Genomic DNA, 61,954 nt, shown 5'->3' on the forward strand with positions numbered 1-61,954 from the left:
AGTGTGGTGATGCATCAATTTGTTCAATGATGCCAGCTTTGAGTAAACGATTCAGTTATGCCAAAACTGAAGCCCTCACAGCAAATGGGAGCACTAGACAGCAAGGCTAGCTGACAGGAAATGCCAGACACCAACAACAGCCAGCGAGGATAATTGCTTGGCTCCACCAAGCTCAACCACCAACCAACGAAGCTCACAGGCAGGCCGAGCCGCGCTCCACCTACAGGCAGCGAGGCTAACTGCCAGGACAGGCTGGGCTTCGGCAAGCCACAGAGTTGATCCGGGCTTCGCAACTAACATAATAATAATAATAATAATAATAATAATAATAATAATAATAATAATAATGGATTGCATTTATATAGCGCTTGGGAGACCCTCAAAGCACTTTACAATTCCACTATTCATTTACTCTCACACACTGGTTTCCCCACCAGTTACAGTTGTAGCCACAGCTGCCCTGGGGTAGACTGAAAGAAGCGAGGCTGCCATCGGCCCCTCTGGCCAACACCAGTAAGTGAAGTGTCCTGTCCACACAACAACTAAGACAGACAGGACTCGGGTTCAAACCGGTAACCTACCGGTTACAAGATGAGCTTCCCAACCCCCTGAGCCACGGTTGCCCCCACCCTGCAACTAATGGGGCTTAAGACGCTGCCTAAGAGGAGCAGCCTCAATGAGGAGGAGCAATTTAAAAGGAAAAGAAAGTTAGAAAAGGATATAACAATGGTTCACTTAGTAGAAGCCTATATGTAAACTTTAAATCCATCAAAGAATGTTTAACACAGTTTAATCAGCCATTCAAACTCCTGGAAAAGAAGAAGACTTTGAAATAAATCAATAAGAATTCCTTCATCTAAATAGGATCAATAAAAAAGGAGGTGGGGTGGCACTTTACGTTGATAAAAAATGACTGTTATTGATGGAGTGATGGAATGTATAAACAGTCGAAATACAGTGGCTTGCAAAAGTATTCGGCCCCCTTGAACTTTTCCACATTTTGTCACATTACAGCCACAAACATGAATCAATTTTATTGGAATTCCACGTGAAAGACCAACACAAAGTGGTGTACACGTGAGAAATGGAACGAAAATCATACATGATTCTAAACATTTAACTGAAAGTGGGGTGTGCGTAATTATTCAGCCCCCTGAGTCAATACTTTGTAGAACCACCTTTTGCTGCAATTTCAGCTGCCAGTCTTTTAGGGTATGTCTCTACCAGCTTTTCACATCTAGCGACTGAAATTCTTGCCCATTCTTCTTTGCAAAACAGCTCCAGCTCAGTCAGATTAGATGGGCAGCGTTTGTGAACAGCAGTTTTCAGATCTTGCCACAGATTCTCGATTGGATTTAGATCTGGACTTTGACTGGGCCATTCTTACACATGGATATGTTTTGTTTTAAACCATTCTATTGTTGCCCTGGCTTTATGTTTAGGGTTGTTGTTCTGCTGGAAGGTGAATCTCCACCCCAGTCTCAAGTCTTTTGCAGACTCCAAGAGGTTTTCTTCCAAGATTGCCCTGTATTTGGCTCCATCCATCTTCCCATCAACTCTGACCAGCTTCCCTGTCCCTGCTGAAGAGAAGCACCCCAAGAGCATGATGCTGCCACCACCATATTTGACTGTGGGGATGGTGTGTTCAGAGTGATGTGCAGTGTTAGTTTTGCATTTTGGCCAAAAAGTTCCATTTTGGTCTCATCTGACCAGAGCACCTTCTTCCACATGTTTGCTGTGTCCCCCAAATGGCTTGTGGCAAACTGCAAACGGGACTTCTTGTGGTTTTCTTTTAACAATGGCTTTCTTCTTGCCACTCTTCCATAAAGGCCAACTTTGTGCAGTGCACGACTAATAGCTGTTCTATGGACAGATTCCCCCACCTGAGCTGTAGATCTCTGCAGCTTGTCCAGAGTCACCATGGGCCTCTTGGCTGCATTTCTGATCAGAGCTCTTCTTGTTCGGCCTGTGAGTTTAGGTGGACGGTCTTGTCTTGGTAGGTTTAACTGCTTGCTTTTATGTTGCTTTTGTTATTCTACCATGTACAGTGTCCTTGAGTGTTCTGAAAGGCGCTTTCAAATAAAATGTATTATTATTAATATTATTATTGTTTACAGTTGTGCCATACTCCTTCCATTTCTGAATGATCGCTTGAACAGTGCTCTTTGGGATGTTCAAGGCTTGGCAAATCTTTTTGTAGCCTAAGCCTGCTTTAAATTTCTCAATAACTTTATGCCTGACCTGTCTGGTGTCTAAATCCAATTGAGAATCTGTGGCAAGATCTGAAAACTGCTGTTCACAAACGCTGTCCATCTAATCTGACTGAGCTGGAGCTGTTTTGCAAAGAAGAATGGGCAAGAATTTCAGTCGCTAAATGTACAAAGCTGGTCAGAGTTGATGGGAAGATGGATGGAGCCAAATACAGGGCAATCTTGGAAGAAAACCTCTTGGAGTCTGCAAAAGACTTGAGACTGGGGTGGAGATTCACCTTCCAGCAGGACAACAACCCTAAACATAAAGCCAGGGCAACAATAGAATGGTTTAAAACAAAACATATCCATGTGTAAGAATGGCCCAGTCAAAGTCCAGATCTAAATCCAATCGAGAATCTGTGGCAAGATCTGAAAACTGCTGTTCACAAACGCTGCCCATCTAATCTGACTGAGCTGGAGCTGTTTTGCAAAGAAGAATGGGCAAGAATTTCAGTCGCTAGATGTACAAAGCTGGTAGAGACATACCCTAAAAGACTGGCAGCTGTAATTGCAGCAAAAGGTGGTTCTACAAAGTATTGACTCAGGGGGCTGAATAATTACGCACACCCCACTTTTCAGTTATTTATTTGTAAAAATGTTTAGAATCATGTATGATTTTCGTTCCATTTCTCACGTGTACACCACTTTATGTTGGTCTTTCACGTGGAATTCCAATAAAATTGATTCATGTTTGTGGCTGTAATGTGACAAAATGTGGAAAAGTTCAAGGGGGCCGAATACTTTTGCAAGCCACTGTATGTAGATTCTTCTGGGTCACTTTGGGAAGTTTTGTAAGCAAAATTGGCTATTGCAACGCACCCCATGAGCAGCCACAAAAAACAAAAATACAAAAGTCTTAAAACAATAAATAACATGTTGGTAAAGATTGGTGAGCTTTTCTCTGGGAAAGCACACTTTGGAGATGTAGTCACTAAAAGAAATACACATATTTTTTCTTTATTAAAAGATCAACGAAATAATCAGTCCCTTTTCAGTAGCTGTGTGCAAACACTGGGGTGGCTTCTGCTCCTGAGGTAGAACAGGGGTTGCACACTTGGATTAAAATTAATTGAAACCAGTGTGGCTTTGTGAGTTCGCCTTTACTGTATCTGCTTGCCTGCAAATAGACATAGCACAACGTTACACACTTTTGCAGTCTCACACAACCCTTATAGGCGCACTGCCTTATGGTTAGTGGCTGGGCTTCTTTACTCCTGCTAGAGCTGCTCATTTTAGGGGATACTCCCTCTTGTGGTGTAACGGAGGAATACCCTTCCTGCACTATGCCACTTTTGGAGACTGGGGAACACATTATTTTACAACAATCAAAGAAAATACATATTTGAACAATCAGAACATTCAACTAACTATAATATTGTAACTAAAGATGATGGGGGGGGGTGTCCTGTTTTGTCCACAGTGTCTTTCTTGTCCTTACACTCTCCCCTCAAAAAGTTAATGGCATCCCGACATTCTACCAATATCAGTCCTTATGTGGCAACTATACGTTGGTTGTAGGAGGCTACATCTCTTTAGGAGTCAGAGTTCAGCATCACTGCTAGCCACAGTGAAACACATGACATGTATCTCCCCTTTATGTCGCAGCAGGTGTTATTGTGCACGATAACAGTCCACTGCTTTTTCCATCCATATCACGGGTATCTGCATCTTTACTGAGTAAGGTGCCCTCACCTGGACATAACCTCACTACATAAAATAGGGTGCCATTCTCATACCGGGTCACTACACTAATTCTTTTGACTCTTCTTTATGGCTAACAAAACAGAATTAACATTTCCATTTTTCTAATAAAGCAGTAATGAAAACCTGAAAATGTAACTGTTATAACTACTTTACTGCAGTATGTAACATATGACTGTGTCTGAGGTACTTATTCAAGTGCTAATGTTGGCTGTCCTAACTTGTGGTAAGTAAACATTAGCTTTTGTTTTCTCATTCTGAAAGGATACTTTTTCACACTGACAGGTGACTGGTCAGTGTCCTCTTGGTTACTGCACTCCATCTCAAGCTGGTGCGTCTGCTCTGTGTCTTTATTGTTCGCTTATGCCTCTGTATCCTCGTCATGCTGGTCGCGTTGATGTTCTATATTGTCCACGCCCGGATTCTGTTCTTCGCAGTCCTCCTGGTGTTCCATGTCATTGTCATCACAGAGATCCTCCCTCCTGACAGCTCCACTCTCTGCATTGAACTCTGATGCTTCTGTCCACCAGGGCTGTCTACCATGTCCCCCTTGTTCTGCCGGCAGTCCTCTGATTGCTCTCCATTCATCCTTATCCTCTGAACTGTGCTCTTGCTCATGTCGCTCATGTCTGTCCTTGTTGTTTTTCTGTTTTTGCTTTCTCAGTTCTGCATGTGAGTTGACTTTTTCGACTGGCAAGAAGTCACATGGCAGCAGGAGGTTCCTGTGGACGACTCTGACACGTCCCTTGCTATTTTCTGGGTTAATCTCATATACTGGGCTATCCTTATGTTTCCTTTGTGTCACCTGAAACACCTGGTCCTCCCAGAAGGATCTCGGTTTCCCTGGTCCTCCCTTTTCACCAAAATTCCGGACCAGTACTCTGCACCCTGGATACAGCTCTGCACTGTGTGTTTTTCTGTCATAGAGCACTTTCCCTTGTCGACTCTCCTTACAGGCTGTCGCTGAGGCCAATTTGTAAGCGTCCTTCATGCAAATCTTCCACTTCTCGGCATAGTCTTGATGAGAAGGGCTTTGGCATTAGCTGTGAGACCAAAAATCATATCAATAGGGAGTCTGGGGTTCCTCCCAAACAAGAGGAAATAAGGGGCATATCCAGTGGCCTCACTGCGCGTACAGTTGTACGCATGGACCACCTTTGCCAGGGATGCCTTCCAGTCTGCTTTTGCTCCCTCTGGGAGGTTCCGAAGCATGGCCAGCAGTCTCCTATTGAACCTTTCTACCTGGCCATTTCCCTGGGGGTGGTATGGTGTGGTTCTGGATCCCTTGACTCCACTGTATTCTTCCAGCTTGGCAAAGAGTTTGTTTTCGAATTCTCTTCCCTGGTCATGATGGAGCCGTGTGGGAAAACCAAACTTCAAGACAAAGTCTCCAAATATTTTCTCTGCCACTTTTATCTCTGCAGGGATAAGCCTGAGCAAATCGTGTAAAGTGGTCCATGGCCACGAGGATATACTCATACCCTCCCTTACATTTCTCCAAATGCAAAAAAATCAATGGAGACCAGTTCAAACGGGTACGTTGTAGTGATATTGATCAGTGGAGCTCTGGTTGGCTTGTTGGGATGCTTGTTTTTTTTAGCTACACACCTGTCTTATGTAATGCTCCAAGTCCTCCTGCATGTGAGGCCAGTAAAAGCGATCCCGAATGAGGGCCAAAGCTCTCTCCACCCCCAAGTGGCCCATGTCTTCATGTAGTTCTTTATAAACGAGCAAATGGAACTTCTTAGGCAGGAGTAGCTGTGTTCGGCTGGGTGTTTTCCTGTACAGTAAACCATCCTCATCAAGGTGCAGTTTCTGTTTTTCCCTTGCAGGGCAGCAATCTCCTTGTTGCATGCCTGTTTTCTGCCTTTTGGCCACCGATTAGAGATGACATACTTCAGGACTTCCCCAATTACAGGATCCTCTTTTTGTGCATCTCTTAAGTTTGCCTTAGGGATATCCAGACCTGACATCCCTACCTCCTCACTTTGCTCTGCTACCACAGTTGAGATGTTTAACGGGCAGAGCCAGGGTTCACTTCCCTGCAGCTGAACAGCCAGAGCCTGAGTCACGCTGTTTAGGACCTCAGGTGTCACTGCTTCTGTACAAGTTTGTATGTAATGATCCATATCCAAGGGCATTCGTGAGAGACCATCTGCATCTCTGTTAGCTCTGCCAGGTCGATACTTGATGGAGAACTGGAAGTCAGCGAGTTCAGCTACCCATCTGTGTGTGGTTGCATTCAGTTTTGCCATTGTCAGCACATATGTGAGGGGGTTGTTGTCAGTATAGACAATGAAGGGTGGTGAATAGTAGAGATAATCTCTAAACCTCTCACATATGGCCCACTTCAGGGCAAGAAATTCCAACTTCCCTGAATGGAGGTGGTAGTTCTTCTCTGGGGCAGTAAGGGTCCTAGACCCACATGCAATAACCACTAGCTTCCCATTTTGTCTTTGGTAAAGCACAGCTCCAAGTCCCTCCTACGATGCATCACAATGAATGGTTGCTCGAAGTCGGGATAACCTAAAACTGGAGGCTGAATGAGGAAATTGACTAGCTGAAAGACCACCTGATGATGCTCAGCTGACCATGCCACTAGGTGAGAGGATGGTAGCTGACCCCCTTGATTCTTTGTCTTTTTGTTGTGTTTTGACTTCCTGTCTCTCCCTTCCCCTGTTTTTTCTGAGGAGGGAAAGGTCATAGAGTGGCTTTGCAATGCGTGAAAAGAATATAGTTGCGATAGTATGAGATGAATCCCAACACCTTCTTCACTTCCCCAATTGTGGTGGGGTTCCTTTGTTTTAAAGCTTGGACAGGCGCAATGTCAGCGGGGTCCATGGTGTGACCATCTTGAGTTACCAACCTCCCCAGGAATCTCACCTGATTTTTGAACAGTTCACATTTCCTGGGTGTTAATTTCACTCCATGGCTTTGATAACGCTGCAGGACCTGCTTTTGATCATTTAAGTGGTCCTCAAATGTTTTTGAATGAACAAGGTTGTCATCCAATGACAAAAATTGGCTTCATATGACTTCCGGTCGAGTGAACGCTGGCGCGCTTGGCTGCCGCTGCTCACCGGTTATTATTATCTTATTTTTTAAGTTGCTGACGACAATTTAAATCAAGTATCTAAGACGTGACCCTGTTTTGACTTGTTTTCGCAATATTTTCGGGCTTCTATTGCTTGCGCTGCAGCTGTCAGCGGTCCCTCCGTTTGTGTTCAGTGCTCGGCCCTGATTAAGATGCGGATCCACAGGGTGTTGGTGTGGCTTGTGCTCACCTGGGTTTTTTTTTCCATCATTCATCACCCGGCGACAGCTCTTCTCCAGTATTCTGCTACAGATCTTTTACGGCTCCGTTTTTGCCTGGCTATCTCTCCACCGGTGGCTCTATGCTTCTACCCGGACATCGCCTTCCAGCCCCGCCACAGGTATATCCACCGAGGGCTTCGGCGGAAGTTCAACATCAGTGACACTAACTCAATATTTTCCATCTGGTCAAAAACTCGTCGTCCTCCCTGCAAGACTGACCGGGCTGTTGACCACAGTGTGCTGGCCCACCTGGCTAGATCGACTAAGCCTACTGTCAGGCATGGTAACTCCAGCATCAAGTTTGGTCTATTAAACATCCGCTCTCTCACTGGTAAGGGACATCTCGTCCATGATCTCCTCTGTGATCGTAAGTTGGACTTTCTTTGTTTAACTGAAACATGGCAACTGCCTAATGACTTTGTTTCTTTCAACGACTCCACTCCATCTGAGTTTGTTTACACCTGTCAACCTCGCATCTCGGGGAGGGGCAGAGGTCTCGCGATAATTCACCGGAGGCACTGGAAAGTGCTCCCTGTCTCTGCCCCTCCCTCCCATTCATTTGAATACACTGCACTACAGCTCCCTGGATCTACCCCCACCATCATATGTACTGTTTATCGGCCACCTAAGCCAAACAAGGATTTTTTAAATGAATTTTCTGCTCTTCTCACTCATTTTTCTGTACTTTCTCCAAATCTGATCATTGCTGGTGACTTCAATATTCATATGGACAATAATAAAATCCCTCTTTCCAGAGATTTTACCTCCTGCCTGGAAAGTTTTGGGCTTCTACAGTACATAAAATTTCCTACCCATTCCAAAGGTCATATCCTGGATTTGGTCTGTTGTTCTGGCATTACCCCCACCCATTGTAAAGCCACATTGTTTCCCCAGTCTGATCATATGTTTATTTCTTTTGATGCAAACATAACCGCTTCCAAAACCTGTATCTCTCGTAATATCACTTTTAGGAAAATTAGTAATATCAACCCAGCTGTTTTTTCATCTGCCGTCCATGACCTTCCATCTATCCACTGCTCCTCAACCCCTCATGAACTCGTTTGTCATTATAATGTCAACCTTCATAACCTTCTTAACATATTTGCTCCCCTTAAACATCGAACTGTCTCATTTTCCCGTTCAGCTCCATGGTTTACCTCCGACCTGCGTCACCTTAAAGCTAAAGGACGCCAACTCGAACGTCTATTCAAGAAAACCGGACTTACTGTACATAAAGAAATGCACAATGATCATGTTTTGTTCTATAAGGACTGCATTGCCTCAGCCAAATCTGCTTACTACTCTGGTTTAATTAGTTCTAATGAAGGTAACTCCAGGTCCCTCTATTCATTGTTCAGTAAAATTACAAAACCTCCAGACACATTCCCCTCCCAGATGTATTCTGTTGATTTTTGCAATTCTCTTATCTCTTTTTTCACTTGTAAAATCTCAGACATTCACCGTCAACTTAACTCTTTAGGAGCTCCTGACTCTGAAGTAGACTTCCTGGTTCCCCCACTGTCTTCCTGTCAGTTATTTTCAAGCTTTACTCTTCCCTCCATAACTGACGTATCTAATCTCATTAAAAAATCTAAGCCATCCACCTGTCAACTTGACCCTCTCCCTACTGTGTTAGTTAAAGCCTGTCTTCCCTCTTTAGCACCTCTCATAACCAATATTATTCATTCCTCCCTGAACACTGGGATTGTTCCTGAAGCACTGAAAAAGGCTTCTGTTATTCCAACTCTCAAAAAGCCTGGTGCAGACCCCAATAACTTTGATAATCATCGCCCTATATCAAATCTCCCCTTTATTTCAAAAATTCTTGAAAAAGTTGTTGCCGCCCAGCTTCATTCACATCTCAATGACCATAATCTCTATGAACAATTTCAATCTGGTTTCCGCCCCAATCATAGCACAGAAACTGCTCTGTTAAGGATTACCAATGACCTTCTGATGGCAGCTGATTCTGGTGTCCTATCCATTCTCATCCTTCTTGATCTTAGTGCGGCGTTTGATACCATTTCTCACAATATTCTCCTGAACCGGTTAGCTTCCATTGGTATTAGTCATACCCCACTTACCTGGTTTACCTCCTATCTCTCAGACCGCACTCAGTTTATCCAACTTAAATCCCATTCTTCAGCTCTCTATCCTGTTTCTGCTGGTGTGCCCCAGGGTTCAGTATTGGGGCCTCTTTTATTCATTATTTATATGCTTCCTCTTGGTTATATATTCCGAAAATATAATATAAATTTTCACTGTTATGCCGATGACACCCAGCTCTACCTTTCTTCTAAACCGAATTCATCCCTCCCACCTACCTCCCTCTCAGACTGTCTTATTGAGATTAGATCCTGGTTCTCCTCCAATTTCCTCAAACTTAACAGTAATAAAACTGAAGTTTTACTTGTTGGTACACCATCTATCTTAACCAAATCCCACAGCTTTTCCATTAACGTTGAAAATTCTCCCACCCTTCCCTCCCCTCAGGTTAAGAGTTTGGGTGTCATACTTGATAATACTCTTTCATTCCAGTCTCACATTAATTACATAACACGGTCTGCTTACTTCCATTTACGTAATATTCACCGACTCCGTCCCTTCCTTACTCCCCATGCTGCTGCCATCCTTGTCCATAGTCTTATTACATCCCGTATTGATTACTGTAATTCCCTCCTATTTGGTCTCCCTAAAAGGTCCCTTCATAAACTCCAACTTCTTCAAAATTCTGCAGCTCGGGTCATAACTTGCACTCCGTTAAGTGCTCATATTACCCCAGTTCTTCAGCAGCTTCACTGGTTGCCCATAGAAGCCAGGATAAATTTTAAAATCTTACTTCTTGCATACAAGTGTATCCGTAAATCTGCTCCTTCATATTTGTGTGACCTGCTCCATATCACCACTGTTTCCCGCACTCTCAGATCATCATCTGCTATTCATCTTACTGTTCCGTCCTCACACCTTATCACTATGGGGAACAGAGCTTTCAGTCGCTCTGCTCCTCCTGCACTAAGAAATATTGACTCCCTCTCCGTATTTAAGACACAGCTCAAAACACATCTGCTTAAACTGGCTTATTCGCTTTAATGCTGATTTTATCTGTTGTCACGCTCTGTTTTGTAATTTTAACTTATTTTATGTATTTTATGACTATTGTTCCTTTTATTAATTGTGTTTTTTGTAAGGTGACCTTGGGTTTCTGAAAGGCGCCCTCAAATAAAATGTATTATTATTATTATTATTATCCAAGTAGGGGCAGACATATGTCGTCCCGCAGCCCTGCAAGGCATTCTTCCATCACCCTCTGAAACTCAGCCGGCGCAGACGACAGCCCAAAAGGGATTCTTACCCATTCATACAATCCCCAGGGTGTGATGAATGCAGTGAGAGGGCGACTTGACTCCTCCAGGAAGCCCTGGTGATAAAGCCTTCCCTTGGTCTAAGACCGAGAACCAGGAGCTTACTTTCAATGTGTTGAGCATATCTTGTATGCGTGGTATGGGATGGCGGTCAGGGATTGACTGGTCTGACCCTGTGACTGGTCAGACCAGACCAGTCACAGCACAAGCGGAGGCTGCCATCCTTTTTCCGCACACATACTGGGCTGGAGTAGGAGGATTTTGATTTCTTTATCTACCCTCTATTAAGCAAGTCTTCCAGATAATCCTTTACTTCAATATGAAGTGGCTTAGGCACTTATGTATATGTTCGGCGAACACGTGTGGGGTCACTGAGGCGGATCTTAAGCTGCAGTGAGGGTATATTGCCAACATCCTGTTCATCACGAGGAAAGGCATTACTCTCCCCTCTTAATAGCTGTCTGATCTTCCGCTGCTGTGCCGGAGAGAGATGGTCAAGGGGAACTGGGGGGTCCCATACACCTTCACTGTTGCTTCTTGTTCTGTTTTCCTGTTCCCCACTTTGGCTAGCTGGAGGTGCAGCTGTTGCTTCTACAGTAGGTCTTGTTGTTTCCAACTGTTCTATTTCCACTGCCACTGTGTTAGCTGGGTAAATAGTTCGGACCCTCTGAGTTTGTCCCAAAACAGTTCTTGGAGACAGTATTATATCATAAGCTATGGTACTAGTGACTGGGAGACTAATACAGGTCCAGCTGCCTTGCTGTTAATGGACAACACTCATAGCTGGACTGTCCATGGGCCAATGATTTTAAAAAAATTTTTGGTAAAGGTATAAACAATGAAAGGTGGTGGATTGGCCAGATGCTGGCCGGTGTGTAAAAATAACTCAATTGTTTGGTGGTGGCTATCGCGGAGCTTCCACAGATTCAGTAACATTAGCAAGTGGTGGAGGACAGCAGGTGGATGAGAGAAAGGGGAGACAGGAGAAGGAGAGACCCGAGACGGCCGCCGGTCCGGGTGTCAGGTCCCTAACCCTCAGGTAAGAAGTTACAGTGGGGCAAAAAAGTATTTAGTCAGCCACCGATTGTGCAAGTTCCCCCACCTAAAATGATGACAGAGGTCAGTAATTTGCACCAGAGGTACACTCCAACTGTGAGAGACAGAATGTGAAAAAAAAATCCATGAATCCACATGGTAGGATTTGTAAAGAATTTATTCGTAAATTAGGGTGGAAAATAAGTATTTGGTCACCTCAAACAAGGAAAATCTCTGGCTCTCACAGACCTGTAACGTCTTCTGTAAGAAGCTTTTCTGTCCCCCACTCGTTACCTGTATGAATGCCACCTGTTTGAACTCATCATCTGTATAAAAGACACCTGTCCACAGCCTCAAACAGTCAGACTCCAAACTCCGCCATGGCCAAGACCAAAGAGCTTTCGAAGGACACCAGGAAAAGTATTGTAGACCTGCACCAGACTGGGAAGAGTGAATCTACAATAGGCAAGCAGCTTGGTGTGAAAAAATCAACTGTGGGAGCGATCATCAGAAAATGGAAGACATACAAGACCACTGATAATCTCCCACGATCTGGGGCTCCACGCAAGATCTCATCCCGTGGGGTCAAAATGATCATGAGAACGGTGAGCAAAGATCCCAGAACCACACAGGGGGACCTGGTGTATGACCTGCAGAGAGCTGGGACCAAAGTAACAAAGGTCACCATCAGTAACACACTACAACGGCAGGGAATCAAATCCCGCAGTGCCAGACGTGTTCCGCTGCTGAAGCCAGTGCATGTCCAGGCCCGTCTGAAGTTTGCCAGAGAGCACATGGATGATACAGCAGAGGATTGGGAGAATGTCATGAGGTCAGATGAAACCAAAGTAGAACTTTTTGGTATAAACCCAACTCATCGTGTTTGGAGGAAGAAGAATACTGAGTTGCATCCCAAGAACACCATACCTACTGTGAAGCATGGGGGTGGAAACATCATGCTATGGGGCTGTTTTTCTGCCAAGGGGACAGGACGACTGATCCATGTTAAGGACAGAATGAATGGGGCCATGTATCGTGAGATTTTGAGCCAAAACCTCCTTCCATCAGTGAGAACTTTGAAGTTGAAACAAGGCTGGGTCTTCCAACATGACAATGATCCAAAACACACCGCCCGGGCAACAAAGGAGTGGCTCCGTAAGAAGCATTTGAAAGTCCTGGAGTGGCCTAGCCAGTCTCCAGACCTCAACCCCATAGAAAATCTGTGGCGGGAGTTGAAAGTCCGTGTTGCTCGGCGACGGCCCCAAAACATCACTGCTCTCGAGAAGATCTGCATGGAGGAATGGGCCAAAATACCAGCTACTGTATGTGCAAACCTGGTAAAAACCTATAGTAAACGTTTGACCTCTGTTATTGCCAACAAAGGTTATGTTACAAAGTATTGAGTTGTATTTTTGTTATTGACCAAATACTTATTTTCCACCCTAATTTACGAATAAATTCTTTACAAATCCTACCATGTGGATTCATGGATTTTTTTTTCACATTCTGTCTCTCATAGTTGAAGTGTACCTCTGGTGCAAATTACTGACCTCTGTCATCATTTTAGGTGGGGGAACTTGCACAATCAGTGGCGGACTAAATACTTTTTTGCCCCACTGTATGACCTGCAGTCTATCTGGGTCAGATATAAACCAAGTTTAGGTGGAGTTTATTTTCGTTGTGCTGACTTTTTACCGTCAGTTACAATAACTCGTACTGGTACTAGCTAGCATGACGGAGTTTCTATACAGCTGGGTGTAGGGTTGCCAACCGTCCCTTAAAATACGGAATCGTCCCGTATTTCGAAACAAAAGTACACGTCCCGTATTGAGCTAATAAGGGACGCACTTTGTCCCGTAATACAGTGAGAATCAAACGTAGTCTATAACTTTTAATGGAATTAACGCTTTGTTTGAAAACATAATTCCCAGCCCCTCTCCTGCTTTGTGACCAATGAGCTGACAGCACACTTACGAGTATGACAATTCAGATTACCGCTCATCTCATTGGTCGAGGAAAGGTCGCTTACGGAGAAAATACCGGAAGACAACAGATGACCACAACAAGAAGCATGGCCAACAGGGAAACAAACGCCGACACTGCGGTGCAAGTCTCGGACGACAGTAAACCTAAAGCTGGGCAAACACTGTGCGATTTTTTCAGTCACGTTATTCAGCTCCTGCTCAAACTGCACAATTGACTCGCAGGGGTTAGAAGTTGGTAGGTCACGATGCAGGGTCTCACACTATACCGCCCGATGCTCTGATGCAACCTGAGTGCTCACACTGTGCCTCCATAAAATGATGGTTATAACAGAAAATCTGTCGCGCTCTCTCTCTCCGTCTTACACTCACACAGACACACACACCACCACCATCAACTTTGCTAAATTGCTAATGAAAAACATTGATCGGGCAGCTGTGACTGAGCAGCAATGTAAATCCAACTATTTTCACGGTTGTGTGCCTCCATCGCTTGTGTCCAGATCACACGCTGCACAGCCGTGCTGCTCCATCTTTTACACCAACGTTTACGTGTTTGCGCGCGAGCAGTGTGAGCGGCTGTGGTGAGACCCTCACGAGCGATTGATGATCGGGAGCTGGTCGTGAGGTGTTAATCACTTCTCGTTACCCCACGTATACTACACGATGCACGATGAAGGCCAAAATCGGTCCGATCACTCAAAAATCGGCTCAAAATGGGCCTAAAACTGCACAGTGTAAGCCCAGCATTAGAGCAGCAATGTTTGTTCCCCTCAGAGAAAGGGAAGAATGGGAAAAGGAAAACACCTGGCTGGAAAAAGTTAATATGGGCATGTGCAGTGAATATCAGCGCTATGTGGCCAGAAGTGTGATAATATAATTTATTTTGTGTAATAAATAACTGCAAGGATAGATGATTACAACAAATAGATGACTAATACATAAAAGTAATACATATATGAATAATGATGATGAGTTAAGATGCGTAATCATGGGAACAAGCGGGTTTACAAACAGGAGCAGCTGATTAGCATTAGAAAAGCTGAAATAATACCTCAACTGAAGCCAATTGTACTAAATGCACTAAATGTGCACTGTTACAAGAATGTTTTTCTTTCTATTGTTTTCTATTATTTTAAGTTAAGCAGGACAGAGTTCTTTTAAAGAAAGATTTACTTATATTCTCAAAAGTTAAGCATGACATTCTGTTTAAGAAGGAGACCTGTTTTATTGTGTTAATGTTGTCATTTTGAGCTAAAAATAAATGGCTAAATGATCATTTGTTTCACATGTGTTCATATCACAAAGAATACACATCTACTTAAATCAAATTCAAGTCAAATGGTTAAAAAAATAATTTCACACACAAAAAAAGAGCTAGAAAATTCACCACACTGGGAAGGGTGAAGACAACTGGGTCGCCCGGACCTGGCCACGAGGTGTCCCTTATTTATTTTTCAGGGAGTTAGCAACCCTAGCTGGGTGGGTGCTATGATGTTACTGATAGTGAACTTTATGTTATTCATAAGGTTAGTTAGTAGAGTTGCCAACCGTCCCGTAAAAAGATGGAATCGTCCCGCATTCAGAGAAAATATTACGTGTTTCATATTGAGCTGAAAAGGAGCAGTTTGTCCCGTACTTCAGGTAGGATGGAAAAAGACACAAAGCTGGAGTTATTCTGTCTTTACGCTGTCAGCTGCCTCTTCTTTGCTCATTCTTTCCCCTCCCTCTGCTGTTTCTACTTCAATGAACATGATCATGAAACTGATCAATGATCAGCTGATCAGCTTTTCTCTCTTGTTTGTTTATCGCCCACTTTGCACCAGAAAGAGGAAACCACAAACAACAGCTGCACGTTTAAGCTTGATCAGCTGTTGTTAGAATTTATTTAATATTAATTTCAAGTATCAGCTGATGTTTGCTGGAGCCACAGCTGTTAAGCTGCTGGTCATGATATCGGTTTGGATAGGTGGTGAGAGGGAAACATGAAACCAGGAGATGTCCTTACTGAATCATAAGAGTTGAACAGGTGATGGACAAACTGGTTTACCTTTTAGGTGACATGAATGAGTTGAAGGGACGTTATGAACTGTTTCTGAGAGACAAACAACACCAGGTTCCTTTTTTATGCTGACTGTACAGTTTTTACTAAGCTAACTACCTTTAAGATAGTAAACTCCCACCGTAAGGGTGTGTTTTAACTGATGAAACTGTGTCGTACTCAGGCTGATTGCTGCCTTTTATAAGCTTTACTGCACAAGCATAAGCTAACACCAGTACAGAAGCCAGGTAATCAACTGAAAGACACAAAATAAAACATTAACAAAGCAACACTACAGAGGTGGGACCAAGTCATTGTTTTGCAAGTCTCAAGTAAGTCTCAAGTCTTTATCCTCAAGTCTCAAGTCAAGTCTCAAGTAATGTCAGGCAAGTCAGAGTCGAGTCTCAAGTCACTGGTGTAAAAGTCCGAGTCAAGTCACAAGTCTGAAACTTTGAATTTCAAGTCCTTTCGAGTCTTTAAAAAAAAAAAAAACGAAAAAAATAATGTTGCAGTTATATGCTAAATGTAAATATTAGACCATGTAATTTTAAAATCTGTGTTTTTCTCAACACATGACAAAATAGTGAACTTAGAAAATATACACAAATTGTGAAATTGCACCTCTTTAAAATGCAGCTCAATTAAACCTAGCTCCAAGAATAATTTTCACCGACAGTTCTGAGATAAGCTGCATGTTATTCTTGGATGCGGTTGTAGGACCAGCTTTAAAATCGCATGACAAAAATATCATACACATTAAAAAAAACTGTATCACCAACGTAGCCTGGACAACATTTGCTAGTTAGATGAAGTCAGCTATCTCATCTTAGCATATTTATATGCATATTTATAATCATACGGTTCTTGGAGTGAGTGCATACACTCATGAAGTTTAGTAACTTCAGGTCACTGCAACAAGCCCAGGCACAGTTTACCGACGGATGGGTACAGGACCTTGAAATGCACCATGTAGAACGAAAGACCATCGTACGTATCATAAGTTTACCAGTCTCACAAATTGTCGTCATAAATACACATTCCTTAACCGTTTATTAATAGGACCTTTGAGCTCAACGGTAATTAATTAGTAGTGGAAATAATTTCTGGTACCCATCACAGAAATGTAGCAGTGACAACAATATTGTATGCTGTAATCGTACTGGGCAATTAGTGATACAAAAAACCTGTTTTATCCTGTGAATAAAAGTATATGTTTTTGTCAATGTACCATAATAACAGAAGCGAAACGCAATATTGTGTCAGGACAATTCACTATTTATGCACAATAAATAAAGGAGCATAGCGCGACAATTTCTGTTCAGCGCCAGACTTGCTTGTAACCTATATCACTAATTATGTTATGAAAATGACGTATTAACTACTAAAAAACACTGACCTTCGTGTAAATGCTTGGAGCAGACTAACCTGTGAGCTGGAGTGTTCTGGGACGTTATATTTGATCTTTGAATGGCTGAAATCCAGGCCATCCGTCGCGTCTTTGTTACTTCGGAAACATGGCTTGAACAATTTCTCTTCAACGACGTAATCCGATAACAACCGATCTCTTTACCCGTCGGCTTCCCGTGGCTGTCATGCGACCGGCTATTGCAGTTAATAATACAACGGCTTCTTGACATTTTTGTGTTTCTTTTTATCGCTGTATAACTGATTTTAATTGAAAGCCTGCGTGCGCTAGTACCGCTTGCCACGAGTTCCCAGAATCCTTTGCGGTTCTACCCGTGAATGACGTCACATTTTCAATCTCTATATAATATGCATGTTAAATTTTATATTTGGGGTAAAATATCAAGTCTTTTCAAGTAAACCGGTTCAAGTCCAATTCACGTCCCAAGTCATTGGTGTAAAAGTCCAAGTCAAGTCACAAGTCTTAGAACATTTTTTCAAGTCAAGTCTAAAGTCATAAAATTAATGACTCGAGTCTGACTCGAGTCCAAGTCATGTGACTCGAGTCCACACCTCTGCAACACTATTAATGACAGTACAGTTTGGTAATAGTCATATTTGTATCTTTAACACGTTATTTAGTTAACACAGAAACTCACCAGCTCGGCTTCATCAGTCATAACAGCAATATCAACGAAAAGAAGATCCTGCAGGTAGGATCTATGAGCGGCTGTTAACACGTACCATCCCAGACTTACATAAATCACTCTGTCTTAAATAAATTTGTCATTTAAAGCAAATATGGGTCTGGCTGATAATAAATCACAACAAAATTAATTGATATGTTAGAAATATGGGGAAAAAATCCACACTGACAGCTGGTAACTGTGCAGGGGTGGGTCTAGCAAAGTTTTGCCAGGGGGCCAGGTAGGGCATTAACTGGGAAAAGGGGGCACAAAGATATACGTTCTTATTCTCCTTTAAAATGTCTCGCTTTTATTAAATAATTATCTGAAGCTTACAACCAAAGTTTTAATCTGACGTAAAATGTATAGGAATCATATATATACCAACAAAACAAGTGTACATCACTGTCACAACAGCCTCTGTTTTCATTCAAAGGCTTTATGGCTTTTCCTATAATACCTGGGGGGGGGGGCGATCTCTAGTCAAAATACCCGGGCCGATTTTTTGTCCCAGTCCAGCCCTGGCAACTCTCTCTTGCACCTCCAATCCCTCTGGCATCTGGGAGTAGGGACTGGGCTCGAACAGGACATCCTGACCTGCTGGGAGTGGGCCTGCTCTCACACTACACTTGACAACTCTTGTCTGACCAGGTGGGATGCTCATTAATTCACTCCCAGTTTTCACTCTGCCCTCACCTCATCGTCTCCACTCTTCATCACCTTTATAAAGACCTCAGCTTTCTTACAGTCAATGGAGAATGCTGTGCTAACAGCTTCTGTTACAGCACGAGGTGACTCTATTCCCCTCTCTAGCATGTGTTCAATCACATTGAAGCCAATTATTGCCTCCTCCGCCACCCCATCTTCCTGAGCTGGCATGAGAAGCTCTAACTGCGCAGCCTCTTCTGTGGGCAACCTGAATTTGATTTCAACCCACCCAGAAAATGGGATTTGTGTCTGATTTACTGCCCTCCCATCTAATATACCAGGCCCAATGATTTCAGTTAAACTCCTAACTTTGAGGTGTGGGATGTTCTGTTGTCTCCATTTTTCATTTATGAGACAGACCTGTGATCCTGTGTCCCACAATGCTGTGCTTTTTACTCCCTCAAGCAGGCAGGTGATCATGTGCTTCCTCCCAATAAGATTGAGGAGCTGGGCTCTTTGTCTTGGGGAGAGGAGGCTGATAGAGACCGCTTCATTCCTCTTATCTTGTGTGACAGCTGCTACTTTTGTCTCCAAATGTTTTATACTGTCTGTCAAGAGTTTGTGAACATCTTGTTGTTGCTCACCTTGGTTTAGTAGCTGAAAAGTAGCGTGGGTTCACCGTGCTAGCTGACATACCAATTTGATCTTCCCTGTCTGGAAGTTTTCTCCGGGTGCAGCATCCCCTTGACAAATGCCCACTTTGTCCACATTTGAAGCAGTGGCCGCAGTTTTCTCCTCTATTGCTGTCCTGACAATCCCTGCAGCCACGTTTGAGACTTGGGCGGTGTGAGGGAGAAGGTCGGTGCGACTCACAAATAACTCCTTTTATTTCATCTATTTCCCCTTTTAGTTGATTGATGATTTCAAACAGCTCAGTTTCCTTCCGAGTCACTGTTGCTGGTGCTTTAGCAGCTTTACCTTTTGTCGAGGTGGAGAATGGCTGGTCTTGCCCACCCACTGCACCAACTGCTGCCTCTTGCACTGACTGTGCCTCTGCTTTTATCTCTCTTACTTTCATTTCTCGGGTAGTCTTTCTGAATTTTTGTTGCCTCTCCCACTCAAGGCTGGCCCGCTTCATTTGTCTTTGCAATCAGCACATCGTCAGTGACTGCTGGATCATCCAGGTGGGGATTGATCTGGTATTTCACATTGTCACTGATCAGACCTGTGCCAACGGCTCGCAGAAACTTTTTCTGAATCAATTCGACACTGTATTGTTCATCTGTCCCTGGCTCCCTTGATGATGTTAGGAGTCTTTCTTTCAGCTCTGTTGCCCTAAATAGAAAGTTCTGTGGGGACTCATTACTTCCTTGAGTGATATTTAGCAGCCGATGATAGAGGTCAGTAGAGCTATCCTCCTTGTAGTGTCCCCTCAGCGTGGTACAAAGTTGCATGGGGGTGAGGTCTGTTTTAATCTCCAACATATCACGGAGACTTAGGCCTGGGCTTATGGCTCCTGTTTTGTCCACAGTGTCTTTCTTGTCCTTACACAGGTCATTTTGTTTCAATCCCTGGCTGCTCTAGTTTGCATGTTAAATATACTAACCCCACGTTGCTTACCAATGCATCCATTGGAGTGTGGGAGTATTATACCTTATAACATTTAAATAGAAAGTCAAATAGAAATATTAATAACAATAAGCATAGAAGAAAAAAAATCTTGCACAGATGGGTGAATGCTGTACAAAGGGTTTGAGTGCTCAGGTAGAATAGAAAATTACTATATAAGAACCAATCAATTTTCCATGATGTTTTTCTTAAGTTATGCAGCTCTTATTTTTTTCCTGTCATTTGGCAACCCCATTTCTGCTTTTGATTTTGGAAATAAAAACCACTAATCTCATTATGCAATTTTATTAAGATAATATGTGTTTTTGAAAATGTATGGTTTCAATATCTAAAGTTTAAGAGTCAAATTCTGGTTAAAAATAATAATTAAAAAAAAATCAATTTGTCTATTGTAACAGATCGTGGACCCATGTACACATGCCCAGGCCATATTAGAAAGGACAGAACCCCGGGTATAAGACCCCGCATTCATGACCTGTGATGAGCCAGCGTATTAGAGTACTGTTGCCGCGCTGTCCCACTGTGCAAAACGAACACTCCTGTTTACTACAAATCGTCTGTTGACCTGGAATTGAAAGCATATCCTGCTCTGAAAAGTGAGGACGATAACTGTGGTTCAAAGCTGGTAGAAGGGGTAGCACGCTGTACGACCAGTCCCTTAAAATGGTCCAGTAAACAGCCACTACTAACAATTTAGCATTTGTAAATAAGAAACGATCCTTCCTCCAGCTGGATGAGCTGAAGGGAGACGCTCTGCAGTCGTACCAAGAACAACCTCCGAGTTTTTTTTGCTGTTGGTTTATTGTTTTCTTTCTCTCTTTTTTGAAGTGCTCTGCTTTTGCAGGAAGACTTTAGCGTTGTGAGAACAAGACTGGAGCTATTTTTGATTCGACTTCGAGGCGGCAGCTTAAGTTTGTGGCGCTGCTAAGAGCACGTTCGAGTTTTGATGCTAGTGTAAACCCATTTATCTGTCTGGACCATCAAAGCGCTGAAGTGTGACAGAGTGACTGTTTGGATTCCAGGAGAGCGATGAGAAGAGCGTTCGGATACTCAGGCTCGCTGAAGATAGCGCTTCAGTTTTAGGCTCCCCTTCGTCTCTTTTTTTTTTTTTTTTTTTTTTTAAATCCGTGTGGGCTATTGCAGATCCGTTTGGTTGGCGATCTGGACACATTCAGTACCAGATTTACTCCTCACCCCCTTAAACGATTAAACAAGCCGGGAGCAGACCCTCGCTGTCCCACAGTAACGGATTCCTTTTTGGACTGAGGCAGTTGAATGGATTTTCCGGTACACTGCTAAAATTGGTTAAAACGAACTGTTCGAGATTCAAATAATTTTTCGGTACCAGCTTACTCGTAAATGCTCCACTTTGATCGTTGATAAAGGAATATATCTGTTTGGCGATATTCAAAGGCAAAGTGCTCTTGATTTTGTTTCCTGATTATTTATTGTGATATTTGAATACGCTGGTGGAGAAAATGAACGTGTATCTCGTGTGCCTTTTCCTTACTTTGGATATAGCCACCGTGGCTTTCAGTCTGTCTACGTGCAGTACGCTGGACATGGATCAATTCAAGAAAAAACGCATCGAAGCCATCCGAGGGCAGATCCTGAGTAAGCTGAAACTCGCAGCCCCCCCAGAGGACTTCCCCGAACCCGAGGAGGTGTCCCGGGACATCGTCTCTATCTATAACAGCACCCGGGACTTACTGCAAGAAAAAGCGAACGAACGGGCGGCGACTTGCGAACGGCAGCGGAGCGAGGAGGAGTACTACGCCAAAGAGGTGCATAAGATCGACATGCAGCGCTTCTACCCGTCAGAGAGTAAGTCTGTGTGCCCGCACTGATGCCATTTCAGGCCAAAAGGCACAACTTCGAATACCGCTGCTACGCGTGTTTGTGATTCTTTTGGAAAATCCTCTCCATCACGCTGTGCTGGGAGAGTGTAAGGAAAACCAGGTAGTGCTAATATTAAAAATAAGCTACACTTTTTATATATCGGTCGCTTCTACTCTTCACGAGGCTGTGTGTTGCCTTGTAACTTTACCATTACACACTTAGTCTCACTGGTGTCAAGCCAGCCTCCAATTCGAGACTTGCAGTCAAGCCAGCCTCCAGTTTGTTTTACGTTCCCTGTGTATTCAAAGTATTACGGGAATGGATGTGGAAACCGGATTTCAAAATAAAAGCCAACTTCGAGTGAATTAACAGATATGTTAAGAACATAATAACATATAATTTAGGCTTTTTTTTTTTTTTACAAACTCTAATGTTAGATCTATATGACACAGCCTTGTACCCTAATTGTGCCCTGTCACTATCAAGGCCATCTTATTTTGGATTTCAAAGTAAAAGCCCTGTGAATCTTCATTTTTGAACTACTCTTTCAATGACTTAATAATGCTCTTAAAAGCAAAAGTCGTATTTCCAAATACTATTTGAACTTTATATCAACACTTTCCAACCACAGTCTTTTTCACAGTGATACCATATCAATATCAAGTCAGTCTGATTTTGCCTTTCATAGTAAAGGCCCTTTGAAATTGCTGATATTTGACTTAATCTTTTAACGATTCAAAATGCTCTAAAATGGAAAATTCCTGTTTCCACAGGGTAAGTCCACTCCAGATCAACAGTATACAGCCCCACAGTGATACCATATTAATATCAAGTCATTCTGATTATGCCTTCCAAAATAAAAGACTTTTTAAATTGTCCACAATTGACCTACCTTTCAGTGATTTCAAAATGCTCTAAAATGGAAATTTCCTGTTTCCATAGGGTAATTCCACTCCAGATCAACAGTATACAGCCCCACAGTGATACCATATCAATATCAAGTCATTCTGATTATGCCTTCCAAAATAAAAGACTTTTTAAATTGTCCACAATTGACCTACCTTTCAGTGATTTCAAAATGCTCTAAAATGGAAATTTCCTGTTTCCATAGGGTAATTCCACTCCAGATCAACAGTATACAGCCCCACAGTGATACCATATCAATATCAAGTCATTCTGATTATGCCTTCCAAAATAAATGCCCTTTCAAATTGAGCATATACGACCTACTTTTTTAACGATTTCAAAATGTTCTTAAACAGAATTTTGCTGTTTCCACAGGATAATTTCACTTTAGGTCAACAGTATACAACCTCACGATGTTACCATATCAATATCAAGTCATTCTGATTTTGCTTTCAAAAATAAAAGCATTTTCAAACTGCCCATTTCTGACTTGATCCTGGAACAATTTCAAAATGCTCTAAAATGGAAAATTCCTGTTTCCACAGGGTAATTCCACTTTAGATCAACAGTATACAGCCCCACAGTGATAACATATCAATATCAAGTCATTCTGATTATGCCTTCCAAAGTAAAAGCCTTTTCAAATTGTCCACAATTGACCTACCTTTCAGTGATTTCAAAATGCTCTAAAATGGAAAATTCCTGTTTCCACAGGGTAATTCCACTCCAGATCAACAGTATACAACCCCACAGTGATACCATATCAATATCAAGTCATTCTGATTATGCCTTCCAAAATAAAAGACTTTTCAAATTGCCAAGATACGACCTACTCTTTTAAAGATTTCAAAATGCTCTAAAAGTGAAAATTGCTGTGGGGTTGTATACTGTTGATCTGGAGTTGAATTACCCTGTGGAAACAGGAATTTTCCATTTTAGAGCATTTTGAAATCACTGAAAGGTAGGTCAATTGTGGACAATTTGAAAAGGCTTTTACTTTGGAAGGCATAATGCGAATGACTTGATATTGATATGTTATCACTGTGGGGCTGTATACTGTTGATCTGGAGTGGAATTACCCTGTGGAAACAGGAATTTTCCATTTTAGAGCATTTTGAAATTGTTCCAGGATCAAGTCAGATATGGGCAGTTTGAAAATGCTTTTATTTTTTAAAGCAAAATCAGAATGTCTTGATATTGATATGGTAACATCGTGAGGTTGTATACTGTTGATCTGGAGTGGAATTAACTTGTGGAAACAGGAAATTTCCATTTTAGAGCATTTTGAAATCACTGAAAGGTAGGTCAATTATGGACAATTTAAAAAGTCTTTTATTTTGGAAGGCATAATCAGAATGACTTGATATTGATATGGTATCACTGTGGGGCTGTATACTGTTGATCTAAGGTGGAATTACCCTGTGGAAACACGAATTTTGCATTTTAGATCATTTTGAATCGTTAAAAGATTAAGTCAAATATCGGCAATTTCAAAGGGACATTACTATGAAAGGCAAAATCAGACTGACTTGATATTGATATGGTATCACTGTGAAAAAGACTGTGGTTGGAAAGTGTTGATATAAAGTTCAAATAGTATTTGGAAATACGACTTTTGCTTTTAAGAGCATTATTAAGTCATTGAAAGAGTAGTTCAAAAATGAAGATTCACAGGGCTTTTACTTTGAAATCCAAAATAAGATGGCCTTGATAGTGACAGGGCACAATTGGGGTACAAGGCTGTGTCATATAGATCTAACATTAGAGTTTGTTAAAAAAAAAAAAGAAAAAAAAGCCTAAATTATGTTATTATGTTCTTAACATATCCTGTTAATTCACTCGAAGTTGGCTTTTATTTTGAAATCCGGTTTCCACATCCATTCCCGTAATACTTTGAATACACAGGGAACGTAAAACAAACTGGAGGCTGGCTTGACGGCAAGTCTCGAATTGGAGGCTGGCTTGACACAAGTTTAGTCTCTCACTCGAACGACAGCGTCAAGTGTGAGCTTTATTGTTTGCCCGAGTAACATGATACCAAGTCAGCTGGCCACAATACATTTGTGAGCTTGAACTTGTGGCACAAAAACAAGCAAATTACTGGACTTCTTGTTCGCTTCATCATGTCGCTAATTGAACTTGATATGTTTTGCTTCCTGATGTACATATTGCACATGCAAGTTTATTTTCCTTCCTCCTTCCTTTATCTTAGGGCTAAAACTGTAATTTGAGACAAATAATTAACTAAATATATGACCAGATTCTCTCAGGATTTCATGATAGATTAGTGATAATTGATTAGTCTGTTAACTTATTAATTTGGCATTTACCATCCAGGTGGAATGTTACCCGCATTACTCTGACCACTACAGTTTATATTCAGTCACACACACGAATGATTTAGTCAAGTAGGGTAACAAAAACATACTTTGTATGTTAAACTTATTATTGACAGGATTATCAAGGTAACAACTTCCCAGGAGATTTTCCCATAAATATAAATTGTCAGTGCTAATGACTAGTTGAAAAAAAATAACATTTATGCGTTCAAGTTTAATTGTACAAATGGAGTAACACAGTAGTGCTGTGGATAGCACTGTCACCTTCAGTGGTGGGATTGTTAAAACCCTTTTATGTAAGAAACAGCATCTGCTACTGTCCCCACTTGCTGGACACGAATGGCCCAAAAATTTTGTTGTGCTTGCTGCTGCGTTCTACCTGTACATAATTTCTTTAAACCCATTTTATGTGTACTAGAGATGGACCGATCCGATATTACGTATCGGTATTGGTCCGATACTGACCTAAATTACTGGATCGGATATCGGAGAAAAATAAAAAAAATGTAATCCGATCCATTAAATATCACGAAAGCACCTCACAAAACTTGCAACACGCCGTAACTCACCTCAGAACGTTAGCACGTCGGAGCAGTATGCATCACGTGATAGAGCGGCTGTGGCATGCGGGACCTGTCGGTGGTCTGGATAGCATTTGGAGCTTCGCTAGCAACCCGGCATTTCATCTCCGACAAAGTTATCCCGAGAGAAGTAAAGCAAGTGTGTAAGTCCATCTCTGAATGTTTGTAAAGCATTCCTGCGTTAAGCTTAACAAGCGACTGACTCTCCTGCTGCTACTTCAATCATGAAACTGGTTAACGATCAGCTGATCGGCTTTTCTGTCGCGAGTCAGTGTCTCTAGTTTGCTTTTGGCCCACTTTGCACCAGAAAGAGGAAACCAGCGGCTGAACAACAGCAGCACGTTTAAGCTTGATCAGCTATTGTTAGAATGTATTTAATATTACTTTCTACTCCAGGATCTTTTTCTACGTAGCTGACGCTGGTAACTGTGCAGGGGCGGATCTAGCAAAGTTTAGCCAGGGGGGCCGATAGGGCATTAACAGGGAAAAGGGGGCACAAAGACATACTTTTCTTTCTTATTCTCATTTAAAATGTCTAGCTTTTAATAAATAATTATCTGACACCCAAAGTTTTAATTTGATGTAAAATGAATAGAAGTCAATTACTGTATATAGTAACTATTAAGTCTAATATATATACCCTAGTAAGCTATAGTACTTTTTCCTTTGGGAAGGTACCATCTGTGCAGTCTGCAATTTTGTTGAAGAAAGATGTTGAATCTATTTAATATTTCTTGAAAAATAATTGATTTCTGTGCATTTTTTTTCACACTGCATCAAATTAAGGTTGATTACGTCGATTAAGCATCATGAGGTGGAGCGTGAGGGGTGGTTCCCTATTTTTTATTTATTTATTTTTGTTGTTGCTGGGAGTTGGAACCCTATTAGTTAGGTTGCTTAATATTTATGCTAAGTACTCTTTAAAATACCAGAATAGGGAGGATGGTGTAGGTGTAGGCCTCATTGTTTGACAAACAGAAAGAGCAACTACACAGCACACTAACCATACACACCAAACATGCCAAATGTCACAAATCTTTGGGTTCTCTGAGTTCTTGGCTAGCTTAGCATTAGCATGCTGTCTGTTCATTTTGTTTGCATAAGCCGAGGTTGTATTAGCAGCATAATGCAGTTGTTTCTGCCCTGGATGCTGTTTTCACTTTACCATCATGCTTATGGCCTTATGTAGTAGTAGTAATAATAATAATAATAATAATAATGATAATACATTTTATTTGAAAGCGCCTTTCAGAACACACAAAGACACTGTATACAGCAGAATAATAAAAACAAGCATAAAAGCAAGCAGTTTACACAATCATAAGAGCATAAAATATAAAACAAATTTAAAATAGCAGAGTGGTGAGGTTATGTGGGATAAGCTATTTTGAACAAGTGAGTTTTGAGTCTAGACTTAAGAAATATCACTTCCTTCTCTCTTTTTATGTCAGGAGGTAGGGAATTCCAGAGTCGAGGAGCAGAGCAGCTGAAAGCCCTGCTCTCCATGGTGGCAAGACAGGGAAAAGGGAAAGAGAGAGTGCGAGAGAAGAAGAAGATCTAAGACCCCGAGATGGAATGGTGATCTGAACCAAATCAGAGAGATATGGAGGAGAGAAACGATGAATAGCCATAAATGTATACAAAAGTATTTTAAAATTGATGCGATATTTGACCGGGAGACAATGAGCTGTGGGACAGCGGTGATGTGGTAATTAGAAGGGGTCCTGGTGATAATACGGGCAGCAGAGTTCTGGACACGTTGGAGCTTGTGCATGGATTTTTGAGTAAGACCAACAAGAAGTGAATTGCAGTAATCAATCCAAGAAGTAACACGGCTGTGAACAAGAATGGCAGTGGCACGTGGAGTAAGAAAAGGACGGAGACAATTAATGTTGCGCAATTCAAAATATGCAAACCGAGTGACATTATTAATGTGTGAATTAAAAGATAGAGTACTGTTGAGGATGACACCCAAACTTCACAGAAGAAGAAACGGAGACCGGCGAGTTATTGATAGTAATAGAGAAACTGTTGGTTCTGGATAATGTTGATTGCCCAGAACCAAATAAAAATAGAAATTAAAAGTAATGTCCATGACTCTGCTCTAGATCACTCCACCATTTACTAGGGGTGCAACAATACTCGTATCGATATTGAACCTTTCGATACAGTGCTTTCGGTTCGGTACGCATATGTATTGAACAATACAAAATTTTTTATTTATTTTAGCAACTTTTCTTCTGACGATGCTGTCTGTGTTGAGCAATGACTGTATAAAAGACGGACGACGCGACACCGCCTCCTCCCATAGTGCAAAAATGAAGCCAAAATATCCCGCTTGTGGAGGCTGCCATCTTGCAAATTTGGAGCCAGAGTCTGCGCAGTAGTGACTTGAGGTGGAGTGACTGTGTAACGCTCCCGCCCACACACCCGCTGGACGTGACCGCAAACACGCCCCCCTACACTTTTTACGTAGCCCGGCGGCTCGAGTTTTTTTGCTGGTTTACCGCGACTGACGACTCGTTTAATTAAGGTAAATACAACCATGTCACTGTTATATAAAAAAAAAAAGACACACAGCTTTTCATCTTATAGTTCTAAAATCACCCTGTTATTAATTTTTGCTAGATTAGCCGCTAGCATACGCACTGTGTTGGAGGCTTGTTGCTAGCTAGTTAGGATGCTACACACCTGTTACTCTAATAGTCTGTATTATTGAAGGATTCAGCACTTCTTATGTTTTTTTTATTAATCCATTTTTAGACAGCGATAAGCTCAGCTGCACACTCTCCCGAGGCCCAGAGTTACTGTTAATATCAAAAATGTAATGCTGTCCTTTGAGATATTAACATAAGACTGTTAGTGTAATGGATCTAAAACGGTTTAAATCTTCAGAGCCGTCTACATCCTGGTAACATGGAAACTTTAAAAACATCAGCAGAACGTTTCAGTAGTGTAGTCTAATTTGTTCATTTCATTTAATAATAGAGTCCATATCAACAGCTACATTCACCCTGGAGAGAAACTAGTGAGGGAGACCATCAGGACCAAGCTGGGTTTCCTGGGTCCAGAGGTTTGGAGAAACTTCTTCCCTTTTTTTCATGACAGCTGTCCTGTGCCAGAAGTTCTGTTAACCCACTGAGAGAGGCTTCATTTAAGAAACACCAGGAACACTGAAGCTCATCGCATTGATCAAGCAGGACTCATGATCTTCACCAGCAGCTCCCTCACAGGGAAATCTTCAGCACTCCTCCGTAGGCCTGCCCTGGGAGATGGATAAACCCAGCATTTCATGAACACTGTGATGGAGACCTTTGGTTTGTGTAATGTTGTAAATACTCCCCAGAGGCTCCGGACTTTTACATAAAGATATTATATTCAGTCCTGTAGAAAGTTATATATTTAAAAATATATGATCCTCTCTGGTTACTCTGGTATGAATAACTCTGCAACTGCAGCTGCAGTTTTCACTACAGCACATACAAGGGAGTGCAGAATTATTAGGCAAATGAGTATTTTGTCCACATCATCCTCTTCATGCATGTTGTCTTACTCCAAGCTGTATAGGCTCGAAAGCCTACTACCAATTAAGCATATTAGGTGATGTGCATCTCTGTAATGAGAAGGGGTGTGGTCTAATGACATCAACACCCTATATCAGGTGTGCATAATTATTAGGCAACGTCCTTTCCTTTGGCAAAATGGGTCAAAAGAAGGACTTGACAGGCTCAGAAAAGTCAAAAATAGTGAGATATCTTGCAGAGGGATGCAGCAGTCTCAAAATTGCAAAGCTTCTGAAGCGTGATCATCGAACAATCAAGCGTTTCATTCAAAATAGTCAACAGGGTCGCAAGAAGCGTGTGGAAAAACCAAGGCGCAAAATAACTGCCCATGAACTGAGAAAAGTCAAGCGTGCAGCTGCTAAGATGCCACTTGCCACCAGTTTGGCCATATTTCAGAGCTGCAACATCACTGGAGTGCCCAAAAGCACAAGGTGTGCAATACTCAGAGACATGGGCAAGGTAAGAAAGGCTGAAAGACGACCACCACTGAACAAGACACACAAGCTGAAACGTCAAGACTGGGCCAAGAAATATCTCAAGACTGGTTTTTCTAAGGTTTTATGGACTGATGAAATGAGAGTGAGTCTTGATGGGCCAGATGGATGGGCCCGTGGCTGGATTGGTAAAGGGCAGAGAGCTCCAGTCCGACTCAGACGCCAGCAAGGTGGAGGTGGAGTACTGGTTTGGGCTGGTATCATCAAAGATGAGCTTGTGGGGCCTTTTCGGGTTGGGGATGGAGTCAAGCTCAACTCCCAGTCCTACTGCCAGTTTCTGGAAGACACCTTCTTCAAGCAGTGGTATAGGAACAAGTCTGCATCCTTCAAGAAAAAACATGATTTTCATGCAGGACAATGCTCCATCACACGTGTCCAAGTACTCCACAGCGTGGCTGGCAAGAAAGGGTATAAAAGAAGACAAACTAATGACATGGCCACCTTGTTCACCTGATCTGGACCCCATTGAGAACCTGTGGTCCATCATCAAATGTGAGATTTACAAGGAGGGAAAACAGTACACCTCTCTGAACAGTGTCTGGGAGGCTGTGGTTGCTGCTGCACGCAATGTTGATGGTGAACCGATCAAAACACTGACAGAATCCATGGATGGCAGGCTTTTGAGTGTCCTTGCAAAGAAAGGTGGCTATATTGGTCGCTGATTTTTGTTTTGTTTTTGAATGTCAGAAATGTATATTTGTGAATGTGGAGATGTTATATTGGTTTCACTGGTAAAAATAAATAATTGAAATGGGTATATATTTGGTTTTTTTTAAGTTGCCTAATAATTATGCACAGTAATAGTCACCTGCACACACAGATATCCCCCTAAAATAGCTAAAACTAAAAACTACTTCCAAAAACATTCAGCTTTGATATTAATGAGTTTTTTGGGTTCATTGAGAACATGGTTGTTGTTCAATAATAAAATTATTCCTCAAAAATACAACTTGCCTAATAATTCTGCACTCCCTGTATGGTACTTTAACCTTTGTACTGTTTTCATCAGTTAATTTTGCAGTTAACATGTGAACATGTTGGATGATCTGTCTGCTGTCACTGGGTGGTGCTGAGGTCTGAATGTGAGGGCAGCTCCTGTAATCACAAAGAGAACAGAATCATCAAACTCAAATCTAAATTTTATCCCTCAAAATTGAAATAAAGCTGATCCTTCTGTCCTCACACACTCAGGATCTGAAGTTCTTCTCTTACATTCTTTTCAGTATTACAGTACACTACAGTACTTTAATCCATAGTTCCTGATTAATGAGGAGTTACTGAAGTACAAGCTTTTAAAAAAATGTTACTGTCTTTACAGATGTGGCAAGAGACTGAAAATCTACTGTTGTTTGCACATATTTAATATTCAGCTCTGCACAGGAGCTGAAGCAGAGTGCAGCCTGTTGCTTTTACAGTATAATACTTGTAATAAAAGTTTCTCTTGATTTCTTTAGTCAGGGTAAATTCATTCACCTGCACAGATTAGCTAAACGAACCTCAGTGCTCATTTTAGCTAGTGAGGTCTTGCTAAGGACGGTAGTTACGGATTAGCTTACAAACACGTTTAACTTACCGAAAAAGTGCAGCGGGGCCTCGGGTCCTTCTGTCGGGTAGTCCAGTTTACTGAAGAACACCTCAGGCTGTCAGTTTAAAACAGTCGGTCATGTTTTCGTAATGTAAATGCTGGTCCTCCTCTCAGAGCCTACGCTCTATCTGCTATTCCCGAACAGAGATACGCAAGTTTCTCCGTGACTGCAGCTGCCAGTCAAAGCTGTTATGATGACGTTTCACCCCAATTTAACATCACCGCGGTAGGAATTAGAATCAAACTTATGTGAGAGGAGACCCCTTGGACATAAATCAGCGTGATGAGAACTATTGAAAACAAAAGAAAGAATCTTTGGAAAAAAAATTTCTGAGGAGAATTAATTAATTTTAGTCTGACCCCAATCCCATCGCTAACATGGAGGAGACGGGGTTTATGACCTATACTGCAGCCAGACACCAGGGGGCGATAGAGATGTTTTGGCTTCATTTTTGGGAGCTGTCGCGTCGTCCATCTTTTATACAGTCATTGGTGTTGAGCGCTGTCACTACCCGATCCGTACCAGAAACCCGATCGGTACCCCGCATGTGCGAAAGGTGTCTACTTCCGGTCGTAGCATTTTACGATAGTTATGGGTCATGCACACACATGCACCGTTATACAAAGATGAAGAGGAAACTTTTTCTGGCTTGTTCCATTTCAGAAGCTGAAAAAGGTTCATGTCCTCATATCCTTAAAAACAAAAACTGTGTTTCATCTTATATTTTTTAATTGGTTGTCCCACAAGAGCGGTGGCAAGCCCCACAATCTAGTAAAGCAAGAGTAAACTCATAAAACAAATTTCCCACGTGTGGGACTAATAAAGGTTATCTTATCTTATTTTCTAAAATAATACTTTTTGATCCCTAGAGTAGAGTTACAGATACTAGGAGAATCAATGCCAAGGTTTGCCATTATGCCATGATGTTGTGACCCAACACCTTTTGGCTATTTTTCTTAAATACTAACCCACATGTATTTTCTAAATTCTATCAACTTTGTAGTTTTGCTTTCCCTACAGTATCCAATACTGACAGACCACAAAGTGAATTGTAATATTTGGTAAAACAAGCAACTTTCTACAAGTAATACAAATTGGCTAGTAGGCATAATGGAAATGTAAGGAATTACTAGCAGTGTGCTCCACATACTTTTTTGTACTACATTTTTGTTAAGTCATGGTCTAGCATGCAGGACGTGAATGCTATTGCTATTTGAACTGCTCAGCCACGGTGGCCAGCATTGCAAAACAGAAGGGAGAGAAAAGGGGAGATTGAGTGAGAGAGTTAAGAATACTACATTTTCCTCCAACAATGCATTGTTTACAGCAATGGCACCAGTCTGGTGTAAGATGATAGTTTTTGCAGAAGTGCTGGGGAAATGGGGGGGAAGATGTTTGATGCTCAGGCTGAGCCTGGGCTGGGGAGCATTTCTCATGCTACATGGGAGTTGGAGCTTTGTTTTTGGCTGTGTCTCAAGTATGGCCTAATTTATTGAGCCAATATTTGTCTGCCATGCTGTGATGTGTGTGTATACTGCCTTCTAGTAACTTGTTGCTATACAATACCAAACCCTTTTTCCTTTTAGTGTTTTTGCTGCACACTTTAATTTCTTGCTACAGGGCTCGCAAAATCGCTAGCCCGACGTCCCGGAGCTAGCGATATCTCTGGTCGGGCGACCAAAATCTGTCTCAGCCCCGCCCGTTGGGTTATCATATAGCCCGACGGGCTATATGACAGCTTTTCTTATGTTGGTATGGACATTTGTACAGTTAATGATGTAATAGAGGTGCATCAACAACTTTACATTGACAACCTACAACCGGTTCAGTTACAAGCAGCATGGGCTGTACAGGGGGATGCTTCCTTAAGTGAAACAGAACGGGAGCAATTCAGGTCAAAAATAGGACAGATTTTGTGGGTTGCCAAACAAACGAGGCCAGATGTTATGTTTGACATATACAGCCTGGCATCTAATATTAAAGATGCAACTGTGCAGTCCATTCATGATGTGAACAAAGTTATCCGTAAACTTAAGGCAGAGAAAGTGACTCTTAAGTTTCAGCACTTGGGTAACAGTGAGGATTTGGCATTGGTTGTTTTCAGTGTCGCATCATTTGGCAACCTTCCTGATGGCGGTACTCAAGCAGGGGCATTAATTGCCCTTATGGGTAAAGGAGGAAAGTTTTGTCCTCTCTTTTGACAGTCTAAAAAAATCAGGCGTGGGGTCAGAAGTACACTGGCAGGAGAAACTCTTGCCATGTCAGATGGAATAGACAGTGCAGTCTTCCAGGCAACACTTTTTTCTGAGCTTACAACTGATAACACTAGTCTGAATGCTCTTCTGTTGATCTGTGTGACTGACAATCATTCCTTGTTTGATGCACTCAAGTCCACTAAGCAGGTTACAGAGAAGAGACAGAGGCTAGAAATGAGCAGCAAAAAGAGCTCATACAAGCCAAGGAAATCAGACTGTTGGTCAGATTCCAAATCCCAACTTGCTGATTGTCTGACAAAAAAGGGAGTTTCACCTTTAACCCTCCTAAAAGCACTAGACAAAGGACTCTGGATACTGTGATCCTTTGTTTACTAAGTTTTCTTTGCATTAAAATGCACTATTGTTTATTTTGTGCAGTGATAGTATGCTTTAAGTAAAGTACATTGAAATGTTTTCTGAATGTTCAACAATGTTGACAATTTTTTTGTTTACATATATATTTATGCAAATGTTTTAAAGAGGTGTTTATATTTTTATTTTAAAAAAGAAAGAGGGAGATTGTTAACTTGTTATTTTCTGTTATATCGCGAGAGTACTGTTGCCCGCGAGGAGTTGTTGTTTTGTGTACGTGGTGTATGATGGCGTAAAGAATAAAGCGCTTGGAGTGAGACTACGACGTGTCTTTTGACTTTACAATCTGTATGTCAAATCATGGGCGAGATACTAACATGAAGTTTCTCTCTGATACGTCTATTGGAGTTTGAATGTTAAAGCACTTAAGCATGGAAAAGAGTCCTTGTGTGAATGAGATAAGTATAAAGTACTTTGAGCGCTCAAGTAGAATAGAAAAGAGCTATATAAGAACCAGTGGAAAACCTAGTTCATGCGTTTATTACTTCTGGCCTGGACTATTGTATGTCACTATTATAAGGATGTCTTAAAAACATTTAATCCAAAATGTTGCAGCCAGAGTATATCTTTGGTTCCTCGTTTCAAGGACATTGAAGTGCCTCCCCAAGAGTGTAAACATTTATCCACTCTCTCTGTCAGAGTTTTTTGTTAACATGAATGTTCAAGATGTTCAATAAACATGTTAAGTGCATATATTTTCCCTTTTTTCTCCAGTCTGTTTGCTCATGCAAAATGAAATGTGATTAATATAGAATAAAAATGAATGATATTTAATCGTGATTAATCAAAATTAATCCACAGTAACCCTGTGATGAATCTGATTAAACATTTTAACTGTTTGACAGCACTAATATATATTATATATTTGTGTGTACTTTTTTTTTTTTTTTAAAGTTGTATTTCACAGGAGAGAACCTGTGCTAAAAGATTAAAGAAAACTATTCAAATTCTCTTTGAATTTAAGCATACATTCTTTGTGTTTATTCTGCATTTACTTCCTTATATTGCATAAATGTCAGTTACAAGCTTAAATATAAAGTTAAAAAAAAATGTAACTGCAACCATGCTCTTGATCAAGTAATTGTGATTAATTACAGAAAATTGTGAGATTAATTATTTTTTTATTTTTTCAAATCTATTGACAGCACTAGTTTTTAGAATTAATGAATCAATATAGCATTATTCAAACTAAAATCGATTTAAATCAGGAAATTCACTTTATAAAGCCAAGAGTTGGAACACCTCTAGGAATTAGTAGCACCAACTTTCAATAGATTAATATAAGATATGATGGGTCCTGATTATTCAAGACCTTGTATGCAAGGAGAAGGATTTTAAACTAATTCTGGATTTAACAGGGAGCTAATGAAGAAAAGCCAGGATAGGAGAAATATGCTTTCTCTAGTCTGTCAGTCTGTCTAGTCTGTCAGTATTCTTGCTGCTACATTTTGGATGAACCAAAGCCTTTTCAGGATATTTTTGTGGCAGCCTCATAATAATGAATTACAGTAGTCCAGCCTAGAAATAATAAATGTATAAACTAGTTTTTCAGCATCCCTGAGACAGGATGTTTCTAATTTTAGAGATATTGCAAAAATGGAAGAAAGTGTTCCTAGGCATTTGTTTAATATGCGCATTGTAGGAAAAAAAACAATTTCAAGATTCCTCATTGTTACTGGAGGTTATAATGCCAACCAAAGTAAGCATCTGGTTAGATGCCATACTCCTAAGAGATCTTTTATGCCTAAGTTTAATACAATAATCTCAGTTTTATCTGAATTCAGAAACAGAAAATTAGAGGTCATCAAGGTCGTTCCCACTAAACATGGGATGTGTCAGATAGATACGTGGATCATTTCTATATTGGGCCCGTTGCTCCATGACCAATTCTGGACATAAGTTTTCTAAACTAAGCCCACAATTTGGACATCCAACCATGACCCAACCTGGTTGTCAATATGATGTTCAATTTAAGATATGTCTGAAAAAATCTGATTTCCTGGCTGCTTGGGACGATCTGCGTGTTTGGGCGTGCTCTCTGCAATATCAAATGTGGAGCTACCCAGTGTGGTAGTTCCACACTGAGTAGCTTGTGAATAAGGTAGTAACCAAAAGAAAGAAACCACATGAAAATTGTTCTGCTGAGGAAATATGTTTTAATTTTGTACTGATCTCTGTGTAGAAATGTGACAAAAAACTGCAACATCTCAGTTAAGGTTGGTTTCAGTAAAATATGAGTATTACTATAGAGGAACAGAAAGGGACTTAAACATGCAAGGTGAGGACTCAGTGAAGAGTTACAGGGCAGGGTCGAATTTTTGGACTATGTTCAAAGCATTGCACCATCTGCCTGGGACTATTATGCACTAGTTCTGAAAACATTTCCCACTCTCATTCCCAATAAATAAAACACCTCAAATGTCACAAGCCCCATATACTCTTGGAACCAAAACTTTTGTAGGTTTAACACTAAACAGAAAAATAGTACATTTAACACTAATCTTCATAAATCATATTTATGTGATTTAAATACTCTTCCCCCCAAATTTTGTGCCATGAAAGGGACACTCCTTATGGAAAAAGCCCAGCCACAAAATATATCTGTCCATGCTTTTCAGCTACTCTTTACTGTTTTTCTATTCTCTATTCTATTCTATTCTCTTCTGAGTTGTACCAAGAATCTGGTCTTCTCTGATTCAATGCTTGTTTTTTCAAAGGGACCAACAGTATTGAGTGTCATACACAGTGAGGCTGCAGCACTGTCAACAAGATAGCTGACTTGTGTGGGAATTGTAGGTAGGTGTCCTCTACTGTAATGGTACATGAAATGCAAGTAAACAATAGGTTCATGACTTTCTTAGATGTGGTTACAGCACTTTTGATATCAATTGTAATAACATTTCTCAAAAAGTAACATAGTCCACATATAAATACTAACATTTAAAAAAATGGTAGGAGCAAAGAAGATTTGAAGAAGTACTATTAAATGTTTATTTTCTGTATGCCAGAAAGGTGTAATTAAAATAATGAATGGGTTTATTTATATTTGAGAGAAGTCAGTTGACTTTATTAATAAATTAAATGTTTTAATGAAGCTGCCCTTGTCAACATCTTTATCAATAGCCACACACTGTAATGACTGTAGTAGGCTTTGTGTTGGTTCACCTGATTTGAGGAAACTTGACACAACACAGGGGTGTTCAGCTTGGTGCAACACCATGTCTTTTTAGTTCTTTTTGTATTTCCCTTTGCATTTTCAGCTGGTTATTTGCTTACTATACTATTGTTCTCAAAGACAGGGGGAGGCATAATTAAGCAACTGGCCACAGCTGCAATAACCAGCCTCACTTCATTTACGTGTGAATTATATTTCTGCATCAGATCTACGTCATAACTTAAGCCATAACTGGGAGTCCCATTTTAACCCTTCGCCACAAGCTTCTACGTAGCCTGGTGTGCAACTCTTGAGAAATGTAACTACATGTCAGTTTGATGCATACCACAACAATTGGAATGTAACGTTGCAGTATAGGGATTAAAAGGCGATTCTGGTTACCATCTAAGTTTGGATGTAGATTTCCTGAGAAGTCTAAATCAAGCATTTAGGCCAGGGAGCCATCTGGCCTAGCCTACTGCTACCCCTAGTGCCACAAGTGGGAGAAAAAAAATCTGTGGCCGATTTTCTCTAACCAGTCTAGAGGGAAGACCCACCCCGAAGTCAGCATCAACCTAGCATCACCACTGAGTGCAGCACAGACACTACATGTCCCTATCTGTTGTGAGCCCACCACTAAGCATTGTCCCACCAAGTTATCCTGCCTAATCCATTAATCTTGAAAGATTAGGGGTGGACAAGGTGATAGCTCTTGTTAGTAAGAGCAAAGGAACCTGCCATAGCACCCACTATTCCCTTGGCCACTGGTATGCCTTGGCTGTGTCTTTGATTAATACAATGGAAGACTGCTGCCCCTCCCTTTCTGCTTGTGTTTAGAAGATAATGACAAAGTATGTGTAATTTGTGGGCGCAGTTGTAAATGGTACATGCACTAACATTCATACAGCACTTTTCTTGTCTGGTAACCACTGAAAGCACCCCTTACAACACTTTATCAGATGCAAACTAACACTAATTGGTGGTGACAATTTTGTAATGTCTTGCTGAAGAACTCCTCAAGCAGGCTTGACTAGTAGGGGATTGGACCATTGAACTTCAGTCCCACAACCCTCTCAGGCTGTGATGTCTTTCCTTAATTGTAGTTTCATTTTAGTAGTTGGAATTGACTGCCTCAGTCCAAAGCAAGCGTTCCATTAGCAGTCATTAAGTATCCAATCCTTATTCACACAATTCCTTTACATTTTTTTGCAGATGTTATTTCTCCTACACTCTTCAGCCCTTACTTCCGGCGGCTGACTTTTGATGTGTCCTCTATGGAGAAGAATGCCTCCAACTTGGTGAAGGCAGAGCTCAGGATCTTCCGTCTTCAAAACCCTGGGGCCCGAGTGTCTGAGCAACGAATTGAGCTCTATCAGGTACAAACACTTTTGTCTGGAGTAACATTCATTATGCCATATTTCCTAAATATGAGTTGCTTTGTGTTTTATAAAGACTAGGAAGGATTGCTTAATATAATTTTAAAATGCAAAGAATTTTTACATTGCAAAAAAATATATTCTGATTTTTGTAGGTTCTTTTTCATAAACTTTGAAGATTCTTAATGATTAGTATAATGAGATTATCAGAATGGGAGCCCTGTGGAATTGTATAACTAACTTTTGTGTGTGGAAGGCTCATCATTTAAATTTTAAAAATTAATTAATCCAATAAATATGACTCAAATCACTGTAGTATAGTTTTTATTCTCAGTTGTTCCAGTGCAATTCAATTTTGCGATTACTGGTGTCAAAAGCAACAATGATCCAGCAGGACATGCATAGAGACAGTCCATTGTCTGGCGCCATTAGGAGATTGTTAGTAACTGACTGGACATCCGTTTTTGTGCTAACTGAAACTTTTCAAACAATTGATTCCTTTCACAGACACAGGGATTTTAAAGGACTTTATCAGTAAAAGGAATGTTGGTTGTAGGTCTAAAGCACTCAATTACACTCAACAAAAATATAAACGCAACTTCTGTTTTTGCTGCAATTTTTCATGAGCTGAACTTAAAGATCTGAAACATTTTCGACATACACAAAGGACCCATTACTATCAAATATTGTTCAGAAATCTGTCTAAATCCGTGTAAGTGAGAACTTCTCGTTTGCCGAAATAATCCATCCCACCTCACAGATGTGGCATGTCAAGGTGCTGATTAGAAAGCATGAATATGGCACAGGTGTGCCTTAGACTGCCGCAAATCAAAGGCCACTCTGAAATATGCAGTTTGATCACACAGCACAATGCTACAGATGTCGCAGCTTTTGAGGGAGTGTGCAATTGGCATGCTGACTGCAGGAATGTCTACCAGAACTGTTGTTTGTGAAATGAATGTTCATTTCTCTGCCATAAGCCATCTTCAAAGGCGTTTCAGAGAATTTGGCAGTATATCCAACCGGCCTCACAATCGCAGACCACATGTAACCACACCAGCCCAGGACCTCCACATCCAGCATGATCACGTCAACGTTGTGGATTGAGTGGCCCATGATGGCGGTGGGGTTATGGACAATGAACACAAGTGCATTTTATTGTTGGCATTTTGAATGCACAGAGATACCTTATTGAGATCCTGAGGACCATTGTTGTGCCATTTATCCATGATCATAACCTCATGTTACAGCATGATAATGCACAGCCCCATATTGCAAGGATCTGTACACAATTCCTTGGAAGCTGAAAACATCCCAGTTCTTTCATGGCCAGCATACTCCCCAGACTGTTTGGGACGCTCAGCTCAGCATATATGACAGCATGTTCCAGTTCCTGCCAATATTCAGCAACTTTGTACAAGTATTGAAGAGGAGTTCACCAACATTCCACAGCCCACAATCAACAAGCTGATCAACTCTATGCCCACTGCACACCATTTTCCTTACTGTGTGAGGCACCATTGTGAGAGAAATGGTGGCCACACCAGATACTGACTGGTTTTGCGACATCTGTAGCATTGTGCTGTGTTATCAAACTGCATATATCAGAGTGACCTAAGGCGCACCTGTGCAATATTCATGCTACCTAATCAGCACCTTGACATGCCACACCTGTAAGGTGGGATGGATTATCTCGGCAAACGAGAAGTTCTCACTAACACAGATTTAGACAGATTTGTGCACAATATTTGATAGTAATGGGTCCTTTGTGTATGTAGAAAATGTTTCAGATCTTTAAGTTCTGCTCATGAAAAATTGGAGCAAAAACAAAAGTGTTGCGTTCACATTTTTGTTCAGTGAAAATATTTGATTACAGAAGGTCTAAAAGCCTGTGGTGTGCAGCCTGCTATATGACCCTACTACCGTATTTTTCGGACCATAAGGCGCACCGAATTATAAGGCGCACTGTCGATAAACGGGTCTGTTTTCATACATAAGGTGCACCAGATTATAAGGCGCATTAAACGAAACAAAACAGTCAGGTAAGCCAAACTTTACTCAACTTATTCTTCTTGCTTCCTCCACTTCTGTACCATTGATTCATTAATGTTGAATTCTCTCACAGCTGCTCTATTCCCATGTTGTTACAGTATATTAATGACTAACGTTGTGTTGTGAATGGATTATCTCAGTTTTCTCCTGACTGAAGTTTGGTCCGTTTAAAGCATCCTGCCATGTGATTGCATTTGTCCCTAACCTTCTGGAACCCCCCCATTAACTTTTATCAAGTGGAAAAAAGTTAGCATTCATCTTGAAGCTTCACTGTGTTCGTTATGATGTGTCGCTAGTGATCACGTAGCATTATATACCAGCTAGTCCAACCCTACAAAAGTCACTGCTGTTAAGTTTTCTGTCGGAAGCAATAGCAGAGCTGTAGGTTTTAATTTTTTCAGAAATCTTTCTGTCAGAACATGGTATATCATGTTTAGGTCGAAACTAGCGAGCTAACTTCCTGCTAACTTCTAACTCTATTAAATTTAATCAATTCTGTTGTCATGGATGCCTGGATGTTTAACTTAATTCTTACACCTGGTAAAGCAGCAACACTGATCATTCTATTAAAGATGGGGTGGCTGTAGCTCAGGTTGCAGAGCAGGTCAGCCACTAATCAGAAGGTCGGTGGTTCGATCCCAGGCTGCCTCCTGACTGCATGCCAAATATCCTTGGGCAAGATACTAACCCCATGTTTGCCTACTGGTGGTGGTCAGAGGGCCCGGTGGCGCCAGTGTCCGGCAGCCTCGCCTCTGTCAGTGCGCCCCAGGGTAGCTGTGGCTACAATGTAGCTTGCCATCACCAGTGTGTGAATGACTGAATGTAGTGTGTAGCGCTTTGGGGTCCTTAGGGACTAGAAAAGCGCTATACAAATGCAGGCCATTTACCATTTAAAGATGAAAGAATTTAGACAGTTTTTAACTCTCAGTGATGCCGCAGTGACTTTGGGACCTAGAGCGGACAGAGTTTTGAACCCAGATTACTCAAGGCTCCTGACTACAGTAGCTGTAATGCCTCAACAATCCATCAAGCGGTGCGGCTTCATGGCTTACCAAAGTCATACTAAAGCATTTTTGACAGATTTTTGCGCCGTGTACCACATAAAATTGGTTCGACGTCCGTAAGCACAACCAGAATTCATACATAAGGCGCACCGCAATATAAGGCGCACTGTGGATTTTTAAGAAAATTAAAGGATTTTAAGTCCGCCTTAGTGCGGAAAATACTGTAAATATTGAATTGTTTTAGACATGCTAAATAAATGTTGATGATTTCGATCAAGTGACAGTTAAAGCTAGTTTAGTGAGGGAGTCAATAGGACAAAGGTGGTAAATAGATTCGGTCATATATAGCATTTATCTACTGTCATAGATCTTACGGTTGCCTCTTGTTGTTGTACTAGATGAAAGAATGGAAATGTTTATTAATCATGAATAATAATAATAATAATGATAATAATAATAATATATAGGTTTTTTATCATAAAGACATCCATGCTAGGTAACATTTTTCTAAATTAGTGGAAGACCAATTTCTTTTTAGCTTCTTTCACATTTACTGTTGTCTCGTATAAGGTGTATATTAACAGTCAAGAGCAAATTATATAATCTTTAAAAGTTTGTAAAAAAAATCACATCATGAAAACTTTGCCAAGTATTTTTTCTCTGTTTACTTTTTGTATTGTTAGTCTGTAAAGTTTCTCACTCAAGTCTTAACAGGAGACCAGAGCAAAAAACTACGCATTTCCTGACATTGTCTCTTACAGTATCTGCAGGTATCTGAAAATGTCTCTCCCTGGTAACTTGTGTATCCCTTGTAACTGATTGAAAGAGGCAAAGATACCCTCCCAGTACAGATTACTGATTGTGCAAAACTGATTGTGCACCTGTTTCCAAAGTCTAAATGTATTTTCTAGAAAAGATGGATTGCCTACAGTGGGTGTGATAGAAGATAAAGACTTCAAATTAAAGTATAGTTTAGTAGCCGTCATACATCGACTTATCAATGGGCAGGGAAGACAGCAGTAAAGCTCCTATACAATAAGGCTGAGAAGCTCCAGCTGCAACCACGTGAGGGGACTGCTGTTGTCAGCTAAGCAGAATGTCATGAATTTTATATGCGAAGCCCAGTAATAGAACAGGAAATTTGGAAGCACTAACCCTCACTCTATTTTAGACTTGAAAAGATGTTTCCTAGCAAATTCTATGTGTTTTATTGCTCCACGAAAAAGGTAAGATGAGTGAATTCAGGTTTTTAAAAAATGATTTAGGAAGGAACATGGGGAGATTTTATAATAAGTACAACCACTTGGGCAAAATTATCATCTTTATAGCATAAACTCTACCAATGAGTAATATAGGGAGCATGTTCCAGAACTGTATACTTGACTGAAGCTCAGATATTAAAGGAGAGAAGTTAGGTTTTAATAGAGAGGAACAGCTGAGTACCCAGATAAGTGAGCTTCTCATAAACTCTGTCTATACCATGCTGGATGGGAGGTTTTGTAGCCAAGATGGGTTACTCACATGTATAGGGATTAGTTTACTTTTATTCAGATTCATCCTATATCCAGAGAAGGACCCAAATAACTTAATTTTGACAAATACAGCAGGAATAGTCTTTTCTGGCTGGGTGATGTATAATAACACATTATCCATGTAGAGTGAGATTTTATTAGTAGTTGTGTCAATATTATAACCAAAAACGTTGTAATTGGATCTTTACATATGCTTTCAGCAAGGGGGCTCTATTACTAAGGCAAATATCAATGGAGGGAAGGGGTCTCCCTTAGCACTAAAACCTTAGAAAAGTGCTTGTGTGAATGGGTGTAATTGAGTGAACGAACGAGTTGTATAAAGTGCTTTGAGTGCTCAGAGTAGAAAAGCGCTACATAAGAACCATTCCATTCACCATTTACAGAGTAAACCAGAGCCAATTACTCTGTCTTATCACCTTCACTGATGCATCCAACATCCAACTGCAGAGTCTGCAGAAAACTCCTGAAGATGGCAGGTCACTGTGCAGCTGCTGAAGTCTTATGGTGTAGAGGATGAAGAGAAAAGGGGAGTGGATGGTCCCTTGTGTTGAACATGCACATATTTTGGCCTTACTGTCAGGTATTCAAACAATCCAGGACACAAGGGGCATCCAGCTGCATCACTGTCAGCTTATCACCCAAGAGCGTCGGCCTGACGGTATTGAATGCAGGCCTGTAATCCTGAGGGCGACTTAATTTATGCTTCAATCTTAAATATGGTCAACATAACTCAATTAATGGGCTATGTACCAAAGGCATTTAAGCTGGTAGTAATTAAACCACCAATATACAGTACCAGGCCAATCTCCAACCTTCCTTTTATCTAAACAATTCTTAAATGAGTAGTTGTAAAACAGATGCCTGATGATCTGCAGAAGGAGGGTTTATTTAAAGAGTTTCAGAGCTCATGAAAGTACAGAAACACCTTTAATGAAATTTACAAAGAGATGTTCATATGACTTCTAACAGTGGACTCATCTTTGTGCTTGTCCTACAAGACCTTAGTGCAGCATTTGATACCGCTGACCATAATATTTTTGTCATGGTCCTGGGCCGTGTTGGCCCAGTATTCTTAGTTCTCTTGTATTTTTGTATTCAGTTCCCTGTTTAGGTTCTGTTTCCTGAGTTACCCTGTTATGTTGTTCCCTGTGTGCTTTCCCTTTGTGACTCTCACCCCCTGTGTGCCCCTCTATGTATTCATGAGCCCTTGTCCCCTTTCGTGTTTTATTCCATGTTTTCCCCAGCCCGTTATGTCTGTGTTTTCCCCGTGCTCTCTCCTCCTGTCTGAACCTCTGTACTTCCTGTTTGACTCTGCCTGTCTCCCGTCAGTGTTATGTTCACCCCGCCCTGTCTCGTTATGGTTATCTGTGTCAGCTGTGTTCCCCGTGTGTTCCCACTTTCCTCGTTAACCCTCTGTGTATTTCTGTCTGCGTCTCCCTCTGTTCGGCGTCGCGTTCTCCCTCATGTTGTGTGGATCTTCCTGTGTCTACCTGCGAGTGTTAGTTTACTTTTCCCCAGTTTAGTTTTGTATTTCCTGTGTTCTGCCGTGCCAGCATTAAAGCTGTGTTTCTCGAGTTCATCCCCGTGTCTGTGAGTTTTGCATTTGGGTCCTCCTCCTGCTTGCCACACAGCGATCCATGACAATTTTATTATAACAATTAGAGCATGCTGTAGGATTTAACAGTAATGTTCTGCAGTGGTTTCTTCATACACTAAGGTTAATTATGGAGTTCCACAAGGTTCTGTGTTTGCACTAATTCTGTTTACATTATAGGTGCTTCAGTTAGGCAGTATCAAAAACATAGCATTTTCACTGCTATGCAGATGATGCCCACCATATATATTCATGCTGCCAAATTACACACATGTACAGCCTGATGCAGGGGTGTCAAACGTACAGCATGTGGGCCAAAACCAGCCTGCTGGATGAATTTTGAAATATAAAAACAAAAAATCATAAAAGACAGGAACTCAGAATTTGTAACAAAATGCCATTCCTAAATCGTCCACACGGATGTTAGTCAGAAGAGAGGGGAGCACTGTGTTAGTCAAAGGGGAGGAGCGCAATGTTTTAACTAGAAAAATTTGTATACCCTGCGAAAATGCTGTGTGGATGCCTCAACGCTGAAGATGTCTGCTGAAAAAGAGGTGAATCAGCATAATTTCTACTGAAAAGAGGTTTTTGCTGAAAACAGCTGAAAAAACTGGAATTTGTGCTGAAAATGGGTGAAGAAGCTAAAATCTGTGTTGAAAAGAGTTAAAAAAGTTCAACTGTGAACTGAAAGTATTGTTGCCAAAAGCGGGATTTGAACCCGGGCCTCCTGCCAAAAACAACCGAGAGAGCACAGACTTTACGCCTGTGGGTCCACCTCCCCTGCAGCGGCACTGCAGACCACGCCCTGCCACACACATCAAACACGTAAAATAAATATTTATGCACTTTTGCATTTACTTTTTATTTTTTGTTATTTTTACACAGTGTTCTGAATGATTAACAATGGTCTACAGCCAATCTTGTGTATTATTGGTTGTAAGATTCAGATAACTATTTAATAAAAGGTAAATATTTTATATGAGAGCAAGAAAGAAAAGTATATCTTTGTGTCCCCCTTTCCCTGTTAATGCCCTACCTGGTCCCCTGGCAAAGGCTTTGCTAGATCCGCCCCTTCACAGTTACCAGCTGTCAGCTACTTAGAAAAGGATCCTGGTGTTATTTGTCTCTCAGAAACAGTTTATAACTTCCCTTCAACTCATTCATGTCACCTAAAAGGTAAACCTGTTTCTCCATCACCTGTTCAGCTCTGATGATTCAGTAAGGACATCTCCTGGTTTCGACCAGCCCTTTTTTACAGCTGTGGCTCCAGCAAACATCAGCTGATACTAGAAATTAAAATCAAATGAATTCTAACAACAGCTGATCAAGCTTAAACGTGCTGCTGTTGTTTAGCGCAATAAACAAACGAGAGAAAAGCCGATCATTGATCAGTTTCATGATTGAAGTTTCAACAGGCGAGAGAATGACAGGGGAGGCTGTCATAAAGTTCAACATCAGTTCATAAGTTCTTACCTGAAATTCAGTTAACCTGACGCTCCGACCAGCAGCCGCCTGCTTCTCCTGCCTTCGGTTTCCCTTATCCACGATTGAGCTCCGTGTTAGCCACCACCGGTCAATCGGCGGCCGCCTTGCCGCCTCGCATGTGTCTTTCCCCGCATGCCCTTTCTGTCATACACCAGTGGCTAGCTGCCCTCTCTTGTAGCTCCGCGTTAGCCACCACCAAGCAACTCAGTTAATTTTTCCACATCGACCAGCATCTGGACAACCACCTTTCACTGTTTATACCATTACTAAAATGAATAAAGGAATCATCGGCCCATATATACGTAGACACAGACTATTTGTGAGCGATCGGGGGGTGAAACGAGTGTAAGCCGCCTCACTGAAAGCCAAGCCTGGGTGCTTTCGAGCGAAGCGGCGCTAGCCGGCTAGTAGCAACATTGTGAGAGAACTGTTGCTAATATGGGAAGTCTTGATAAAACGAGCAGATATTTGAAGTTTACAAAATTACATTCTCGCCTGAAAATATCTTAAATGTTTATTTTGTGACCTAGAAACACGAATAAGAGGAATATAAAAACGAGGTGGCAGCCGCCATTTTTTCACTCGGTAGAGGCGTGCTATGAATTGTGGGATATGGAGTTTTCCACCAAGCATACTCCCTTTCGCTTACCGTAACTATTCAATGGTTCGCTCAACCTTAAAAATGCCAATGGCTCCTGAAAGCAGCGATGCCGTGCGCGCCGTTGATATTGTCATCACTACGGTAATCCAAATAAGGGTAGACAGGCCGTACTACTCCTGACATACCACTAGAGAGAGCCAGCACACCACAAATGAAGTTTGAAATCTGTTTCTATGGGGCCAAAAGTTGAATCTTTCCCATTGGGCCTAGAAATGGGTCAAATTTGCACTAAAATCGAAATATTTAAAAAACTATAAAAGTCATAAACACCAAAAGTCATAGGATACTAGTCCAGATCCAGCCGCACAAAATGATATAACATATGTAACCCTTGTCTCAAAACTGGGTCAGATAAGCGCGGGAAAATTTGAACTGAAATATTAATATTTAAAAAACTATAAAAGTCATAAACACCAAAAGTCATAGCATACCATTCCAGATCCAGCCGCACAAAATGATATAACATATGTGAACCTTGTCTCAAAACTGTGGGGCGAGTTACGCGGCGAAATTTAGGCGGAAGATGGAGAATAATAGTAAGAACTAGAAAAATTTGCATTTCCTGCGAAAATGCTGTGTGGATGCCTTAACGCTGAAGATGTCTGCTGAAAAAAGCTGAAAAAGTTGCAAAAAGTTGTATGGCAGTGAAGAAACTGAGAATTCTGCTGAAAACAGGTGAAGAAGCAGAAAATTTTTGCTGAAAAGTGGTGAAAAGCAAAAAATTTTACTGAAAGGGTAAAGACAGAGAAATTTTTGCTGAAAAGTGGTGAAAAGAAAATGTTGCCCTGAGCAGGATTCGAACCTGGCCCACCAGTGTAAGTGTGCCTCTTGGCATAGGCACACTTAACAAAGTATAAAGAGAAACAGGAACTCAATAGTGTGGATGTCTTTGAGGCATCCACACAATTAGAGTAAAAGAAGCAGCAAGTCTGCCACTGTGAACAGCAGATGGTAGCAACACGACTTCTGCAAATTTGGTGTAGGCTACCTTATTCCCTACTCACCTTGACACCCTCATTAGCCAAAATGTTTTTGTCAAAAAGGAGAAAAGTGGATAATGGGGTGTAGGGTTTTCCAAGAGAAATACATGCTTCCTATTTATTCATACAGACCTGTGTGCTTTGAGTGTAATCAACAAGTGTGTCTGTGCCTAAGGAATATAATATTTATATAATATATTCACTATAAGACTCATCATGGTAGAAAATACAACATCTTGCGAGGACAACTGAGGAGAGAGGAAAAATGAATTGCTGGGGGGTCAATTATTACCCGGAGCCGAGAGGTCAGTGAAGCAGCAGTAAAAGCCACCTATGTAATTGTTAATGAAATAGCATTAACATCAAAGCCGTATTCCGACGGTGAGTTTGTTAAAAGATGCATGACCAAAGCTGCAGAACTCGTGTCCTGAGAAGAGACAAGCATTTGCCAACATTAGCCAACAGCTGTAGGATCTTGCATTTCTGGTGGATATTACAGAGCACTTGAATATTCTGAACAAAATGTTCCAAGGCTGCAAAAAAGTTGTCACACAGTTTTATGACAGCATACGTGCATTCAAATTGAAGCTGACTTGTGGGAGACACAGCTGTCAAGTGGTGACCCTGCACAATTCCCTTGCCTAAGAAAGGTATGTGCAACAGGCATTAATGGTGACATTAAACAGGATAAAGACAAGATTGCAGGATTGCTGTGTGAGTTTAAGAAACTGTTTCAAATTTTTGATGAACTCGAGACAGAATTTGCAGTTTTTCGCTTACCCTTCACACTCAAAACTTCTGATGTGCCTGTCGAAATCCAACGGTTGATTTGCAATGTAATTTAAAGGACAAGTTTGCCTCAATAGGTTTGGACACATTTTATCAATATCTTTTGCCAGGGTACCCAAAATTAACAGCCCTGGCTGCAAAAATGTTGTGCATGTTTGGGACAACCACCTTTGTGAAGAAGTTTTCTCAGTAATGAACATCAATAAAACAAAATTGCACTCAAGCCTCACACATAAGCATCTAGATGACATTCTAAGATTGACTGCTAGTCAAGACATGACGCCTGATATTGATGCACATGTGCAAACTAAAAGATGCCAAGTTTCAGAAGCAAAAATAAAATAGCCCAGAAATGACTAACTCCTTTAAAATGTTGCTTCAGACACAGATTACACTTAAAGAAAACAGTTCTGTGAAAATGAATTTTTGCTGTAGTTAAAAAATATTAAATTTAATGTAAGTCAACAGCTTCACTGCGAAAGAGTTTGGTTTGGTGGACTCCTATTGTTCATGCAATGCCATGAATTTTAAAGTACAATACTACATTTTCCATTTCCCAATGTTTTTGTCTTATAGTTATGTTTGTACTTGTGCAAACACTTACTTTAAGAAATCAGAGGTTGTTATTTGTTTTCATATGTTTTGTAAAAGGATATTTGATTAAACATGGAGGTTCTTTAATGTACTACTTCTTTGCAGGAAAAAAAACATGGACTTATTATTATTTATAGGTAATTATGTTATAATTGTACTGCTCCGGCTCTATGTGGCCCCTGAACCAAAATTAGTTGTTTTTTTTTGTTTGTTTGTTTTCCGCCTGTCCTGTTTGGTTCTTTTGCCATCAGAATTATTGTCTAAAGGCAAAGAAAGATGCCCAAACCAAAATGAGTTTGACACCTCTGGCTTAAAGACTTAGAGACCCTCATATCCTCTAATTTTCTGCTTCTAAATTCAAATAAAACTTAGGGTTAGTGTTGTATTGTCTACTTATTGTCCACTGATCTATAATCTATCTATAATTGAATATCATCTGCAAGGGATGTCCTTAAAGGTTGATAACACATGCCCAAGGGGGAGCAAATATAATAAGAACAACAGAGGCCCCCAAACAGAACCTTGGGTTATACCAAAATGGACTGGATAAAGGGGAGATCTGTACTTTAAAAGTAGCTACAGAAAGGGATCTGTCATATAGGTATGAAGAGAACCACTCCAAGGCAGTTCCTGATACCCCAATCAAGCACCTCAGCCTGTTAAGCAGAATATGATGGTCAACTGTATCAAAAGCTGACGTAAGGTCCAACATGAGCAACATAGAACAGTTACTCTTGTCACTCTGCATCAAAATGTAATTTCATACTTTTAGAAGTGCTGTTTCAGTTGAATGTGACCTAAGAAAACCTGACTAAAAGTAGTCAGAGCAGCAGTTCAATGGTTGACCGCAACCTTCTCTAATACCTTAGCAGTAAATGGAAGCTTGGAGCTGGGTCTATAACTGCCAATGAGAGAAGGATCCAAGTTGTCTTTTTTCAAAAGTGGGTGGATGACAGCATTGAAATAAGTAGATAACTTACCACAGGCCAGGACACATTTAGAATATTGAGCAAACTGGAACAAATCCACTGCAAGACATTTTTGAACAAAGATGTACTGTAGGTGAAACATCCAGGGAGCAAGAAGAGTCTTTCATTGTACCAATAAGCTTCACTAGACCAAGATAACAGGCTGACTGGTGTGGGAACCATCAACACAGATGCTGAGGAAGAGATTATTTCTTACATTTTTGACCTTGTCAACAAAAAAGGAAAGAAAACACTGACACTCCTTATTTGACAATATAGGAGCAGTAAGTGTAGCAGGAGTAATGATGCCACTAATAATGCTGAATAACAACTTATTATTACATGTATCGAGGAGTGGCCCTAAGGGTACATCAACATTCACCATCTTACAATGCTGTGAATGCAGCCAAGTATAATAGGAATATATGTAAATTAATTTCTCTATAGACTTTCAATTTTTCTGCAGGAACACTTTAAACAGCGTATATAATCATGGACCTATGGTGAGGACTGTAAAACTGTTAATTAAGGCTGGCTGATAAAAGAGCCCCTCTCTTATCCCCTTTAGTAAAGGGGACCTTACTGCGGACCGAAGCAGCCAGCTTTATTTTTTACAATTATTATAGATGTTTTAAGGCTGTAAACCCCTCACTACACACTTTCTACACTTTTCTCAGACAGGCACGAACATTTTCACACTTTTCTCTCTTGCTTAAACACTCTCAAAGTTCAAACCTTCATAGAAAAATAAGTCCAGTATTAAAGAATGAAACCAAAGGCACCCGCAGGTGCCGTTGACGGTGCAAAGCGTTTTGTTGACATTGTTGTGTTCGTTGGGGAGAAAACTTACAAACATACAGTACAGCACTTCAGAGTCACACTGTTAGCGATCGAAGATTTATGTAAATTTGACAAACTGAACCCATTCTGTACTGTACAGGAGACACAGCACGAGATTAACTGACAATGGTCTACAGCCAATCAGGACCAGAGTTGGGCAGTAACGCAATACAAGTAACATGTTACTGTAATCTGATTACTTCTTTCAAGTAACGAGTAAAGTAAGGGATTACAAAAATGGTAATTACATTACTGTTACTTTCCCATAACTAAAACCGTGATATTTTTTTTTGCGAGAGTGTCTCATGACAACGTAAGCGAGTGCAACGTTCGTGGCAACAGCTGTGTGCAGATGAACAATGGATAATATATATGAGTGCGGAAGAGAGTATGAGCGTTTAAAGCATGGAAGTACTGACCTTACTTTGAGTCTGATTCCGTAAAAAGAAAAACATTAGCGTCCGCTGTTTACTGTGTGGGGCAAACATCTGCCTGCTATACAGGTGAAAATAGAGCAACAGGACCGCTGAGTCTTTGATTTTATTTATTTTCTGCTGTGTTTCACTTGAATTTATTTGAAAGACTGAGTGTAAACCCCAAAATTTTTTTATTTTATGTGCTGGAATGTGCAGAAAATAGGTCTAAATGTTAAACAAATTTCTTCCTGTCAGAGAATGTTGCATATAATTAAATTTTTGCTTGATGCATAAAGTTAAAAAATTAAAACTAATAAAACCAAGCTTTAAAAAGAGACTTTTCCATTTGATTACATTTCATATGATGGATTATGCAGAAAAAGTAGAATTGGGCTGAAAGATGTATTGCTTTATTACCTATTCAGGTTGTAAATCGTGTTTTTAAAAAATAACTGAGTAACTAGGTAATTAATTACTTTTGAAAATAAGTAATCAGTAAAGTAACGGGATTACTTTTTGGGGAAGTAATCAGTAATTAGTTACTGATTACTTTTTTCAAGTAACTTGACCAACACTGATCAGGACACAGAACACAATGTGCTGTGAAAAAAAAAGAAAAGAAAAAAAAGCATGCAAAATTGCACAAAAAAATCTGTGAAATAACAAAGCTGCAAAAGTTGAAATGCGTTATAGCGAGGGACCACTGTAGTGTGTTCTCTTCAGTGGCTGCCCGTTAAATCCAGAATTGAGTTTAAAATCCTTCTCTTCACGTTCAAGTTTTTGAATAATCAGGGCCCATTTCATCTTTAGGAATTCATAATACCTTATCTAGTCATTTCAGAGAGTGAATTATACTCAACAGAGCACTTTACTGTCAGACTGCTGGCTTACTTGTGGTTTCTGGGATAATTAAAAATTGAATAGGAGGCAGAGCCTTCAACTTTCAGTCCTCTGTAAGGTGGAACCAGCTCCCACCTTGGATTTTGGAGACAGACACCCTCTGTTTTTTTCAAGATTAGATTTAAAACCTTCCTTTTTTCAAGGATATAGTTAGCACTGGATCAGGTTACCTTGAATCCTCTCTTAATTATGTTGCTATAGGCCTCGGCTGCTTATTTATCCTGTATTAATAATTACAAATGAATCAAAATTGCTAAACAGTAAATCAAATTTGTTTAATAATTACATGCATTCAGGACTCAAAATAATGGCTGAAAACCTGTGTAGAAATTATATTAACATGACATCAAAATGGATAGTTTTATCTGACATAAAATGAAGTGATAATTCAGGTTGACATAATGTTTTTAAACCATAACTTTTAATTAGGGCCCGAGCACTAAAAGTGCGAAGGTTTGATATGCCCATTGTCAGGAATACGCAGAGCAATACCTAGTGGGAACAGGAAATGTCATGTCTTTCACTTTGATATACTGATTTTCACAGGTTCATGATGGCCACCTCAAAAGCGGTGAATATTAACATCCGTCCCTCATGATGCTTCAGTGAGAAAATTGTGAGTTTAAACTGAACGGCGCACCCTGGTGGCATGGCGGTTCACCGTGAAAGATGAAGTAGCTTTTGAGGGGCTTAGAAAGTTTAAAAAGTCTTGAAATTTTGCCCACACCTCTAATGTCGTGAAGGCTTTCTTGTTATGTGATCATTTCCATGGAATATTGCAAAATGGCTCCACAGTGCCCTCTATAAAATTTTAAAACATCAACCTCTGCTCTGTTTCATCTACGAGTCTGAAACCTGGGAAGCTTATGGAAGGATATCAAGATTTACAAAAAAGTATCTTGGAGCAATATCCCAAATCCAACAGGAAGTCAGCCATTTTAACATTAATGTGTAATTTTGGCGACATTTTCCCTTCTTTTCAGGTCTCGTACTTTGACGAACTCCTCCCAGGGATTTCATCAGATTGACTTGATCTCCAGTGCAGGGAATCTAAAGAGCTTTGTGATGTTAAATTGCAAAGCTTTTTACGTTCAAGGAAACGGGTGGTCACAACGGCATGGGGAGTTTCAATCACTTGCCAAAAAGCAGTAATCTGCTGTCACTAAGAAACACAATGTCCAACCTCTCCCAAACTTCATAGGCATGAGTCGAGAGTCAAGCTCGGAAATATTTGATATGCCATTCGTCAGTAATGGTTAGAGCACCACCTAGTGGGACGACTATACTCATCATTGAACGAGATGAAATTTTAGCTGGTGGTTCTACGCATGAATTCCATCAATGCTACATCAGATCGGACATGATGGGTGTAGGTGTTGGACATGGCTCGATGTGCCAGGGTGCGAGGGCCCACTTAACGCTGCTTGCAGCTTTAATTTTAACTATTTATGTCTTGAGGGTGTCTAATTCTAACAACCCTTAGCCCCACAGATGCCATCTGCAAACCTTTATAGATATACATAGGTCTAAAAAGACCTTTATAGGTAATTTTAGAAACCATTTACTAATATTTTTTGTAAATTGTTGGCCATGACTACAAGGCTACAAAATCATTTTATTTAAATTTTGGCACAGTTTTAGTATTAATACAGGTATTTTATCCATCTTTTTATCTACAGTGTAAATTAGTACTATTGAACATTCAACATTTAATTAATCAGAACTTTGACTTCACATTCCTTTAATTTGTCAACAGATTTTAGGATATAAAGATGTGACATCCCCAACACAGCGGTATATTGACAGCAAGGTAATACGAACACAAACAGAGGGGGAGTGGTTATCCTTTGATGTTACAGAGGCAGTTAGTGAATGGCTAAACCACAGAGGTGAGTACATTCTGTCCCATCAGTATTGCCTTTTCCCAATTGTTTATGCTTTGTGTTAAATAACTTCTCATTACTTTTGTTTTTCCATAGACCGAAACAGTGGATTCAAGATCAGCCTGCACTGCCCATGCTGCACTTTTGTACCATCAAATAACTACATCATTCCTAATAAGAGTGAGGAGCTGGAGGCACGATTTGCAGGTTATTTGAAAAATGTTGCCTCAAGGCACTTTTATGTTGTAAGGTAGGGCTGCCACAAACGATTATTTTGATAGTCGACTAGTCACCGATTATTTTTGCGATTAGTCGACTAATCAGATCATCATCCATTGGACGTAAAACTACAGCTTATTGCACCAGCAGCATCTGCTCTTATATAACTATCATTAGCTTACAGCTTTAAGTGTTTAAGGTCTGTGCTAACTAAAAATAAAGACAAGATGATAGTTTATTAAATTTTAATGAAATTTGCAGATTGTTTCGGTGAAGTTTAATAAACTCCTTGCTATCTAAAATATAACAGGACACTGGAGTATATTCTGGAGCATCTCACACTTCTGATAATCAGTTGTCTGCTTGACGTTTATTCAGCTGTGTAAAAACTATAACTTTAATCTCAGACAAACTGATTTACTCAGGAACAAATAAAATACAAAAAAAAAAAAAAAAGCCAAACAATAACATTTTAAGTTATCTAAGTGACTCATATATATTTAACCTGAGGAGTGAAAGACGGCAGTGGGTTTGAAAACGATTTGCGGGGAGTCCGGTGTTCTGCGCTGGGCCGCGCTATGAATTCTGGGACACAGCTGCTTCTTCTTCTTCTTCTTCGGGGTTTAACGGTAGCTGACATCCTTGTACATGCAATGCTGCCATCTTCTGTTTCAGTCCGTTATTACACTCTTAAATCCTGCCACTTATTCCTGCGTCTTTTGTGATCTTACAAAGCTTCAAACGACGCGTCGACTATTAAATCAGTCGTCGACGATTTTGATAGTCGACGTAATCGTGACTAGTCGACAAATTGTGGCAGCCCTATTGTAAGGTAGACCCTATAATAATAGTTCACACTAGAAAGCTGTTGTGGTTTGGCCCCCCAGTACAGCTTAGAATTAATCACCATCTACAACCCAGTCAGACCTCTCACATCATCAGGTTTAGATTTTTTAAATGATCCCAGAATCCGATCTCAGTCTGCTGAGGGTTATTTCAGTTACTGTTGTCCTGTTCTTTGGAACAAGCTGCCTGCTGACGTGAGATCAATTACATCTGTGCGTACATTCAATAACAGATTCAAAATCTTTTTATTCACACACATTAATTAATAGGTGTTGTCATTTTCTTTTGTGCTATTTAGCCATTTTCACTGTGTCAAGGCATTGCAAATCTATGCAGGTTTTGTGTTCTGTGTTAAGCAGAGTACATGCAGTCATTATTTCTGTCTGACCCCCTCTCCCTTTAACAGAAATTTCACCTTTCTATAAGCACTGGAGCTATGCTGATAATTTTACTCTGAATACTTTGATAATGTTTTTTTTGTAATGAACTTTTCTGTCATTACCAGCCCATGCAGTGCTGCTTATTAATCTCTTATGTTTTCAGGTATCGACGACAACCTAATCCGTGGTCGTGACCTAAAGGTTTTTAGGAAGTGGCAGCACAGTGTTCGGGGTCCACATCTTCTCCTCATGTTGCTACCTTCATACCGCCTGGAGTCCCAGTCCCAACATAAGAACCATCGATCCAAGAGAGCTCTTGATGCTGCCTACTGCTCCAAGTACTTGTCTGAAAACCAAATTGCCAAATGCAAAGCAATAACAATGTCCCTATCTGTTGTGGAGATTTTCAGAAATGAGTCATCAAGTAAAAAGGGGCCAAGCAACACTAATAGCACTAGGCACTGCACAGAATTGGTTGTCATTAGGTACAAAGATATAGAATAACTGTTAACACTCTGACTTCTTGGCTAGAGCCCATAGTGATGTTAAAGGTGAGTGCGTGTTTTAACCCACAGCCCATCAACCACAGCCTAAACTTCAACAAGTAACAAAAGGCACTGATCATGTTCATGTTTCTAAAGTAGAATCACCGTGGTGATTGGTTTCAGTCTCTTTGTGCTTGTTTTCATCTTTGCTTTGAGTTCATAAGTGTAAAAGGAAAAATATTATGTGTATCCTCATTAGGATAGGGTTTTGTGTTGATGTGTTGGATTGTGCTCAGGTTTATATTGTTAACTGGTAATTATGTGACAATGCATTAATGTAACTATAGTGTAACAAATGAGTTTCATTGTTACTTTTGAGTGATGACCCCTACGCAAGCTATATTTTTCTTACCACTGTGCAATACTTCATAATGCCATGCAGTCCCTATTTTCAATAAGGAAACATCTTTACCTCCAGGTGAAGGGGAAAAAGTAGCAACAGTGTTGCAAGAAAAAAAGTCTGTACCAGTTCAAGTCCAACTGAAGAAACTGGAACAATTTTGTTAAACGAAGAAGCCAGGAAGAGCACAGCTTTCCAAAGTTTTTTCCAACAGAATGCTGACAATTTGAAAACAAACAAACAAACAAACAAATAAAACAAGATTCTGGATATAGCTTTCCTTTTCTTCGTGAACTACGCTTGATGTACCCTTTCCTGGTGAATTAAAATGAAAAACTGTGGATTGGTTCAGTTCCCACAGTCCCTCTCTCTGGACAGCCAATGGGGCATACATACTAAGGCACTGATGCTTGGCAGCATGCAGAGAGTGTCAACAAGTTGACCACTAACTGGTATTGCAAACTGCTTTCAAAACAGGCTGAAAGCAGAAGTGAAAGGCAACACCCTGGACAACTTGTTGGCTGATCTGTTTAACTATGTATATTTATCTTTTCTGGTTCAGTGGTTGCCCACAATAAGTAAAGAATCTAATCTGAGCGCATCTTCACCTATCTTCATCTCTCCATCTGTGACTTTTTATAGACTGCACACACTAGTGACGAGAGGATTCCCACAGCTCTGTTATTCACTTTTCCACTTTATGTCTTTACAGAAATGTTCAGGATAACTGCTGCTTACGATCGCTCTACATTGATTTTAAGAGGGACCTGGGCTGGAGGTGGATCCATGAGCCCAAAGGCTATGAGGCCAACTTTTGTGCAGGGGCCTGTCCATATCTGTGGAGTGCAGACACCCAGCATTCCAAGGTACTGAATGAGGAAGTTTGAAAGGCTACACAGTAAATGTAAACATGAATGCAGTCACACTGCACTGTAAATCAGATTTTATTTTATGATATGGTTCTAATATGTATATTCCAGGTGTTAGGTCTGTATAACACCATCAACCCTGCAGCATCGGCATCCCCCTGCTGTGTCTCCCAAGACCTGGAGCCTCTCACTATCCTGTACTACATCGGCAAGACCCCCAAAATAGAACAGCTCTCAAATATGAAGGTCAAGTCCTGCAAGTGCAGCTAGAGGTCCTTAGAAAATACATACTCTTCTTTCATCCAGAGTGGAGTGAGTTAACGTACCGTCAAAGTGCCGCTGCACTCATTTACTAGCAATCCTACAGCAGTCGTTTCACACAGGCATGGCCAGGAATGGTGTATTAGAGAATAAAAGGAACAAGTCAATGTGAGTTCAATGCATATTCAACATACAGGACCAGAGCAGTTATAATACCAAAAACTTTAGTTCGATGCACTGTATGGACAAAAATGTTGGGCCTTCATGTAAATTCATGTGTGTTCAGTCTTGTTCCTGCAGGTGTTAATAAACATTCACCTAGCCATGAAGTCTGCCTTTAAAAGATCTGTAAAAGAATTGGTCATTCTAAAGAGCTCATTGACTGAGTATGGTACTATAATAAGATTTAAAGATTGCAACGAGTCATTTTGTTAAATTTTATTTGTCATAGATATGAAGTGATCAACTGTAAGCAGTTTTATCGCAAAGCGAAACAGCAACTCATCCAGGAAGTGAAAGACCGTGTAAAGTTACAACGGAGTTCTGAAGCATGTTGTACATAAAAGTCGCTAACGCTCTGTTGATTCAATAACTACAGAGTTAATTTATTATTTATACCAGAACTGCATACCAGAGCTGTCAGAAGCTTCATGTATAGGTAACCCATTACTTTTGTTCATATAGGAAGAATTGTATTTCTGTATTGACACAGGTTTGCAAGTAAAATGAGCTTGTGTGCTGTTCTCCTAATAAATGGTCAAAGAAGAATAATAGTTCTTAATAATATTTCTTAGTAAGGGTAATTTACACCATGAAGGCCTGCTCTCAAAAACTGATATAGATAAATCCAGCTACACAAACACTTAAAAGTTTTTTAGAAAATGTTTAGTGCCATCTTGTGTCAGTACAGAACATGTCACCTCGTTGGTTTGTTGGTTGCTGTTAACAGACTTGCACTGAACCAACCAACTCAGGTGAAAATAAGGACACTAAAACTAACCCTAACCCTTTTCTACTCTCCCGGAATACTCAAAGCGCTCTATACAACACGCCACATTGCATATTTGGCATGCAGACTGGGATCAAACCACCGACCTTCCGATCAGTAGATGCTCTACCTCCTGAGCTATAGCCACCCTACAGAGTAGGCAGCACAAAAGTGAACCCTTTAAATGAAATTTTAGTTTTAGCCTCCTCATATTCCACTGAGTTACTAGTTTGCTGAAATAAACGGAAGTCAAACAAACCAACCAACTCGGTGATGTAGCATTCTGTATCACAAGATGGTGCTAAACATGTTTAAAACAAGCACAAGTATCTTAAATCCAGCTACAAGGAGTGTTAAATCCATATCAGTTTTTGAGAGCAGGGCTCCATGGTGTAAATTAGCCTTTGTCCACTTTAATCCATCAGAAAAATAAATAATGAATAATTCACATAGTTTTTTTTTCCCCTCACCAATATGCAATACTGAAATATTTTCCTCAATAACAAAATTATCAAGTCTAGTATTTACAGTTAATTTTATTATTGATTCTTCGTCATTGACTTTTTAGGAGTCTTGTTAAAATCCAGTGGCGTTTTGGAACATAACAAACTTTCCACCAGTTTTGTTTGTTTTTGGTTCACTACATGAGGCTAGAGATTTGCTTGTTTGTTTGTTTTTTAAATCATACACTTGCAGAGTTCTGAATTTAAAAAAACTGAAAAGTACTGTCATCTCCAATATCTTTTTGAAATGTTGTGGCGCTAAAGTGGCACACATTCAAAAAATCCAGGCCGATATAGTATTCAGTACCAAGTTATGTGAGAATACAGCAAACACTGGAAATGTAAGTGATATGTGTATATATGTGAAATAAGTCCTTGAAAAAACAGATCTACTCAGACCTACCTAACACTTTGCTTTCAACCACTTCGCCCTTCAGCAGATATCAAAGGCACAATATCACATTCTTATACATCATTATTTATTTTATTCCTTAAGAATTATTCTTTATTTTTGCATTTTCTGATTCTGTACAGTAAAACATTACAGTAAGATGTCCTGCAACCTTGCAGTGTTGACATATATTATCTACTCCATTTTGTAGTTTATATAATACACACGCACAACTTTTATTAAGCCGCCATAAGAGAGAATAAGATGTTGCATTAGAATTGTAAAGGCTATTTTGATTTATTATGGCAATAGTATTAATTTTATAGCTTCCCATTTATATTATAAAACACTTTTTTAAGGGGTAAGAAAAACAGTGTTGTATGTAATAACTTTTAATTGCTAAATTGGCATACTTTGTTAACAGTTTTAAGCAGTAATGGAGCAATAGTCTCCTTCCAGAATTTCTTATGAAAATTATTAGTTTTGTTTGTTTGGATGAACTGGCAACTGGCCCTTTTAAATAGCCCAGTGTAACAGATGCCATAACACGTTTAAGTAAAAAGCTTAGATTCTGAATCATTACAACCCCGAGTCTGCTGTCTGTGTTGTTTAAAAACGAAAATACATGTTTATTTATGATGTTCAGATTTCTGAAACAGAAAATTCTGTAAATGTGTAATGGCAATGAATAAAATGTGTTTTCATCATTAACAGGTTACTTGCTGAAATTAGTTTACAATGTGAGGTCACATCCTATGTATAATTGTGACAGTAATACTGTACGGTATTAGTGACAATAATACATACAGTAAAACTGTTGACAACAGAAATATTTCTGACTTTATGAATAACAACAATACTACTAATAATAATAATAGTAATATTTTTTAAATTATTATCATTAGTATTATTATTATTATTATTATTATCATAGCAATTTTAAAGATATAATTCTTTGCGTCAGTTCAGCAGTGTGTGAATGGGTGAATGGCTGAATGTGTAAAGCGCTTTGGGGTCCTTAGGGACTAGTAAAGTGCTATACAAATACAGGCCATTTACCATTTACCATTCAGCAATTTGAGGTAGGTTGGGATAGAGAGAATATAAAACATGGATATTAATGAAATAAAATCAAATTCAAACAATCTTATTGAGCTGAGTACTGCACTTCAATGGAATGGAAAAATGGAAACAAATGTGAAAAAAAGGCCTGCTGCTCAGCTCAATGAAATATCCAGTTATTAGTGCTTAAAATTAAAATTAAATTAAGATTGTTGAAATATGCAACCCTAAGCTCCACCACATTTTATATTATAATGGGGAAAACTAAAGATTATCCAGAGGCCATCCAATTCATTTTCATTTACATAGCACCAAATAACAACAATAGTCTGCTGGTGGTGCTTTACATTGAGGGTTACCATGGTAAATGATTCTTATATAGCGCTTTTCTGCTCTCCCGGAGTACTCAAAGCAATCAATACAACATACCACTTTCACCCAAGTTCCTTGTACCATGTAAGGTACAAGGTACAAGGAACTTCCTGTTTTTCAGTCTGGCTGAGCACTTAGTTTATGAGTCAAAAGCGGCCTTGCTTTACAAACCTTCATTATTAAAGTACATAAAACAATATAATAAACAAAATAAGCACTAAGGATATATTAATTACATGACACTACATGTTAAAGAAAAAGCTGCTGTGACAAAGAAAAGAATCTGTCAAGCACAACTCTTTGGAATTTAAATTGTAAGAAATAAATGTGTAAAATTACACAAGAAGTTCTGGTAGCTCGTTGCCCAGACTGTCCATTTTGTTGTTTTAGTTTGGTTTTTTTTTAACTGTAGTCATAAAAAATAGAATTATATAGCAGAAAGTGGGAAAAAAAACTTTTCTTTTTTTCACAAAGTAAGAGAGGTTTTATTAGAGACATAGCTAAAAGGTTTTGCAAAATTTTGCATAAATTGTGATTTTCTTTTGGTATTGAATAGCAGAAATTAGGCTTTGCCAGATGTAATTTTTTGGGGGGAGGAAAAAAAAGCGGTATACAGCGGCCGACAGCGCTGTATACAACGCTAGACTAGTGTCTAATAAGCAAGTAAATAAGGCAGAAAATAGAGAAACGCACTGAGAGATAGAGCTGTGCGATTTTATTATCTGCATACTTACCGTGAACCCTTTACATTGTTCTTCATTTTGTCAGTAGTAATATAGGTGCTCTTGTTTAGCAGGCAAAAAAAGAGCACCTATATTACTTCTTTTGCCATTGTTCTATTATGTATTTTTGTTCTATTGTTAAGTGTCCTTGGGTGTCTTAAAAGGCACTTTATAAATAAATAAATATGTCTGTGAAGGTTCTCAGTCATCCGGGTCATCGTAGTCTAAGGAGTTTGGA

General features: G+C 40.2%; 1 protein-coding gene across 1 annotated transcript; it reads left to right on the top strand.

Moving 5' to 3' along the window:
- Positions 1–20,650: 20,650 nt before the first annotated feature.
- Positions 20,651–60,734, top strand: tgfb2 (transforming growth factor, beta 2). Its single transcript, XM_085290580.1, has 7 exons — positions 20,651–21,879; positions 38,357–38,520; positions 54,092–54,224; positions 54,315–54,425; positions 55,827–56,001; positions 57,261–57,414; positions 57,529–60,734. The coding sequence occupies exons 1-7, from the start codon at positions 21,534–21,536 to the stop codon at positions 57,685–57,687; spliced, it is 1,242 nt and encodes a 413-aa protein (XP_085146706.1). The 5' UTR covers positions 20,651–21,533; the 3' UTR covers positions 57,688–60,734.
- Positions 60,735–61,954: the final 1,220 nt, after the last annotated feature.

This window comes from Mchenga conophoros, linkage group LG11, assembly GCF_057382185.1.
Source record: "Mchenga conophoros isolate Kocher_MC1m ecotype Shallow Benthic linkage group LG11, M_conophoros_male_GT1.1, whole genome shotgun sequence".
Taxonomy (NCBI): Eukaryota; Metazoa; Chordata; class Actinopteri; order Cichliformes; family Cichlidae; genus Mchenga; species Mchenga conophoros.

Coding starts and splice junctions, on each gene's coding strand:
- tgfb2 (XM_085290580.1), top strand. CDS start 21,534: ATGAACGTGTATCTCGTGTGCCTTTTCCTTACTTTGGATATAGCCACC. Junction 38,521..54,091: donor AACGAATTGAGCTCTATCAG/GTACAAACACTT, acceptor ATTTGTCAACAG/ATTTTAGGATATAAAGATGT. Junction 54,225..54,314: donor TGAATGGCTAAACCACAGAG/GTGAGTACATTC, acceptor GTTTTTCCATAG/ACCGAAACAGTGGATTCAAG.